General features: G+C 36.8%; 1 long non-coding RNA gene and 1 pseudogene across 2 annotated transcripts; both read right to left on the bottom strand.

Annotated features, from left to right (window-relative positions):
- Positions 1 to 18,406: 18,406 nt before the first annotated feature.
- LOC110692218 lies at positions 18,407 to 50,736 on the bottom strand (annotated as a pseudogene).
- LOC110692141 lies at positions 44,573 to 46,223 on the bottom strand. Of its 2 annotated transcripts, XR_002505398.1 has the most exons (3): positions 45,928 to 46,223; positions 45,236 to 45,813; positions 44,573 to 44,847 (listed from the first exon to the last, which is right to left on the bottom strand). It is a non-coding gene; the product is annotated as an uncharacterized LOC110692141 (long non-coding RNA). The 2 variants fall into 2 exon arrangements; XR_002505397.1 differs by having other exon boundaries at positions 45,236 to 46,217.
- Positions 50,737 to 72,089: the final 21,353 nt, after the last annotated feature.

Below are 72,089 nucleotides of genomic sequence, written 5' to 3'. Positions count from 1 at the left end.
ACGGTCGAGCATGCCCTAATGAGCTTTATGGACGCATACACCGGATTCCATCAAATCCCTTTGTGGGAAGAAGACCAGGAAAAAATAGCATTTGTGACCGAGCAGGGGCTATATTGCTACAAAGTTATGTCATTCGGCCTGAAGAACGCCCTTGCCACGTTTCAGAGAATGGTGAATACGGTCTTTAGAGATCAGATCGGCCGGAACATGAAGGTTTATATTGATGATATGATTGTTAAATCAAAGAGGTCGGCCGACCATCTAAGTGACCTCCGAGAAACGTTTACCGAACTCAGGCGGCATAAGATGATGTTAATTCCAAAGAAGTGTGTCTTTGGTGTTGAGTCCGGCAAATTTCTCAGATTTTTTATTGATCAGCGTGGCATTGAGACCAATACTGAAAAGTTCCAGGTGGTCTTAGACATGAAATCGCCCAGAACTATAAAAGAAGTTCAAAGATTGGCCGGCTGCTTCGCTGCACTCGGACTATTTCTGTCAAGATCAAGGGATAAGTGCTGCTATTTTTTTCAGACTATCAAGAAGAAAGCAATGTTTGAGTGGACAAAGGAGGCCGAGGAAGCCTTCGTACAGTTCAAGAATCATTTGAATACCCTTCCTCGACTCATCAGTCCCCTCAAAGATGAGAAGTTATACATGTACTTGGCTATTTCAGATCATTCCTTGAGCGCCGTCTTGCTTGCTGAAATGGACGGCCATTAGATCCCTGTGTATTTCATTATCCATGTTCTGCACAATGTCGAGCTTAGGTATCCACCCATTGAAAAGTTCGGCTTGGCATTGTTCATGGCATCAAAAAAGCTAAGGCCATATTCTGCATAATGCCAAGCTTAGGTATCCACCCATTGAAAAGTTTGTCTTGGCATTGTTCATGGAATCAAAAAAGTTAAGGCCATATTTTCTTGCTCATTCGATTGTGGTCTACATGGACCAACAATTGAAAAAGCCGTTCACGACATTGGAGGCCAGCAGCCGAATGCTCAAATGGGCCTTAGAATTATATTCAGAGGATTTGATATCACATTCGAACCTAGAAAGGCAATCAAGGGCCAAGCCTTTGCAAATTCCTTGGCTGAAATGACACGGCCGGATTTACAACCGAAAGAGGATCAAATTTGGAAAGATTTTGTGGAAGGAAGTGCAACAGTGGCCGGGTGTGGCGCTGGTATCATATATCTGTCTTCTGAAAGAGATAAGTTCAAATATGCTTTGAGATTTTAGTTTCAAGCCTCTAACAACAAGGCCGAGTATGAAGCCCTTCTAGCCGGCCTTAGAATGTGTAAGGCAGTCGGGGCAACAAAGATTGATGCCTGTTCGGACTCCCAACTAGGGGTGAGCAAACCAGGTACCCGGTCAAAATTTTAGGATCCGGACTCAAGTCCTAAAATTCAGAATCGGAATTGGAACTAGTACAACCAGGTCCTAAAATTTAGGAATTGGAATTGGATCCACCAGGTACCGGTTCCAGCCGGGTACCCAATTATATACATACTTGCTAATATAAAATACAAACTATAATATTTTTTTGGTTTATTTTCATTTTTAGAATTTAATACTTATATTTTTATATGCATTTAGCTATATTTTATTTATATTAGATATTAATATTATTTATTTTTATTTTACTAATTAGATACATTCAACATATTTTTGTTTTTTTAAAATATATTTAGTTCAATATATTTTGGGTAACCAGGTACCCAATCGGTTCCGGTTCCAAAAAATTGAGAATTGGAATTGGAACCAGTTGCAACCGAGTCTTTAATTTATTACCCGGAATCGGAACCACCGAGTCCAATTGCAATTCTGGACCCGCCGAGATGACTTGTTCAAAAGATCATTTGTAAAGCCTTACTTAAAGTGTGTTATACTTAAGAGGGGGCATGAGGTGTTGGACGACCTCCACCAGGGGTATTGCGTATCGCAGATAGGCGGACGAGCCTTAGCTGAGAAAGTTACCCATCTGGGATATTACTGGCCGAGCATGAATTCGGACGTCATGGAAATGGTGAAAAAATGTGACAAGTGCCATAGATTTGCAACCTTTATTCACCGCCCGGCAAACAGCTTGTAGGCCATAAGTAGTCCACTTCCCTTTATAAAATGGGGCATGGACATCTTGGGGTCGTATATTTCAGCGTCAGGACAGAGGTGGTACGTGTTAGTAGCAGTTGACTACTTCACGAAGTGGGTAGAAGCTGAGGCCATATGAGGAATTAAATGGAAAGATGCAGTGCCTTCATTTGGAAGAATATAGTCACACACTTTGGTGTGCCACAATCAATGGTGTTCGATAATGGACCGTAATTCGAGACCGACCATCTGAGGGATTGGCTGAGTGATCAGGGCATTTCACACTGATTTGCTTCGGTCGGACGCCCAAAGGCCAATGGCGAAGTTGAAGTATACAACAAATTGATCTCCAATGGCATCAAGCGGAAGCTTGAGAAAGCAGGTGGCCTATGGGCTGATGAATTGGTAAATCTGTAATGGTCCATTCGAACGACAACAAAGAGTTCAACAGGAGAGATCCCATTCTTTTTGGTCTATGGTGCTGAGGCCGTGCTCCCAACTGAAATGTATGAGCCCACTCTACGAGTGATCACTAGTAGAAAAACATAAATGAGCACTAGTTCAAAACCTCCCTATCGCACCGGTTTTGAACTGGTCTAGATTTGACGGGTGCGAAATGTAAAACAATTGCACCGGTTCAAAACCGGTGGCATTGCTTACTTTTCGCACCGGTTAACCGATGCGATTTTTTATTTTTTGCACCGGTTAACTGCGGTGCTAATAGTCTTTGCAGCGCTTTTTTTTATTTTTTATTTTTTTTAAGTTTTGGCACCGATTTACTGGTTCCTTTACTCTCTATATATTTTTTCAATAATAATAATAATAATAATAATAATAATAATAATAATAATAATAATAATAATAATAATAATAATAATAATAATAATAATAATACTTAAAAACCTGCACATCCTGTACTAATTCTACCATTATTATTATTATTATTATTATTATTATTATTATTATATGATAATAATTATTATTATAATAATTATTATTATTATTAATATAATAATAATAATTATTATGTTAACAATAATAATAATTTCTAAATTGAAATAATAACAGCAATACATAGATATTAATCATTCCCAAATGCAATATAATAAAGTGTCACATTCACAAACAATACTAATTAATAATGTACTTAAGAAGTTAACAAAAAATAAATTCAAATAGAAGTAACATTTACAAACTAAAGGTGATGAAAGACGCCTACATGTCTTGAACTTCACTAATTTCCTTGCTTGTCAACAGAACTTCCTTTCGTGCCGTGCAAAACTTGGAATAAACAAAAATTATGTTAGAATTAATTACTTAGGTTATACATGTATAAATAAAAGTTTAAAAAATTGATTTGTTACACTAGGCTCACATATATAGCTACTAACATTCCCAAAGTTGTTAGTAATTACATAGGTTATACATGCATGCTTTTACAAGTTCACTTGGGCAAAAATGGCCTAAAATGGAATGTAATAGCTATTAACGTTCCCAAAGATGTTATTTTCTTTCTAAATTTTAATCCAATGACTTATACCAAGCTTATATACCATGTTAGTATTGTTGGTAACTATGAATAAGCAATTAGGAGTCAAATTCATGCATTTACAAGTTCAGTTGGGAAAAAATGGCCCAAATAAGGCCTATATGACTTCAAATGAACTCATTCTTTCTCATAACATGTCAATATTACATAGTTTTAGGTGGGTAAGGTTTGAAATCACATGAAAATAGCATTTTACTAAGTTTTAGGACGCATTTTCATCCAAAATGGCTCAATTATAGGCCTATATGACTTCTACTTTGACCATTTTCTACATTTCTTATCAAATTAACTAGTTCCTTCTCATAACATGTCAATATTACTTAGTTTTAGGGGGATAAGGCTTAAAATCCCATGAAAGGAGCAATTAACTAAGTTTAAGAACGCATTTTCATCCAAAATAGCTCAAATAAGGCCTATATGACTTCTACTTCGCCCATTTTCTACATTTCATATCAAATGAACTAGTTATTTCTCATAAAACATCAGTATTACTTATTTTTAGGTGTCTAAGGCTTGAAATCACATGAAAAGAGTATTTTACTAAGTTTTAGGATGCATTTTCATCCAAAATGACCCAAATAAGGCCTATATGACTTCTGCTTTGCCCATTTTCTACATTTCTTATCAAATAAACTAGTTCTTTCTCATAACACATTAATATTACTTAGTTTTAGTTAGATAAGGCTTGACATCATATGAAAAGAGCATTTAACTAAGTCAATGTCGTACCTCATCCAGCTGTAGAGTATCCGTACAACGACGCACTATGTCAAACATGAATCTCATCACATATAGGCCACAATCATCTCCGTTATCTTGTTGTGTGCACTAGAATAGTAACAAAGTAAATGAATCAAAATGAATAGCAAATTAGTAACATCTTATACAATTTTATTAAGAAAATCACAATATCGTGTGGCATTACCATCGGTGATTTCCATGTAGGACCCTGAGGAGCACGACAATTTAGTTTCTTCATAACACTATAGGAAATTAAGTTCAAATTTTATTAGTATGACTACTAAATGAGTTAGGCAATGATAATCAACACTAGGTAGCTATATATACTTTTGCAGTATGACCTTCACGAGCAACTTTTGTGCTTGAGGCAATCGAGCTGAATCAAATTGGAAAATTGTGTTATTGGAAACACAAATCACCATAAGGGACCAATGCAACCTACATAAATTCACAATAGATAAACAAATCAATAATTAGGAGTCAACATATAATCCGGGGAAACGATTGAATTTGACATGGTTAGATGTACTCATAACATGGGGCGAATATGAACTTGTCTCCCGCATGCACTGATTTCTTGATACTCTGTTCAACATAATTAGGATGTTTGGCTAAGATTCTAGAAGCGAAGGTCTGCTCGGGGCATAACCACCCAACTTGACAAGGAGAATCAATGTCATTTAAGTGCTCCTGTAGTGCTCTGCATGCATGATAATAGAAAATTAAGGGAAATCCGAACGATAATCACCCCTAATATGAATAACATAATTTAAGTGGCATTGAAGTACCTCATGAATGTTTGAATGAGGGAAATTTTAAGTATTGAACCACTTAGAAATTCCTTCACATCTTCTTTTCTAATCCATGCTATTGCATCCATATCATAGTGGAACATGTCTTAGGTAGTGTAATTTCAATGGGATCTCCACTAGGAAACCAACTAACAAGGTTGCGTAGAAAAGTTAAATCCTTAGAGAACGATTGAAGGACAATGCCTTCAATAAGTGGAGTAGGTTGCACGGCTGAACCTCTCGAAGAGTTATTATTCAACGCATAATCACTCTTCGACACTTGTTCACTCATCTTCTTTGGAGGTTGATCAATGCTTTTAGGCTTCTCCATATCTCTTTTTGAAGTTTGGCTTTTATTTGAAATCTGTAAAAAAAAAAAAAATCTCGCAATTGGTTATACAAGAATTAATCCATCCAACTTTAATGAAGACAACCGCTTAAAGCGTGAACCAAAAATAACAGCCTGCGAAGCTACTGCCCAAGCTACAGCTGCTGCCCAGGCAGAAGCTGCACAGGCCTCTGCAGCCCAGGTAGCAGCTGCCAAGGATGATAGTGGCCGAGGCAAGGGGGGAGGGAAGGGGTTCGCAGCGGAGATGTGGCTGGGGCTTACCTCTTTGATCAACCTTACCCAAGCACATGGCCATTGCACAAAGCTACCAACAACAACCCAAAGTGTAAATATGTTATCCTCCTCTATGGGCACCGATAGTCGGATGTCCTCAAACCCCCCAATCACATAATTGATCCCGACCGAGTAATGTTGTGACCTAAACGATCGCAAATGGACCGTATCATGGGCCGCTTGTGCACTACCATAAGCCACATAATGCAATTCTCCATTATTTGATAGCCCCGGGTGTAGAAGTGCACAACGGGTCTCTTTCTACACATATTCGGAATATCACTTTAGAACCAAACAAATGACAAGGGGTCTTTTCCTACGCTGTTGATAATGTAACAAAGTTCACTACATACGGTAGAACCACACAAATCACCTGTAAATCTGGAAATTCACGCAGTGTTGGATCATCAAGATCCCTTGAGTCCGCATGTGTAGGAGTACTAACCTGCAATAGTAAATCAATAATGCCACCTAAGATCTCAGGTAACTCAATATGCCAAAACTAATAGATTTGAAACTACCTCATGTATCTCATCTTCTCCATATCCTTGAGGATGACTACATGAGTCAACTGGTGTAGTCGAGGGGAACGACAAGCTCGGAAAGTTCATTTCCTTTGCCCAAGCATTGAACTCACTCGCATCTCATCACGTATCTGTTCCTTAACTGATACCACCTTGGCACCAATGTCATGCGGTGAGTTAATACTTGCTCGAGATCTTCCTGATTTAGTGTACTCTGGACCCATCACCTTTTCCCATCCTAGCAATGTCCCTCCTGTACCTACTATCCGTCCTGGATGGTAGGGCTTTCCCAAAGCCAAGGTGAAAGGGTCTTTCTGTACAGTTGGGACGAGCTTGCCTTCAACCAGTTCTTCAGTGTACTCAAGCTGTAGCAAAAACAAAAAGGTAACATGAATATAGTTAATGTTTTTGTATAGCGATATTTATGGAAAAGCTTCATAAAGTTCACAAGTTCATAGTTAGCTTACAAGTTTATCTGCCATTTTTTTAGTTTCCGGAGCCTTAATGACCCATTTTCCGGTTTCCTTGTCAAACGCATGTAGAGAACAAATGAAATCGCCAATACGACTCACCAACATAGTGATCGTGGAATTAGAGGGTTCTTTGGATGACCCTAGAAGCGAAGTGGGGTATAAACCCTCCTTGACCCACGTTTCCCTCCATTCACCAAATGTCTTAGACCCCATACGATGGTTGTACAACCTCTGCAATGCATTTTTTGAATTTTGCTCCCGCAGTTCCTACATATTTAGAAATGTTAGTATTATTACTTCAAAAAGGGTCAATATATTAAACAATTGTCATCAGATTTACCCAAACTTACAATTTCTTCCTTTTGGCTTCTTTTAAGAACGAAAGCTTCCCAATCATCCTTCAGCACGCTTGGTCATTTTTTCCATGGGAGTTGATCTTCCTCGATAACTGAAAGGAATGGTGTCCTTCCAACAAGTGTATTATTCTGATAGAGGGTTTAGAATTATTACAGAGCTAATTCTTCAGTAAGGTCAAGTGATCGAAATGCCTAGGTAGAGGCCGCTTCCGATCAGTAATATTAAGGCATAATTAATATTACAGCTTAATCTTAACTGAACCCTTCGGGTCGAACCCAATCGAACAACCGATCCGAGATGACGAATCAATCCGAAGGATTTAATGAGTCATCGGAGTTTTACGAACACAGACGTCGGATATCGAGCCTAGGGCGTCGAGACCGAGCGTCGCAAAATCACAAGCAACAAGTACGAGCATAGCCTTAGCATCACATTGGCCTAGCCATGTGAAGTGCTAGGCTAGGCTAGCTCATCGCAAGCCTAGGAGCACCATGTGTGTGCTAGGCGCGCCCTAGGTGCTATCGCAGCCCATCGCACAAGCACAACACCATCGCAGTACGAGGCACTTGCGTGTGTGTGCCTGTGTGTATGCCCAGGGCTATCGCACCATCGCAGCCTTCGCACAGCTCACCATCGCATCACAACACTATCGCATGGCTAGGCCTATGCGTGTGTGCGTGTGCATGTGTCTAGGGCTATCGCAACGCAGCACACAGCACAGCACTATCGCATGGCTAGGCCTATGCGTGTGTGCGTGTGCATGCATGCCATCGCAGCATCGCTAGCACAGCACCAAGCATCGCATGCTTGTGCGTGTGGCTGGCGAGGCAATGCCCAGCATGCGTGGCTCGCTAACAGCACGCATGCTGGCTGTGCGTGTGCGTGCGAGTGCGAGTGCCAGGCAACCAGCAGCCAGTAGCGAGGGCCTCGCCCAGCGCCCATCACCTAACATCATGCGTGGCTCGCTAGCAGAACGCATGTGCTAGGCAGGCTGGCTGGTGCGCATTGCATGCTAGACAGTGATGCGGTGCAGGCTAGCTGTGCTAGCTGGTGCACGCTAGCATGCTACCTGGCTGCCAGCCCAGCAAGCCTTGCTTGGTGGCGGTTTGGGGAGAGTGGGGACCAATCCTTGGGGCAAAGCCTTGGGGAGCAAGGCAATGGTCCCCCCCTTGTTTTTGGTCCTCACCTAACTCTCTCTCTCCCCTTGACACTTGTTGCATAGTGATTGCCTTGATTAATTATTTAATTTAGAATTAAATAGATTATCAATTTTACTCATTCTCCCACATTGGTTGGGGAATGAAATCCAAGGGTTCATTTCCCTATAAATACCAAGGCTTTGGCATTTGGGAAAGAACACACTTGAGTGGAACTATATAGGCATCTCCATTGTTGAGAATACCTTAAGTTCGTAAAACTCCAAAGTTTATATTTTGTCCGGGTCCCGACTAACCTTCGGGGATTAGGATGATCTGGTCGGGTTCGAGGGTACGAACCGTCAGAGGCCTTGCATTTGCGAGGTTGAAGTAAGAGCTCTACTAGCGAGCGAAGCACGCGTCTAGGGTATAATTATTTATCCCTTATTCTTTTAATTATGTATTAATTATGTTTTGCATGCTTTAATTGCTTTAGTTATCGGGGCGGGTCTTGGGGGGTTTCTTTCCGCGTAGTGAGGGTCACTACGAAACCCTACAATAACTTCGTCATTTCCACCTCCATTATCCTTTCCCTTGCAAGCTTTCTTCTTCTTTGGTTTTTTGTCAACTTTCTTAGTGATCCATCTACGAACTAAGGTGGTCTTGAAGCCTCTGAATCTTTCCGCTACTAAGGATTCAAACACCCTTCGCCCATTAGGAATATTAAACAGACTCTGCAAGCACAAATAAAAGCGATTATTAGTTTCTCCTTTCAAACAACAATAAGGTGAAGGTATTTATAATTTTGTAAATGTGCCAACAAAACACTTGCTTTGTATCATCCCAAAATGTTTGAATCAAGCCTGGAGGTACTTGCCGCTAACCAAGTGTATTGGGGATTTTGCGCGCACATATGCCAACTTGAATAGAATATTTGACGCCATTTTCCCGTAGGTTGGCCTACCTTGTCATACTTCAGGACCATGGGATCGACGGGTTTCTTAAAACTTGTCGTTCGACCCCTACCATTTTTCTTAGCCGGTGCCTTTACCCCCTCCACCACCCGTGTTGTTCATTTGACCCTGTGCTTTGCTTTGAGTTTGAAGAGTAGGATTCTCACCAACAATCTCAGAAACTGCATTTTCAATAGGAGGCGCACGTTCAGCTGAAATTTTAAATTCATCAAGCCTACGCTCAAACTCATCCTGAGCCTGATCTTCTGGCTCACCCAAATCATTCTCCTTATTGACATCATAAAGCTCGTCCTCATCCTCATCGACATCATGATCATCATCCTCCATATCCTTTGCACAATTAAGGTCATCATCGTCCTCCATGAGATATAAACACCTACCATTACAAACATAACACGTTATTAATTGTAATAGAAATAAATTTGTTAGGTAAAGCTATAATCAAATATAAATTTATGAATTATAATACAAGTCAACATAGAAATGGGCAAGTAAGTTAACATAAAGGTCATTTTTAATCCATTTTCACCAAAATGACTCTTTAAATCACCTAACTTGTGATTTTATGATACTATCAACACTTAAAATATTATATCCTATCATATTTAACATGTTTTAAGAGTTACTTGATTCATTTAAAAGAAAATGTGTAAAATAGGCAAGTAAGTTAACACTTTCATTCATTTTCACCAAAATGATTCTTTAAATCACCTAACTTGTGATTTTATAATACTTTCAACACTTATAATCTCAAATCACAAATAATAGTGATTAGGGGATTTTTATCCACCAATCACCATCTGATACGTGGACCAACCAGGTTTCGCCACATGTCCTTCATGTAGGCCAATCGGAGCCTGCCACGTGTCAATCAAAGATACGTCCTCCATGGACCAATTGCGACGCGACACGTATCCACCCATGCCAAATGGGAAAATCAGCCAACAAGGCCCAATCTTTGGGAAGCCCAGTCAGCCTTAGGTTTAACCTAAACCTAGTATTGGCACGCATCCATATGCTCATTAATCCTCATTAAGGGGGGATTACGCACATTTAACACTCTCACCTAGAGAGACTAAATTACATTTTCCGCATTAGTTACTCCTTAATCAAGTACTAACTTGACCGTTGGAGGCGGATCTCCAACCATCCGGAGCATCCGTTTGTTTTGCAGGTACAGGCGTCCGGTTCCAGTCTCGAAATTGTAACTCTCCCGCAGGACATCAGAAAACCCCGAAACAAATAGTACCACAATCTAATATTCCTTTGTTCTGGTCTAATCGCAGATAATTTGCTTCCATGTCTATGTCATTTGGTACAACAGGTTTAGGAACAGTGAAAGGTGTTGAATCATCAAACGCATCATATTCTTCCTCATCCTCAACATCTCCAATGCCTAGGATTTTTTCTTTTGCCGGCTAGCACAATAGACCATTTTGAATTGACTGGGTCAGTTACGTAGTACACTTGCTTAGCTTGAGATGAAAGGATGAATGGTTCTGCACTATCATTCAAGTGGCCAAGATCTACAGGAGTAAAGTCATCATATTTGACATTACGCCTAATATTATCAACCCACACTGGAAAAGAGCAACCGTGAAGTTACAGTAATCAAGCTCCCATATTTCCTTAGTTCGACCGTAGTATGACAACTCTGCATCAACGGGTGATTTATCCTTAGCACTTGCAAACTCCCTTGATGATGCCACAAGCGTTACACCACTGTTTTGGGCAGAGGAATATTTCAAATCCTGAAGCTCAGTCCAAAAAGTGTACCCATTATGTCATATCCCTCAAATGAGCGAACATCATCCCTAGGACCATAAGCAAGCCACCTTACTGTATCAGTGGCACTCTAATCCAATCGACCCATCACTCGATCACGAAACCAACTCACAAACCTCTTATTATGCAACTGCATCAGTGCCCTTTCACTTTTCGATGGAAATTCATCACACAAACTAGCCATGTGCTTGTCTAAATATGGGTGAACATCTGCAACATGGTGCAACACATATAGGTGTGCTTGTAAGAACTTACCTCGGTCAGGTGACATTCGTTTCGACCCGATTGTGCCATGACAATCAAGTCCCCCTTCATGTCGAGAAGTAGGAAGACCAATAGGTTCAGCAACGTTATATAGTCGCCACAAAATTACCAATCTCCTCACCCACGGTCCCTTGAATCATACTTCCTTCCGGGTGAGCCGGATTTCTTACTTTATTTTGCAATGTACCCATGTGTCTTTCAAAAGGATAGCACCAACTCATGAACACTAGACCGTACAACTTAATCTCATGAACCAAATGAAGAATTAGATGCACCATTATGTCAAAAAATGAGGGTGGGAAATACATCTCAAATTTGCACAAAGTCACAACTGCATCCGCCTGTAGAGCATCAAATGTACAAGGATTAAGCACTTTGCTGCATATTGTATTGAAAAACAAACAAAGGCTTGTAATAGCTTCCCTCACGTGCTTCGGTAAAATACCACGTATTGCAATCGGTAGGAATACTTGCATCATAATGTGACAATCATGGGATTTCATACTTGTCAACTTCAATTCTCCATTTAAGGATACATATATTTTCATGTTAGATGCATACCTTGATGGAACCTTACTGTCGTACATACATGCACAAAACATCCGTTTTTCTACCCTTGACAATGTGTAGCAAGTCGGAGGTAAATAAGCCTTTTCATCCTTGCCTTTACCCCTATCTTTCTTATTTGACGCCCCCGTGGCCTTTCCCTTTCCCTTTCCCTTGCTCTTCCCCTTCCTTTTTTTGAAACATTTTTATTTTCCTTTCATGTTCCTTTCCCTTTCTAACCTCTTCCTGAGCCCACAATTCTTGACGAACCCCCATCTTTTCCAATCTAACCGTGCACCCTTTCCATCTTTTGTTTTGCCTTGAATATTCATCAGTGTTCCCACAAGAGCGTCACACACATTCTTCTAAATATGCATCATATCAAGATAGTGCCTAACGTCATGTTCTTTCCAGTACGAAAGCTTCCAAAAGATTGATTCTTTTTTAAAGTAAGTAGTTGAGCCGCAACTTTTTTTTGTTTTTCCAAAAACCATTCTTGTACCTATAACTCGAGCATAAACCTCCTCAACAGTCAATGGCCTAGGCGCATTCCCCTCTTCCATTGTCCCATCGAAAACCTCTTTTTGGCTATGGTACAGTTGATCGCGCCTGAGCAACCTTCGGGTCCGCACGTACACCTCTTTGTGACAATTATCAAGGTGTATGCTTGGTGTGTGTAGGGAATTTTTCAAACATCAACTTTGAGCCCCACTGTGATCATGGATTTAAGAATGGTGACGTCCAAAGGGAAAGAAGCTAGAGATCAAAGAGTCGCGAACAAGTTTTAGGAACTTGTAAACCGTTCACGGGTGTGAAGGTTACATCCCAATCACGATCACGGAGATCGCTAACTCCATAGTGGTCCAGAACCATGACTGGATATTCGGGGATGCTGGTTCGAATCCAACCTAAAAGAGATTGAACCCACCCTAAATCCGCCTCTACTTAATTCTTATGATATTCAAGTGCGCTTTCCGATCAACATACATCCAATTCAACAAGTTAACCCTAAGCATATTTAATCTACATTGGTTGATTGTTAATGCACAAATAAATCTATTATTGGCGATCACTTGAATTAAAATCATATTAAGCCTAAATCAAATTAATAATTATCTTATTAAGCGTGATTTCAAGTACAAATTCCCTTTAAACCTGCAAAAGAGGGCGACATTTGTAGGCATTGAAACCCGATACCTTCTCATAACATGACATCACCCATGACAGCCTTTTCTTGTAGGCATTCTACATTAGCAAAGGGTCAATTTAGATTCTTCAGCGCCCTAAAACCAGAAGATACCTTTTCTGGTCTTAGCAGCTACTTGTCTTAAACACTTAGCGAATCGAGAATAGTCTCGACATTCTCAACACTATTGAAAGATTCCTTGTCCTTAAGGAACTTCGAAAAATGAGTCTCGGATTTATATCCTTGGCTACTTTGATCATTGTATATTCTAGACTCGATCAATGTGGGGGATAACTGTAGACATCTACTTTTGGTACCCTGTCCCGACCAAAAGTGCTATGACGATAAATAATTCCATCTTTGTGTTGGATTGGAGTGAAGATGACTACTGATTAAAGCCTAAACACATAACCTAACTAGCTTGACCCAAAACGAAATGAACCAAAGCTTGATAATACTAAGCCCGACTAATAATTAGGCCTAATCCCGATATTAAACCTAATTTTGACGGATTTAGAAGCACCAAGGTTAAATCTAGGGCTGCAGCAGAAAAAACCGCCCGCAACTCAAGGAGTCGCACTGGCCTGGAGCGCAACTCACAAGGTTGCGCATGACACCCAGCACAACCTCCAATGGCGCGCTTGCGGAAGATTCAGAATTTTCATAAATATAATGAATCGAATCTTACCATAAAGCTACGCGTAAGATCATAGGTTGCGCTGCCATGATCAGCGCAGGTTAATCACTTGCGCGCAGCAGCTGCGCGCAACCTGTTGAGTTGCGCACGCCACCTGCTGCGGCAGAATGTTTAAAACCCTAAACTCACCCATTCCCTATAAATAGGGGTTCAATACGAGCTTTGAAAGACACACAATTTAACCTAAGAAGTCAGCAGAAATATGTGAGCTTATGCACTAATCATCCCCTTATCTCAAACACTCACCCTTTTTTATTATTTGTTCTTACGGTGGAGTTTCCCAAACAAGGAGGAGTCCATAAGTGTTCTAAATGAAGATCTAGCAAGGAAAAGTGGCAAAATCTCGAGCACTTAGATAAACCACCTTTCTTTTCTTGCTTAAACAACTTTAAATCAATTAATTAGTGTTGCTTGATCAACTAAAATAAATTTTAATTAATCAATTTCACATAGTTTCTTGCGTTAACTAATGACTTGAATTGGAATAATTAGTTGTTGTTTTATTACTTAAGTCAAGACGAATCTTGTTTATTTTGTTCTTTTCACGAATTTGAATAACAAAGACATTCATTGCAATGTAATCTTTATGTGATTAACGCGTGTAAATAAAATCAACTTACTGGGTTTAGGTATCACGTTGCATATATTATTTGATAATGAAATTGTGAAAAGGGATGAACTAGTAGAGGCCGCACTTGGGCTAGATAGCGATTCCTCCCTTAAAAGAACGTTATTTTAGTATCCTCGCTCCCGAACTCATTTCTGGTATAAGTAGACCAATTTGGGCATGAGTAAACTTATGATTCATGCTAAATATCCCTTGAACCCTAATTGCGAGAAAGGCATGAACGAGGTTTATGAGTTTTCCTAAAACTCATTGGCGACTCTTTATTAGTTTCTTACAGAAAAGCGTAATGATAGGATCAACTCTAATTCAAAATCCCACAAACAGTCAGGAATTCAAATCCTAACACACCTTAAAGGGTCATGGATATAGAGGAAAAGGATCTCTTACGACGGACACACCCTCCTCACAACTAATCATGTCCCTCTTGCCTCATACACAACAACACCACCACCTTCGCAAACACCCAAACTCCGGTAACAACAGCAACACACACGCAAAGGAAAAACCATCTCACTCCACCAAACACCAATCGACAATTCGACACCACCACCATTCACCTAATTAAGACCGTACACAAACTACGGCAACACTAGTAATAGCAGGAGAAATACTTAAGACCAATAAAGATTAGAAGGAGAAGTCATGACATTATTATTATTTGCAAAATTTTGAACCGCCATTAATGGTGTTTGTTGCTCCATCATATTTGTTTTGGGAAAGAGTTTAAGGTATCTGCCATGATTAGTTTGAGAATTCGTGAATTGGATTTATTAATTAGGGGTTAAATGATAATACGTATTGATCAAAATAGACAATTTATTAATTTAGGTGATAATAATTCGGGTTCAAATAATCAGATTTTTTGCTGCGATGAGAGAGAAAACAGAGAAAGAAGATGAACTTGTTATTTTTAATTTTAATTTCTCCCACCAGAAGGGGGTGGGGGCTGTTTGTCGGCGGTGAAGGGGGGTGGCCAGGTTGGGAGTGTTCCGGCAGTGGTTGCTGGTCAGATGGGGGATGGGGAAGAGGGAAAGGGAACAGCCAACAGGAAAGGGAAGAGAAGGGGCTTTTTTTTTAAAAACTATTTTTGTTTTTTTTTTGTTTTTTTCATTATACATACTACCATTAAAAAAATGACAAGTGGCATGTAACCTTTTTCAACAAATTACCAACTTAATAATCTGATAAATAACTTGTTTTGAGTAAATGGGTCTTAAAGGTGAGATTTATCTAGATTTGAAAAGGTGGGATTGTTTTGAGCTGAATTGACAAAGGTGGATTATTCTTTTCCATTTTTTCTTTTATTTAATGACTGTAATTGTTTTCCTTTTTTTTTCACAATTACGATCATATAATTATACACATTTGATGACTCTCTTTAATCTATCGTATCATTTGCTAGTTTGTAATCCTTTGCTACTTACTATATTCTACTAGGTAATCTAATATTCTTATGCATGAAGATAATCAATTCGGTCGTGTTTGGACTCTATTATGGATTTCTGACCACATTCTCCATAAGGCCCTCTTATCTCTTCCTTCTCCAAACTCGAGTTATGGAAGAAGGAGAAGAAAAAATCGAGAAGAAGGTATCAGCAACAACTGGTTTTATTATGGGACGGCTCATGATGTTAATATCGATCTATTATATGCCCCTACATCGAGCATTGGGTAGACCTCATACAATAAATGTCCTAGCTCTATCGTATCTTTTGTTTCATTTCTTCTAGAACAATCACAAACACTTTTTTTTTATTATGGATCGACTAGCAGAAATTCAATGCGTAATCTCAGCATTTACTTTCAGTTTCATAATGAATAGTCAAGTAAGTTATTTCATATTGTTATTGTTTTTTTAACAACCAAAAATCAAAGACAAATTAAATATGATATTTATATGTTCTTCGTTATTCCAATATTTATAACATTTTTACATTATAATTAATATATTTTGTGGGCATTAATATAGCCTTTGAATTAGTATTTTTCTCTCCACCTACATCAATCTAAATAATCCGGGGATGAAAAATAAAGTACAATAATCTCATTTGACTACTAACCGACGGTGGTTGATTGCCGGTGTCAGAATGGATAGTGGCAGTCATTTGTGGCCCTTACATCTACTCCCCTTAAAACGAATGTTCATCCTCGAACTTTGAAATTAGCTCTCAAAATAAAACTCACGTGATGACGAAAAGGCAAGTTAGCTCTCAAAATAAGACTCAAAATATCAATTTGCTTGCTAAGCATCTTACATTTTGGTGAATGAATGTTAACTTCTTACTGCAATTTTGGTTATATTATTTTGAAATAGACTACTTGGCTAGTGGTCGATTGACAAGGAAGGTTAGATTGAAATAGCCAAGCTCAAATATTTTTTGTGAAAACAAACAAAGTGTTTATTAGTTCAAAACAAATTTTGTTGTTTAACTTACTCCAAATGTACTAATGTAGTGTATGTTACAATGATATTTTAGTCATCGACTGCGACTCTGCTAATCTCGAGTTCAATTATCACTTCTTATACTTTAGTACGGTGATTTCACCAAATGCCATTGAGCTTTTTGAAAATTGACCAAATTTCATTGCGTTTTTCAAAATTCACCAAATGCCATCAAATTTTACAAAAATTCACAAAATGCCATGAATGACTGACGGTCGTTAGCTCCGTTAGTCATTAGGGTTTAAATGATGATATGTCATGATATGATTAGTTCTTTTTAATCATTTATTTTAATTAATAAAAAGAAAATTGTCCGGGCAAGGTGTCGGGGGTTATTTTGACCTTTCATTGATTCAAATTAAGCTCGAAATTGGGGATAAAATAACAGAAATGCCTTGTTTTGCATGTTGAGAAATTCCTCAATTTGCATATTATTTTATAATCGTGAAAAATGTTCAGGCAACGTTTTGGGGGTCATTTTAAATCTTTATGGAAACAAATTTAGCTCGAAATTAGGAAAAAAAACGTAATTGACCTGTTTCACGCGTTAAGAAAATCTCGATTTGTGTGTCATTATTTTATAAACAGTAAAATTGCTCTGATAAGGTTTTGGAAGACATTTGGGCCCTTTATGGAGTCCAAATCAAGCTCGAAATTCGCAAATAAATGACGTATATGCTTCGTTTTGCGTGTTCAGATTGTTTAGGTTTTTTACTGTAAAAATTGCAAAACAAGGCATTTACGTTTTTTTTTCCCCAATTCTAAGCTTAAGTTAGATCCATAAAGGGTCAAAATGACACCCAAAACCTTACCCAATTATTTTACATATTTAAAAAATAACGACACGTAAATAGAGATATTTCTCGGCGTACAAAACGGGGCATTTACGTTATTTTATTTTATTTTATTTTATTTTTTTTACTGTTTCGAGCTTTACTTTTATCCATAAAGGATAAAATTCACCCCCAAAATCTTTCACCGGTAAATTTTCGCGGTTATAAAATAACAACACGCAAATCAAGAAATTTCTCGACATGCAAAACGAGGTATTTATTTTAATTTTTTTGCCATTTTCGAGCTTAATTTGAAAACATAAGGGATTAAAATGACCTCCAAAACCTTGCCTGAGTAATTTTTGTCATGAAAATCGAGACAAAAATATTATTAATTAAAATAAATGATTAAAAGGAACCCATCATTTCATGACAAGTGTCACCATTAACCCTAATAACTAACAGAGCTAACGTCTGTTAGTCATTAACGGCATTTTGTGAATTTTTGGAAAATTCGACAGCATTTGATGAATTTTTAAAAAACCTCAATGGCATTTGGTGAAATAACCGTTATAAGTATTGTATTTGTGCTGGTTATCATTGTACTCCCAAAATTATGGATAGTAAATCATTTTTGTCCTTTGAGTTTGGGGTTGTGGTTTTTCACCTTATCGTGCGGGAAGAGTTTCTTAAGTCTTAAAACTAACACATTAAACTGACCATGTAACTTGTAAAACAAAGCAAGCCAACTTTTTATTGCAACTTATATTGGATAATTATTTTTTAACATCAACACTGTTATAGATAATGTAAGGTCCTTATCAAATGAATAGGGATAAAGCCAATAGCATAAAGCCATAGCATTATTGTTAGCTTAGGATAAATATGCAGGCAAATCAACCAAGCCAAAACCAATATCCAAGCAGTCATATTCAATCCTTGTTAGAAAACATGACTCAGTTCTCCACTCCATAATCTCGAGTTCATAAAATAAAACGATCTCTGTATGATCTGATATCGGAGGGAAAATGTAGCAGCAACATTTTACCACAATTGTAAAGCATGATGAGACTTCAAGCGTTGCAGCAATCTGATACCAGAGGGAAAATGTAGCAGTAACATTTTACTACAATTGTAAAGCATGAGACTTCAAGTATTGCAGCATATATTCAACAAATTTCTAGCAGGTATCAGGGCCTTCCATGCAATAATTGGTTTGCGGTGGTAAATGTTGGAGTTATGTCAACTGGTACCTGTAACCCATCCAAGATCAAGTGTTAGTGATGAAAGAAGGGTGAGAAAGGTTAATAATAGAAGCTTAAAGGAAGGGTAAGAAATCAAGATATCTTCAATAGCAGGTTAAGAGGTTAAGAGATCTGTCGACAACTATTTTTTAAATACAGAGTAGCAGCTCTTACAAATTAATACTTTCCAATCATACAAAAATACTGGCATCAATTATTTACAACATTTGAATAAACTCCTTTTATAGATAATTGATGCGGATGGTATTTTGGAATGGACAACCAACATCAAGAAAACGAAAAAACATGGTCTATCAGAAACTCTATAACAAAAGATGTCTGCTAGAACAAAAAGTGATGGTTCTTAAGAATCAGTGATCAGCCTATCCATTTTTCTAAAAGATAGGATACGAGTCCCCATTTGCCCTTACACTAAGTTTTGAAAGTACATACCTCTGAACTTTCTAATTTGTCTAATGCAAGGCGCAGTGGATTGGTTATTTTGCAGTACTTCTCAAGAAGTGAACTGGCAGCAATTTTGTCACCAGTAGCTTGTATGGTTAATATCTGTCTACACAAGCTCTCAACAGCATCTTCAACCTTAAAATAAAAAAAAAATAAAAAAAATCAAAAAATCTATTAGATTATTCAATGAACGACGTACACTAAATACATAAAATTTGAGCATCAAACCTTGTCAAAATCAACGCTAAACCTCCCATCAGGATGCAAAATAAATGCTTCTTTCTCAAATAACCAATTAAACTGCAACGCTTGTCCTTTACTGAAAACAAGGCCAACATACACTAAGAATATGGAAGAAAATTGAATTGAAAACAATGCAGTAATTTGCTTACCCATGGGCTTCATCTAACCCAAAGCGCACGGAGCGAAAGCATCCCGCAAGAAAGGAAACATACATTGATTTGCACAAACTTGACGGAAGTAGATTCTATAACAAGGCAGAAGAATAAATTGAGATTGACAAAAGTAATATAAAATAAATTTGAGAGAGAAATTTGCATAGGAATAATTTGAGATGACAAAACTAAAGAGAATGTATTCTGCAGGCATTAGCTATACCATGATTCATAGATGCTAAATTGACTATAAGAGTTCTTTAACACGTGTATGTCAAATATGATATCTTGTGTTTCAATTGACTTGAAACTAATACTCCTTTTGATCTATTATTATAACAAACTCGACAATATTCACAATATATAAAAAGTGCGATAAGTTATGTTAAAGTTTGATTTGAGTGGTGTTTTATCATCAAAATTGTAACATGGTAATGTTTGCGTTGATGTAAACAAGTAACAATTTATGATGCATTGGTATCATAAACAATCTTATATTTTGTACTTTTTTTTCCCTTTTGAGGTGATTCAAATTCTTCAAAATTTAAAAATGATGTCAAGATTTCTCAAAAAGATGTGGATCACTAGAGAGAACTAGGGTGAAAAGTAATTCTACGAAATGAAGAGTGGTAAGAAAGTTAAGTAGCATCAAGAGGCCTCACAATTTTCAAAAGTGCGAAAGTGGCATTCATGATCACTAACCTGACTGATGAAAAAATTTAGTGCCCAAAGGCCTACTATAATCAGCTTTTGCTTCTTCTAATGCAGAGTGCAGTTCTTGAAGCTCCTGTTTTACAAGTAAATTGTTAACATTCTCTCAAGAGCTTACAAGCAAGCAATAATTAACAGCCTCCATAATGTCAAACTGTTTTGAAAGATAATAGCAATATGAATATAGGAGCATGAAGATTTTGAACAGGGAAGGGAAATGGTAACTCATTTTAAAGCTCATAAGAGAATATTACATCGCCTCTACCAAATGCATCAGCAATAAGAGTACAAAATTAATTCACCCATCATTTAAAATAACAAACCCAAAAAGACAAATTGACAAAATTGTTAGTACATCAACCTGTCAAAAGTTAAATTAATTACACTCAGGTTCCGCCCTGAGCATAAACGAGTGTAACTGCCTAGGGCCCACACTGAAAGGGGGCCAATATTAAAATAACTAAATAAAATCAGTCTTCTACTAGGTTATACTTCTCCTCCACTAGTCTACTGTTAGAATGTAGTACAAGTAAACTAAAACTCCATAAGTCAAATACAATTCATAATTTCGTTTGATTCCTAATTTCCTTTCATTAATTAAGTTGCTCACAGGCGGAAACCACCAAGCAATTAACAAGAATAACAACCTCTCTACCTCCTTCTTCGGTTACCAAATTTGAAAGCCTTCAAGTTTTCAGCCAGTGGAAGCAGTGATTCTAATGTCTACCACTTCACCTTATTCTTCAATTGCCCAAATTCAAACACTTCAAATATGGCAAATCAATACCACGGCAACGGAATCACTGTATGCCATTAATATTCTTAAATTTGTCAAACTTGCAGATTGTTATCTAAATGTATCGATAGCCTATAGGATTCCATTAAGAGTGCCCGTGATTGTAGCATTGACTGAAAACTAAAGTTGATAAAATCCTACTTGAGGCCATCAATGTCACAAACAAGGTTGAATCAATTGAGAAGGATAGCCAGAAAACATTGGTGCTTATTTAATTATTTGCCTCACCAAATGCTCGAAGAAATCAGTAGTTATAATCTTCAAAGAAGAGAGAAATATTTTAGTATTTTGCAAAACTACTATTGTGTATTAAGACAATAAGACGTATTATGGGAGATGAAATAAGCTTTTTTTTTTCATTGTCTTTTATTAAAATATATCCAAATAATAAAATAAAAATATGTTGGTTATGTACGGGCCCTTTTCTCACACTTTTCGTAGGGCCCATAACATAAAAATAGTTAATAATACTAGCAAAAATATGAAAAAACCAATTTGTCCATCTTAACCTAATCTCCATGTGTTATAAATTTGTACCTAGTTGTTGAATGAAGCTTAAAAAAATTATAATACTTCCTCTGCTCCATATTACTTGCAACACTAAGAGTTTCACAATTGTCAATGCAATTTAAACTATTAATATCTTTCTTAGTGTTTTAGAAAAAAAAATATATAGAATTTAGTTTTAATAAAGTACAAATTGAGACAGATGCAGCAAGATCCTACATCACTATATATTTTTTTTCCATATAAATCACAATATGACGTAATAGGAGAGAGTATGAGTAGTGCCAAAATAGAGCGGAAGAAGTATATTACAAAAAAGTTGTTGAATTCCATCAATAGTTTTCATCTCCTCTTTCTTTCCCCTTTTGATTAATTTACCTCAGGAAATCAATTTCAATCTCTTTGTTCCAAGACTAGATTATAGGCCTATGGTTTAATTAAACAAAAACAAAAACTAAATCACTATGAGAAGACATCGGTTCGATTTAACAAATGGTTCACTCCTAGTCTCCCTAACACCTATCTGCCTTTTTCTAGAGAACAACCATAACGATGATAACATATCAACTACATAAATAGTACTCTAATTATGATTGAGACTGCCCTAATGAGCACACTATAGCATTGTCCTATAAAGTGAGCAATTACAGTAACGGCATAATGTTGAATGGTGATATGCATATAAAAACAAAGATAAATTTATATTTTCATATAAGCGAAAACCGTATATACACCGAATCATTTAAGGCCATGGTTAAAACGTGTTTATGAGTGTAAACCAAAATGTTTATATAATACTCCCTCTGGGTTTTATTTATTTATTTTTTTTATATAGTCTATATTTGGATTTGCACATTTGTCGAGGCACAACTTTGACCATCAATATCATTAATTAGAGATTAGTAAAAATTATGAAAATTAATTTATAATAGTAGACATTATTACAAATCCAACAACATATTATAGAATCATATTAATATTATATATTAGTAAAAAGTCAAGGATGAAATATGAATAGTGTAAAATCCCAAGTGTAGCTTTTAAAAAAAATGGGAGGGAGTATTAAGAAAGAGTTAGGCTCTAACAGTAGAGAGGGGGAAAAGGGGACTTATAACTCAAAGAAGCAACCAGCAAAAGATTTTGTCCTCAAAGGTGTTACAACAAAAATGTTTTAAGTCCATATACCAAAGACGAGTACTAAAATCATCATTTTCGTGCTAAAAGCTAATGCTGAAAGCTATGATGCGGATGCAATAAAAATGGTTAATGTTTTGTTCCCTAATAATTTTTAGTTCTAGTCTTAGTTCAGCAATTTTAATTCTTCACCAAATAAATAGCGCTTACTCAAAAAGTCAAAAGTAATTATTAATCTTACTTTACAAAGCCAGTGTAGTAAAATGTGATTATTTTGCAAATAGCTCTTCAAACATTTTAGTCTTCTAAGTTCTTAATGTTTGATTCTTGGAATAAGATTGTTCAATTTAAACAAACAATAGTTATTAAAAATGGAAGGCCTCGGTAGAATTACCAATCTCACCGTTGACTTCTGACCATCTGGAAGCACTATGCTATGAGGGCCAATTCCATGACAGCATTCATGACATATTGTATGAGTGAAGAATGAATCAAAGTCAACAAGCTCTTGCTGCTCCTTTGAAATGCATCCCTCGGCTATTGGAAAAAGAATATGCTTGAACCTGGTCCAGTCATGTCACGGTAGATATTTAGAAAGCATAACAATAAGTAAAAATAGCATGCCAACAGTGATAGAAATAAAATAAAATAAACTGCAGTCAAGGTAAAGAAAACTTGACTTACTTTGCCTCTGAGACATTTTTAAGCATCACCATTGAAGTACCGCGATCTTTCACAATGCGTTCATCGTTTGGTAAGTTAAAGGCAACAGTTTGAGGTCCCTTCACATCCTGTAGTAACACTAACATCTTAGCTTCTTCTCCAATCAAGATAATCAAATAGTATATCAGAAACAGCACCCTCTCAATTCATCTTATTGTTGAAATTATTCCGTAGATGCATCTTACCCTCTTGCACTACTTCATCTAAAAACTTGTTTAATGCAAAGTACAAGCAAGAGTGTGAATATAATACTAAGATTTGGAACAATTGTTACAACAATTAGGAGAGTATGCATGGAAGCGATGAAATTGGTATACATAATCAACAGATTAAGCCAATCATAGATGTACGTTTTCATGGTTGAAGAACATACCCCAGCATTGTAAAGAGGCTGGATGACACGAATTGGAGCAGCTGTGACATCTTTGGATTTGAATGTGTCTTTCATTGGAGGATTCTGCTCCAAAACCTAACAAAGAACACAGAAAAGTAAGTTAACAAAAAAAAAAAAATCAACTGATTTAAATCATTTCTCACAATGAGTACGAGTAGGCCAGGGCTAAATGATTAAACAACTTGATAGCACCATTATTAACTAGTCGAAAAGTCACTGACCTCAATCAATATGTAACAAAATTTACAAGTTACTACCTGTTGATTAACAACACCTTTCCAGTTAATGATTTACAACAAAATTTACAAGTTGCTGCCTGTTGACGTACAACACCTTTCCAGTTAATGATTAATCTCACATGCATGCACGCGCGCGTGTGCGCACACACACACACACAGTTAACATTTCAGCGGCACTTAGGGTCTTATTTGCATAAGTTATCATTATTGAGCTCTATTATGCTCTGTTTGACAATGACTAATATTTATTGAAAGATCTGAACATTATTTAACTATTTATCTTTATTTTAAAGTTACTGTAAATACTCAAATAGTGTTTTATTACCTAGGACATTAATTAAATAAGAATTGTTTCAAATGCATAGGACTGATCAACATGAATTGTTTCAAATGCATAGGATTGATCAATACGAATTGTTTTTAGTACTTAGAATTATTCATCCAATTATCAATTTTTCTGCAATAGTTTACAATAATTGGGCAAATATAAATAAGCCTTAAGACCAACACATTTGATAATTCTCTTCTAACAACACCGTGCATTTGGGCTAAACTCATCATTGATCACCGATCATATGAGAGTCAAATCAAGTTAATTTTCAGCTTGAAGGTAAAAAGGTAAAACAAAAGGTTTAAAAAAAGGTATGTTAGAAACCATTCTACTGCCTCTGTCTGTTTTAAAAGGTAATTTAGACAAACATATGTTTCACAATATAAGTCATACTATACTTATATATCAATTGATAACAAGGAGAATCAATGTAAGATTAAATGCTTACACACATTTTCAATGCAATTTCAACATATATTAACAAAATATTCCTGTGCATTTAGTGGCCGACCCCACTTATGGGATTAAGACTTTAATTGATTGATTGATTGATTGATTTAGTGGCCAGCACGTTTGGTTTAGGGAAATGGAGAGTGTAATAGGCTTTATTTCGTATTATAAACAAATTATTGAAACTCTTTTATATTAAAGGCAGCAATCATCCTAGAATAAATCAACATACCAATAAATTATCACCAAAAAGTTTAAGTTTAGCTGTAGCATCATCATCTCGAACTCCAATAAATGCTTCAAATGTAGCCTGCAACATTAAGAAAAATCATCAGCAAGCTAGCCTTCTAGGATGCATGATAACTTAAATCAAATGAACTTTATACCAAGCAAAGCAATAACTAAATTAGTGAACTTTAGAACAAATGGCAGGAGAGGGCTGTGGGCAATTACTTCAACTTGATGCTCTGACTTGGATACGAGAGTCAGACATGAGTATGGATCAAAAAACAAGAAAAAAAATTCTTCACTATAAGAAATGGGAACAAGGTTACTAGTGTCCATATATACATTGTAGGTACAGGCGTACAGCAACACCAATAATTTTTTTTATAATAAATTATTTTGTAATTAATGTAATACTTAAATACTTGGATTATGTATGTCTAAGAAGGAAAGTACTAACTGTCTTCATTCTGCCCAAATTGCAATGTCTACATGTCCAAACCCATTTGGAGGGTGGAGTATTCTACATAAAGAGCTCAAATGACAATTCTAAGCAACATAAACTTCAAAACTTTGCACTTGTAATATCATCTTGCAACTTGCAGAATTTAAGCATGGCACAAGATGATTCCCTAGAGACCTTTGTTTTCAAATTTATAAGCATAATTTTGCAGCAAAAGGAAGAAAAGACTTCAACAGAAATCTAAAAAGCTAACTGGAAATTTGAGTCCTCTCAAAGCTAATCAGAAAAAAAATAAAAAAAAAGGGTAAGACAATCTCATTACACAAGTTCCCACCACTGGAAGTCTAGAACACATTACTACAAAAACCTTCATGAAAACCTTATACTTCCTCATTTCTTTTAATATCGCATCACTTGCCTTTTAGGAAAGTTTCACAAATATTGCATCACTTCCATTTTAGAACAAAAAATATCTATGTTCACACTTCAAATACCAAACATACCCTTACTTTTTCACACTTACTTTTTATTTTATCTTTACATTACATGGACAATTTTGTATTTTTACGTTTCTCTCTCTTACTTTTTCCCACTACCAAATTTTGCCTCCAAAACCCCTATGATGCAATAAAAAAAGAACGGAGGAAGTATATTATATAAACAAGTTCTAACAAAACTTGAAGTTTTAACCACTATTACCTGGATGTAAAATCCATTATGCTGGAAGATAATTTATCATAATTTATACTCCCTCCGTCCCGTAATACTTTAGGGTGGACACGTAGTTTAAGAAAACTACAAGTGGATCCATTTAAAACATTTGTTTATTATATAAATGATTCTCTTTTGTATTTTTATATTGTAAGAAAACAAAAAGTGGGGGATGTGGGGTAGTGAGGAGAGAGAAAATGTAGCATTTAACTGGGTTTTGGGGTTTGTGGTCCCAAAAAGAGTACATGAAAATATTATTTTATTAGTGGTCCTACTATCAAGTATTTTGGGACGAACGAAAATGATAACTATGTCAAGTATTATGGGATGGAGGGAGTAACTCATAGTGATATGACTTTTTAGTTGACTAACTTATTCCATGTTGATTAAATGTACAGTACACCAAGTAAGATTAAAAAAATAAAATAAAATTATGCGTAGTGTTAAACTTTGCTGCAGAAATAGTATCATTTTCCCATTAAATAAATGAGATCAATCAAACTTATACCTACATTTTTCACATAAAGTATCAAGGAGTCAAAAGAATTAGAAAAAGGGAACATAAAATAGAGTGAGCTGTGAAGTAGTTAGGGGTGGGACTTTTCAAACCGAACCGTGAAACCGCCCGTTACCGAACCGAACCATCACGGACCGATCCGTTTATAAACCGATAAATGTAAACCGAAAACCGAACTGAACCGTTCAATATCAAACCGAAACCGAATTGAACCGCTCAATGTCAACCCGTTACGGACCGTAAACCGATAACAAACCAAACTGCGCAAATCCGAACCGACACGAAACCGAACCGAATGGTTTATAAACCCGTTAATGACCCGAACCGTTTATAAACCGAAACCGTTTAAACCGAAAAAAAAAACCGTTTAAACCGAACCATTTGTAACCCGCTAACCGTTTAAACCGACCCGTTTATGAACCGAAACCGTTTAAACCGCACGTATAAACCGAACTGTTATAATCCGCTAACCGTCTAAACAGAACTGCCATAACCCGTTAAACCGTTAAAATCGAACTGTTTCCGAATCGCAACCTGTTTAAACTTATCCAATTACAAACTGCTTAATTCAAATTGAATTATTTACAACCTAAATGGTTAAATAGTAAATACAATTAAATAATTAATGTTAATAAATGTAGATCTAATCAAACGGCTTAGGTTTATACAAAGGTTTATATCACCTAGATCTAGGCCAACGATATTATTAATATCGTTTTAGATTACTTATTTATTTTAATTACAAGATACATCATTTGTATCTTTTCATTCCAGTAATAAAGTCCACCCAAATTATCTTCATTGTTCCTTGATATTCATGATCATCCAATAAGATAACATAAGATTGGAGATAAATAACATTAAAATTAGAGTAATATCAACAAGCAATTAAAATAAGTCACCATTTTCATTGATTAAAATTCACAATACATATACCAATACATAATGAAACTACTATCACTACTACCCAGATTAGATTTCAGATTTATCAACTGAAACATCATCAAGTTTAGGGTTGCAAAAAATGATACATGATAAGATGAAGGGAGGAGTGAGAATGTGAGTGATTTGGGAGCAGAATCTTGAAGCAGAATCTTGAAGCAGCAGGCCAGCACCCAAGAGCAGAGGAAATAGCAGCAACAAGCAGGAACCAGCACACGCAATAACAGATCAGCAACTTATCCGAAGCAAGGAATAATATAAGCAGAAGGGACTCAACAGGAACTTATTTTTGTTTTTCAAAATTGCTCTCAGATTTACGTTTATCGTATCATCACTGAGCAATGGCTGTTTTAACTTAAAACTTGAAAAATGCTGCCAGCAAGTACATATACATTGAAGTCTCAACATAAATGACAAGGGCAACGATGATTCAAGAAAAATTAAAACAGCAAGCATAAGAAACAGCAGCAACAAAACAGCAGCAAGCATAAGAAACAGCAGCAACAAAACAGCAGCAGCAACAACTCAGCAGAGACATCAACCAAAAGGCAAAAGCACTACCAGCAGGCAGCAGCTCATAACAAGTTCAAGCAACTTCAAAATTATAGCTTTTGTTTTTTAAAATTGCTCTCAGAGAGCAATGGTTGTTCTTTGACGTTTATTAACAGAAGGATTGATAGTGCCGGTATTACTAGCATCATCAACCGAGACAGAGGCAGCTTGAGAGCTAACAATATCAAAATTTGATTGCCTCTCATAGTCAAATTCATCATACTCGCGAGACATGACTGAAACAAAAAAAAAACAGCATTTATAACTTATAAGTACCAAATTAAGTGACAGATTCTACTAATAGTGAGCAATTAAGCATGCATTGTCTCATGTGACTGACACTGAAGTCACGACAGTGAATCCTATTCACTCAATACCAAAATTCAACTAAATAGATAGTTCATATTTCAGAATTTTATTTGCACTAGTCAATGTTTCAAAATTCAGAATTATACAACAAACGTGATTACAACATATATCCTAACAGAATATAGAAAGTTATATACGATACAGTCACATATGTGTACATTTTAAGTACTAACTTTAAGCCAATCATATACAATGCTTGTATTCCAACAATATGGGTTAAAAATATAAAGCTAAAATCCCAATAAATAAACAATGCATGTATTCCAACACTAATAATCACATAATCTGAACAACCCATCATCATTACTTTTAAATCGAGCATAATAAACAACAAAACAGCACAAATCTACCATTTTCCCGTAAAAAACAAAAATACAATCAACAACAGACTTTACTCATTTTAGGCATATTTCGACTATATTCAAGCAAGAACAACAACAATAATCAAATACAAAAACAGAAAAACTGTATTAAAAAAAAAACAAAAAGGAAAAAGTAATTACCTTTGACGGCTTGAAGGAGATTTGAAGATGGAGAACTACCTGAACTGGAGATCAAAAGAAAAAATCAAGAATGTAGATTATCAGAACTTGAAATAAAAAAAAAACCCGAAACGAAAACGAAAAAAATCGAATAAATTAACAAAAAAATTACCTTAGGGTTTGTCGGCTTGAAGGAGAGGAAGATATGAAATCAGAAATCAGAAATCAGAACTTAGATCCAAAACAAAAATGAAACGAAAACAAAAACCCTAAATAAACAAACCGAAACAAAAACGAGAAAAATCAAAACGAAAACAACAAAAATTAACAAAAAAACGAGAATGTAAAGCGAGAAATCAGAAATGTAGATCCAAAACACAAATGAAACGAAAACAAAAACCCTAAATAAACAAACCGGAACAAAAACGAAAAAAATCAAAACGAAAACAACAAAAATTAACAAAAAAACGAGAATGTAAAGCTAGAAATCAGAAATGTAGATCCAAAACACAAATGAAACGAAATTGAGCTTGAGATTCTTGAGAATTTCAGAACGAAAGAGTGAGAAACTGAGAACTTAGAGAGAGAAACTATGACAGATTGTGAGATTGAGAGAGAAACGGCTGAATGAGTGAATGAGAATGACTGAGAGAGTGAGAGTGGGTTTTTTTTCTAGGTTTAGGTTTTACTTCAGTTGATCTAACCGTCCATATTCAATCTCAACATCTAAGTTAGATCTAACCGTTCATTTTTTTTTTGTAGATTCTAGAATATTCATCTAGATCTAACGGTCTAGATTTTCTTTGTGCTTTTCTAGGTCTTTTTGACCGTTTTTTTTAATTATTTATTATTATTATTATTATTATTATTATTATTATTGTTAGTATAATTATTTGTTAATATTATTATTATTACTAGTTTACTACTACTATTATTATAATATTATTATAATTATTATTATTATTACTATTATTATTATTATTATTATTATTATTAGTTTATTACTTATAAGTTATAAATTGTAAGAAACGCAAATGTTTCAAAATTGAAATTGATTCAATACGACATAGTTAATGACTTAATGAGTTAATGGCTTAATGCTCATCAATATGACAATATCTGACATCTGTGAGTCTGTGATTGTATATCAGTATATATAATAAACTATAAAACTAATAATAACTTAATAAGTAATAATACTAATAACTAATAAAGTAATGAAAATCTAACCATTGTTTTTCATGGGCATTCAATCTAACCGTTGTATATTTGACTATTCGTACATTAGTATTGCATAATGCTTTCATCACCACTTTAATTAGTGATTTCGTGATTTCGTCCATTTAACTTATTAAGTTGTTTGAGTTAGTAATCTAAATAAAGTAACAAACTAAATAACGAATCCATTTAATCTCGTGTAAGTTATAATTTATATGAAATGCAATGTTTGGAAATGGAAATTGATTCAATACGATATTGTTAATGTATATGTAATTATAGATTAATTATTATGTATATCATATCGTACGAATGTATGGTTGGTATCATTATCATACTATCATAAGTATCATTGCCTCATTGAATTATTGGTATGTACTACAAATCTACAATCGATAAACATATTTACATATCTGATTATTAAAACTTAAAAGTTTAAAACACTTGTTGATCAATCTAATTGAATATTTGTACATTCTTAATTATCGATTTATCGTATTATAAGTATCAACTCATTAAATCATGGTCATGACGCGATCTTTAAAACAATCATGAATTCAATTCATGACCCAAACCGCTTATAAACCGAACCGACATGATCCAAACCGTTCATAAACCGAACCAATTGAACTGTGTAAACCCTCTACTAAACCGGCCCATTTCAAACTGAACCGACATGATTCGCACCGTTTATAAACCGAACCGATATTGACCCGGGTAAATCCGCCCCTAAACCGACCCATTTCAAACCAAACCGGCTTGATCCAAACTGTCTGTAAACCGAACTGACATTGACCCGGGTAAACCCGCCCCTTAAACCGACCCGTATCAAACCGAACCGACATAATCCGAATCGTTTATAAACCGACCCGCTTATGACCCAAACCGAATTTAAACCGCAAAGAAATAAACCGAAACCAAACCGAGCCGTGACTAACCCAAACCGAACCAAACCGACCCGCCAGCTAAACTAAACCGTTTCAATCCGAACCGCTCCAAACCGAAACCGACTCAAACCGAGGTCAAACCGAACTGCCAGACCGAAGTCCCACCCCTAGAAGTAGTACATCCAACTTCAAAAGTCCCAACTCCCACGTGACAACATTCATTGGTCATACCAAGTGCTTACCTTGCCCTCCCAAATAAGAGCCTCAACAAATAACATCTTCATATAGAAAAAGGATTTTTCATTTCATATCATTGTACTTTGGGCTTTTCCATTTAGTACCCAATTTATATTTATATTCCACGTGATACCATTGTTATTTTGAATTATTCTCCACCATAATATCCCGTTAAATAAAACATTAATTTAGGGCATTTGTGATCTTTTTTTTTTTAACTAATTTCAATTTCGAAATTTGATCCATAAAGGTCATAATGACCTCCAAAACTTTAACTGGTTTTTTTTTTTTTTTTTTTTTTTTTTTTTTTTTTTTTTTGCGAACAAATTGAAATATGCAAATTGAGACAATTTTCTTTCACGTAAATCGAGGCATTTCTAAGTGATTTTTTTCTAATTTCAACCTCAAATTTGAACTTTAAGGGCTTAAACATTCTCTTAAAACTTTTACCATGGCACCAAAATCAAAGAATACAGAACAATTTAACTGAATGTTACGGTCGAGTATAAATTAAAAGTATAGTGGTACCATGTGAAATCCAGAAAGAAATTGGGTACCAAATGGAAAAGCCCAAAGTACAATGGTAACAAATGAAATATCCCTTTAGAAAATTACACTATCAGTTCACATGTCTAGGATTTACCATTTAAACCCTAGATCTACAGCGTTCTTAACTACTTCATTTCTCCTAACACATTTATGCCAACAATGGACAGGAGTTGACAAAATATTTGGTATAGCAATTTGGCCGTACCACAGATTGCATGCTGATTTTGAATGCAAATGGACTGTAATCTAGTATTTGCAAACAAAAAAACGAGATTTGCGGGGGTGGGGATTGGGGATTGAATTCAGTAACAATAATTTGAACAAAATAAAGTCCAACAGTATAATGGAAGAAGATCAATGCTTGAGTTAGTTAATGTATAAGAATTTTAAAGCATGATGCAAGAGTCACTAAAAATCATGATGCATCAACATCTCAGACCAAGCTGAGCAATGAAGCCTAGTAAACTAACCTAACATTCTACCGAGTGAAGTTTTTTCATCAAGACAAAACAGAGGACAGATCACAATCATAAATTCAAGAACACTATAAGATACATCCATATCTTATAGCTCTTAAGCCTTCTTTAGCGAGAAACAATTATTCACCATATCAACCATTTTTATATTGAAACTAGCATGAAAAGAAAGCGTTACATACGAAAATTTCACTACCAGAATCATTTCAAGTACGCTACCCAAGTTTTGGTCAGAATCTCCCTCAAGAACATTACCATGCAATATAACATACCTTGTATCCAAAAAGTGCATCTTCATAAGTTTCATATGGTCCAATGGTTACATCCAGTTTTGAATCCTACAAAATTGGGGCAAATAAATTAATATAAAAAGCAGGAAATGCAACATTCTAAAATTTGCATAGCTTATTTCAACATTAAAACACATGATCTATACATTATAATATGTTGAGAGATAATTTTTGCATTCAATATTTTGAGAGATGGTTAACATTAGAAACCACTTTCACAACCAGAGGTTTGCTCAGCAACTGACTGACACCACAAAATAGTCTGCTTTTTTGTTATGGAAATAGTCTGCTTATTAGTCATTACTAACAGAAACAAAAAGGCTCCCAAACCAAAAGGAGCTACGAGATTATTACATCATAAATATAGTTTTCACTTTCAATTACTTTTATCATAAAGATTAACGGGAAATAAATTTTAGCATCCAAAAAGGAAAGCATTAGTTTCTATATAATATTGTCATTATGTTTTCCCAAGGAAATCGCTAGATTAAACCAGTGTGAACCACACTTTTAAAGATATTTAGTACAACAAATTTGATATAAAAGGATAAAAATCACAGACCAATTCCATCCAGGCTATGTCAGAATCATAATAATCATTCGAAAGGAATGCGTCAGCCTTACTGTGCAGCTTCTTCTTCAAGGTACAATCAAACAACAGAAATCAAAGAACTCAAATAATTAAGGAAATAAATTTTAGCAATGAAAATCTGAAAGCATAGAGGGACAAGACTTCACCTAGAAAAGCTAGTTAGTTCCGCTGCTTTATGCAGCAATTCTGAAGCTTTTGTGAGGTAAGACCTATACTCTTGAGAAAATGGGACACAGTAAAGATCATGGATATATTGATCAGCATTGCCCCCATCAGATGGGGTATCTGAACTGACTCCACTGTGTCTTTTTATGACATTAAAAAAGCCCATCGCTTCTTGTCTTTCATCCTCAGAAAGACTGTTTTTCCATAATTCAAATTCCTGGGGAGAAAGTATGTTAGCATAAATTCTTTTGCATGGAAAATGACAAGCAATTTAACCAAAGCTTATGATCAAAATAGCTTTTATAATTTAAATCAAACAGAGAGAAACATAAAAATAGAGCATCTGAAACAACCAAACCTAGATACTGCTACCTCTTTAAGAAAATTACGAAGGGAAAATGTATTTACAACTATTACAAGAAAGAAACAAGTTGATTACTCAGGAAAGGGAAGACAAATTTACCAGATTTCTCCAATTACCAGGACTTAAAAATTAGTAGGTTCCTTGAACCCTTTACTGGCATCTCTTTCTCAATCATCTACATAAATTCCACTCACAAAACTCTTATTCCTTCGGCTTTGGCCATCTTTATTTGGTAGTAAAAGGTAAAAACTTTATTTAGTAATAAAAGGTAGATAAGAAGGTCAAGGACTTTGCATGGATATTATGTTTACATAGACTCAACACTAATCTAACTAACAAATTTAATAAACAAAATGTGGATTATGTCAATTTACGTGCTCAAGCTTACTAAGTTGTGAAACAGGGAACAATTGCTTTGCATGGTAAAGATGAAAGGTATCTGAAATAGGTTCATTTTGATAATCGGTATTCATTAGACTTACCTTATGTTTTTTTGTTGCTAGTCACTATTGTTAATTTCAGAACTAATAAGAAGAATGCCTGTTGAGTCAGCTTGCTCAGTTACCATGTCGATTTATCATTTTTGGACTCCATACTGCCATACCCACATCATAACAACACAACCTAGATACAGAAATGGGATAAGAGTCTCCCTTGGAAAGAAAAAGACAGAACGGCATTCCCAGCACTAAAATATGAAGGTAAAAAAAAAGTCTTGACTGTTGTTTAGCTTTTTTAAATGCAACTCTTGCTATGAACTAAAAAAAAAAAAAAATCATATTCTCCTCATCCATCCCCTTTTCCATTATGAAGGCCTCAAAGAAGGAAAAGGCCATTGCATCAATATTTATGCATTAAAAAAAGTTGATCAAAAGATAAATGATCGTGTACCAATTTGTCCATATCTGAAGGATAAAAATTTGCACCAGGTGGCTTTGCTAGAGGAAATGCAGCTTTATACTCAAGTCCCTTCCAGCCAGACACTGGTTTTGTGGCATGAGAATGCATTACAATTGCAGAATCAGCCGTACTTAGAAATGCCTGGTTTTCATCTAGGCACGACCTGTAATCAAACAATAATGAGAAACATATTTCCCATGTAATTGGATTGTCATGTAGATGAATATGCAGACTCTTGCACATGTAATACAGTGATCAGTCACTAGAAACAGACAGATTCCCTTTCAAGTAGCACATTAGTCATAAGGTAACAGGAAGAAAAGTAAAAAGACCCACATATCGTAGGATTGTTTAAATGCTCACTTTATGAGTTACTAAATATTTATTTTGAGGGACTCCCTTTGTTTTCCTAATTTCTTTTTCAAGATCTGCTCACTTTATCCTCATACGTTATTTGCCCCTCATTCTATCCTCTATTACTGTCTATTACTCCACAACAGGGGATCCAGTTAAGCTTTTTTCCCTAAAAGAACCTAAAAAGGAGCATATGTGGTCATTTTTCCTACTCTCCTTGGTTACAGTAGCTAAGTCGAACTTAAAAAAATTGAAGAACTAATATGGATTACTAAACAGTTGTTTATATGTGGTAACCCATTGCTCCATTTTAACATGCACCCCAATTATAGTCTCGGCTATTTGCAAATAGCATGGTACCTCATCCTAGATAGACCTTCTAACTTCGTCCAAAAAATACAGCAAAGAGAAAAGGACTTAGCGTCGACCCTTCAGGGAGTCCAATCGTGATAGGGAAATCCTTTGTTACTCCACTACAAGTCTAACATTTGTTTTCACATCTCGATAGATATCTTTGATTAGGTCAGTATATTTATTAAGAATGCATTCAACACAATACCTTGTCATAAGCGTTTTTGCAATCCAATGGACTTTATTCAAATCCTTCTTTCTCGGCACTATATTTGCGCCCATGTACATTAACAGATATTTTATACTTGACTACATAAACAACAATTTTTAGAAATGTATGTGGGAGGATACCAATAAGAGTTGGCTCAAGTGGTAAGCAACTTGATGTCGCTTTAGGGAGGTCTCGAGTTCGAGCCTCACCGAACGCAGAAAACTCTTGTTGGGAGACTCACCCACCATAAGCCGTGTGCGACTTATGTAATTGGAGCTAAGCTCCGGTGAACTGGGTGGGGCAAGCTATAAAAAAAAGTATTTGGGAGGGCACTTTACTTGAAACTAGGGGCTTAGTTTTAAAAAGTGCGCCTAGGCGCAAGACACAATGAGGCTCAAGAGTTGGCGCCTTAGCTCTTTGAGGCTCAAAGACCTACAAAAGGCACATGCCTTTGCGCTTTTTTCTAGGCTGCTTCTTGCGCCTTTGCGCCTTATTTTGTGCTTTATGTTTTAAAGCATCAATAGCTATTGTGTAAGATTATTTTTCCTAAAGTATACCATGAGACTTTGTTATGGGCAGGTTTTCTTCAATTCTAGTGGAGAGAGAAATTCCATATCCTATAATTCGATTTTCCCTTGTTATTGATCACATGGCCCTTTCACCTTTTCTCATAAATTCATTTTTACATTTATTTAATAGAAATTACGGTTTTTTCACCATATACCCCTAAACTTTTTTATATTCATCATATACCCCCAAGTTTTCACAAAAATACACCATATACCCTTAATGACTAATGATTGTTATTTTTGTCAGTCATTAGGGTTAATTATGACTCAAAACCACCCTAAATACATTCCCTTACCCCTGAAATCACCCACATTCCTTTTTCCCACCCCCAAAACCACCCCAAATTTCCTTTTCTCATCCTCAAAATCAATCATACAGATATAGTTATGGAGATTTTGAGTGGTTTCGGGGGTTGGAGAAAGGAGGAGTGGTTTCGGGATGGGGGAGAGAGACCTAAGGTGGTTTCGATGCATAATTAACCAAATTCCACTCATCTTGTTGTCATTAGGAGTATATGCTAAATTTTTGTAACAAATCAGGGGTGTATGGTGAATTTGAAAATTTTCAGGGGTATATGGTGAAAAAACCGTAGAAATTATTATTTCTTTTCTATATGAATAAAGTGTGCCTCACCTACAAAAGGCACGTGCCTTCGCCTTGTGCCTAGGCTCCAAGATGCACCTTGCGCCCTTAAAAACTAAGACTAGGGGTGGAAATTAAACATAATTTGGCCCAAATCCGATAAGATCCCAACCAAAAAAAAATTTGTTACAAATCCAAAATTAGAAAGTCCAAGTCTAGATACGATAATTAAATGCTAGATCCAAATCAAAATCTAGTCAGAGTCAACTTGAACTGTTAGATAATTATAGTCGAAGATAAGATCGTTCGAGTTTCAATAAGAATGCTAGTTCTTACTTGTTTTACTTAATACTTTTATTCAGGCATGTTTGCCAACAGATGATTTCAATTATCAATATTTTTAATCATCAAAATTAAGATATTATATAAATTTTATATTAGAAAAATATTCATTTAGAAATTTATCAATAGCCCTCATAACTATGTTTTTTTTTCCTAAGTATAAACCACACAAGAAAGTCAAAGTAAGTTATGTGAATAGTGCCAAAAGTCAAACTTGTCAACTAATATAAAGGAGGAAGTAAAAGCAAAGGAAACCTGAAACACACTATACTCTTATCAGTCGTCACCTGCCTTCGCACTTCAAGAGATCTCCCAGTCAGCTTAACAATTGTATTGTAAACTTTAGATGAATTAAGAACCTTTAAACTCCAATCGTATTAGAAATTGTCAATTTTAATGTATACACCTTCGTTATAAAATTTACATAATCTATTAATAAAAACGCAAATGTAAAATTCATCTTAAGTGTTCAACTTTTGGATCATTGATCCAGCTTACTTTTTCAGACTCAAGGGATGATCTGTGTTTGATGGCTAAGAATCCGATAATTGAGTGAATGTTGATACTAGAAAATGAAATTAAAATATTTGGCACGGGTTCGAAGGTAGTAGGGTTGGACTCGGATTGCAGTCAGATAAGGACTAAAATCCGAAGATAGAAAATTGCACCAAGTATTCTGACACATTGCCATTCCTACTTGCAACTTAAATCATTTTCAGCACTGTTTAAGATATATAATTTGAAGTTAGTTTCTTCTACAGCAATATCATAAACACTGGTGCTTACCATGGACTTTTATTAATAGCAAAGTACTTCCAGTTCAACTTATTTAAGGGAGAGGTATCAGCATGCTCCTTCAACCAATCTCTCAAAGCCGGATTGCTAGCACAAACCTGTATAAATAAAAACAAAGGACAGAAACCTCTCAGCACAGATAAAGTATAGTAGAAATAATGAAACATTTGCATTGCTTAGAAGAAAAAGGGAGAGAGAGAGAGAACAGCTACAGCCAGATTTTTCATGTCCAAGTTTTTTGCTGAAATATAAACTAATGGAAAGACATAAGATAAATCAAGCACTTCTGAACTGTCATGCTAAAACAAATACTTAAAGGCATAAAGTCCAACACATTGGTGAGAAATAAACCGCTCATGATTAAGAAAGCCAAGACAGGGGATACAATTCACAATGTGGTTCACTGTTTAGCAATCTGGCAGATATATGGTTCAACTCTTCTAGATATGAGGAATTACACGCACTCCACTCTGCTGAAAAGGTGAAGTAATGTGAGCAATTAGTAAATTTTCTTTTCCTGTTGTTTATTATTCAAAATAAGATGAGGCTAGACAAGGAAAAAGACACAAACTAGAGAAGAATATAAAACAAGGCTAATACAATAGTTCATTTAAATTTTATTTAGATCACCAAAAATGATAGGAAATTAGGAAGCAAGACATCATTGTTAGCAATATAATTACAGATAGCCTACAGTGACAGAAAGAAAATCACTTAATTCATAGTAAATCCTTCAAAAGCTTCTCATTGCTAATCATCCCAAAAATATAAGACCAACATAAGACATTCATGATGTCTACAGATCATTTGCAGAACTAAAAGGTGGCTCAAACTCATTGACTCAACAGTTTTAGAGATGGACTCTTTTGCTTTTAAAACACAACACTCCAGCTTGCTATAAGAAAACTATAAAACTGCCTGCTTTTTTTCTTCTTTTATTTTTTTTAAATACACCCACTTCTACTTTATTTTATATTTGGCAAATGTTTACCATCTAGCTCTCCTTACCCCACAACATTACACCTTTCCATCATTCTCTCTTACTTAATCCACCTTTTATTACATTCACCCACCATTTTACTTAATCGCTCTTACTTTATCAAGTCTTTCCTAACACCTACTCTTCTTCCCAGAAAGAAGAGTCTATAGTATATGGACACATAAAGATAGGGGGGTGGAAAGTAATTTCAATCTAAATCCTTTTCAGGAAATAATTCCCCGACTTTTTTTTAATCACAGTCAAATCCTTAATCCTAAATTTCCGATAGGATAGGGTCGGTTGCATAAGTCATAGAATTTAACTCCGGCAGTCATTGACAGAGTCCTCTTCTCCATTAACTTTTATCATATGCTATTTATCAAGAATTATATGCTCTTGTAGATAGCTGTGTTCACTATTTAAATAAAAAAACAAAATCCAATTCAATCCAAGCTTAATGATTATTGTTTTTAGATCAGATTGGATCAGATTCAGATTGATGGGATTCATATTCAAATCAGCCGAAATAATTAAACTGCTTTTTGGGTCATAATTTTTAGTTTTACAAATATAATTTCTCTCTCTTAATATTATTTCTTTGGAATGAAATAAGGTAAGCCATTAGAAACAAAGAAATGTTGTGGCAGAAAGGTTTCATCATTTTCAAAACTAACACTTATTGTAAACTAACTTTGACCTTAAAGTGCATAACCAGCAACAGGAGAACCTCAATTTTCCTTCTTAGAATATTCACAAGGCACTGTTATGGTATTAAATAGCTCACAAGATAACCTTACCTTAAGCAAATACTACAAATAACAGTCACTAGTTGATGATATGTCACTGTCAAAATTTCACAAGATGTTAAGAATTAGATTGCCCTACTATTTTATATTTTAGCCTTTGCCGGTATATGGCAATGAAAAATTCAAGACAAGAAAGGAAATCCTTCAATTCCCCCCACAGCCCACACAATTACTGAAATTAGTAAAACAAGGATTAATAAACACGCAAAAACTTCATTTCTCTCCGTATCTCACACTCTTGCAAACATTTGAATTAGTAGAATACTTCACAGCCACTTCCAAACAAACCAAGAAAAGTATATTTGAGGAATATATGATTTAAAAGGTCACCAGAAAAACCAGCATTCCACAGAAACAAAATTATCTAAGAAGCTTGTACAAGCATATGTTTAAAAAAATTGAACCTGCTGGTGAAATATATCATCCATTATCATCGCAGCTTTAAGAACCAACACAAGAGCTTCTTTATCAGAGTCACTAATCCCATCAAGCTGCATCAAAAAAAAAAAAATAGTTGGTCATCCTTAGGCCTCACCATGGTATCTCAAAGTTTGACACAACAAAAATATCAAATATGAACACAGAAAATTCTATCAAGTTGTGCTATAGAATACATATTTCTATAATTTATACAGAGAAAAATTGATAATTACAAATATCATTCAGGAACAAGGTGAACCTCACCAAACCATATCCATCCTGAATTCCTGAGTGAGAAATTATCCAAGAAAATGGAACAAGGTGAATACATTTTTTTTGTTCTACCTGCTTTCTATTTTGAGGATTTTTTTTACCCATTTCCACTTTGTTTTATTTTTTACCATCTTACCCTCCTTAACTCCATAAAATTTACACATTTCCACTCTCTTTCTTACTTCATCTGCTTTTTCTTAAACACGCCTATCTTTTCACTCCATTTCTTTTACTTTATTCACCTTTTCCTAGTATCTACTCACCTTATTCAAACTTTCCTAGAAACAAAAGTCTATGGTAAATAAGTTGAACACAAAAAACGATCGAGTAAAGTAATATATAGTCCCACTAAATACTCCCTTCATCATAGAATGGTGTTCTAATATCGACTTTGTGATCTTTGTAATTGATTTTTGACCATTCGTAGAATAAAAAAAAAAAGGAACAAAATAAAAGATGTCCAATAATTTCTTATAAAGACAGATTAAACGAATATCGTTGCACATTTAATGTAAAGATAGCTTCATATTATTATTGGTCAAAATTCAAGAACATTGACTATTATTTGAAAAGGTCAGCTCAAGAGAAAAGGAATAATACTTTTACAGCATACAAAAAAGCCTCAGTCCTAAAATGATTTGGGGTTGGCTAACATGAATCATCATAAGGAACTAACCAATATAGAAAAAGGAATTTAACAAGATAATCAGTTAAAAGAGTTTGAAAAAAAGGTGTAAGTGAGAAAAATAAAGAACATCCAAGTAAAAATTAAGAGAATTTTAAAAGAGAACCAAGAATAAAATTTAAGAAAGTTTTACAGAAATGGTAAAAACGTGTGACTAAAAAACATAAAGGTTTTAAGCAAGATGACACATTAAATTTACAACTTCCAAACAAAAATGTCATATTTAAGCAAGGTGACACATTATGAATGCCTAGTGCAAACTTTACCTGAAGAGAAAATGCCTCCAAAGGGATAGGAGCTATGGTGGTCACCAAATAAACATCATTATACTCATTATTGATATAATTTCCATCATTAATGATGCTGCATTAAAAGAGCAAACTTGGTAAACAAATAAATAAACCAATAGCCTTCAGATGTGAAAAATTGAGCAAATCAACACATCATGTATAGGATCAAACTGCTCGACAATTCTCTTCTGTTAAAACAAAAGAGGAGGATAGAACTACAGCAAGAAAGGGAATACAATGGATCCAGAACATAAAGACACCATCAAGGGGAATAACAATTTAATCAAACTAAAACTAAGTTTACTAATTCAGTCCTTAACATAACAACAGAAACACTCGAAAAGCTGCAAAGATGGATGGTGCATCGTGCATGTAACAACCAATTCGGAGAAGATTTTCAAAGCATCCTTGATCAAAAATCCTATATTCCTGTTATTGAGGAGAAATACGGCCATAGAAAGGCTTCTCTCTATAATACATCCTACATAAGCCTAATCTTCTGAGACAGCCCCCCCCCCCCCTCCCCCTCCCTATTTATACAAGCAAGTGAGCAAATTACAGAATAACAGATTAATGACAGAATAGCAACAATTGTAGGTGGTAATTGTCAAAATATCCTTGATTTAAATTAATCTTGACCATCCATCACTGCCAGCGATCACACTACTACACTAATAATTGTATCTCCTTCTCCTTCTTTTCAACAATGCCATTGAAAACCCTTAATTTTCTCTATACCCAACACGATTGATGATCTTTGATTTTCTCTCATCAAAGAGGTTCATCAATGAACCTAATGTTTATATGTATGCGCTAAAGAGAAAAACTTCAGTAGTGAACCTACGTGTTAATCCCTTCAATGGAAAAAAGGAGGTTCAACGGTGAATTTGAATGCATTTTATCCATACTATTATAGAGTTTCATTAGTAAGCTTAATTCTTTGTGTTGATCACCGATGGACCTAAGTTTATTGATGCGTTTTTATGCAACTATTTTGAGTCTCTTGAATAAAATACTTGATCTTTAAACCTTTCTTGGATTTTGATATGTTTATTATACGATTATGGTTTTATGTATTCGTTTTTCTCGAGGAAAAATGAGTTAATGAATTTTAATGAAACAAGGATAGAACTCCCAAGGCTCAGTTGAGAGGCAATACTTGAAGGCTTGGTTTAAGAATCAAAGTTTAGCACAACGACAAGGTTTAACAAACCATAAACACAAGCTAAGCTCACGTTTTTCATATAATAATCAAAACTCAACTTTCTACCGAAAATGTTACAACCTCAAGCCCTTTATATAGGCAAAATAAACTATAAAACATTCGGAAAACAAAGGATAAACTAATCTCTATCTATCAAAATTAAAGATAAATACTCCCTCCGTCTCATAATACTTGACACGATTCGTGGTTTCGTCCGTTTCAAAATATTTGACACGTTACTAAATATGGAATGGGACCACTAATAAAATAATATTTTTCTATACTCTCTTTGGGACCACAAACCCCAAAACTCAATTTAATCCTAAAATTTTTCTCTCCTCACTACCCCCACCTTCCCACTTTTTGTTTTCTTACAATATAAAAATACAAAAGGGAAATCTATTATATAATAAACAAATGTTTTAAATGGAGTCACTTGTAGTTTTCTTAAACTACTTGTTCACCCCAACGTCCCAAGTATTATGAAACGGAGGGAATAACAACTTAATATTATCTATAAGAAACACCAAAAAGATAAATTATATTAACAAAAGGTATAATTTAAATGGCTCTTCAATGTATCTTTCAAATATGCATCATTTATGTAACGCCGCCAAAATACTTAATGCTATGAAAGAGGTTCATTAAGGAATCTATACTCAACACAAATCATAGTTAAGAAGTTTAGGGGGTTGTATCACAAATATAATTAATGAGCCTATTCCTTAAAAATTGGACATTCACTTATTTATAGTATCAAAACTTTTGGTGTTAAGTAACAAACCCTAAAGTTTGAAGTTACAAACCTTTAGGCCGTAATAGAACTATTAGTCTATTGGCATTAATAATTACAAAAAAGTTCACTAAAACTGTGAGAAGATGAAAATTCAAGGATCGAGGTTGTATTAGTTAATTAAATCATATAGAAGAGAGAAAGATAAGTTTAAGGGGAAAAGAATGCAACTTGTAGAGTAAAGACACATGCAATTACTATTACATATATGTGAACCAGTGGATTTTGCAACATACAATGGTTGTGAAATAGTTCTCACTATTAAGAGCTATGTTACATGGACTCGGAAACGGGTGTTGGACACGGACACATGTCCAAGTGTCCGATCCGGCAAGTTCCGAAATTTTAGGAACGGGGACTTTGTTCGACATTTGGACACGGGTACGGGGAACGTCTATACGTCACTTAAATTTATATAAATAAATTATATATTACCAAAGCTTTAAATTTTTCATTACGTTCACCCCTATTTTTTTATTTTAATTCTTTCCAAAGCAAATTCTCCTGATAAATGACAATCTTCTTCTCTCCATCTTCTCTATATCAATGGTGGTCTTCGAACAAGATGTGTTTTTCTTTCATGTTTCTCCTCTTTTTTCCTCTCTACTCTTAATGGAAGTGTCCGAGTGCACACGTGTCCCGTGTCCGTGTCCATGTCGTTAGGGCTGGCAAACAGATCAGGTCGGGTCGGGTTCGTGTTCGGGTCACCTAATTTCGGGTCAGCTACCCCCCAACCCGAACCTGATCCATTTAACTTTTCGGGTTGAAAACCCCAACCTGAACCTGATATTTTCAGGTTCGGGTCAACCCGAAATTGACCTTACTTGACCTGATTTTTTATTTGGATTAAAATCAGGTTTCTTTGACCTGAACTTGACCCGACCCAAACCTGATATATTCAGGTTCGGGTTAACCCAAAATTGACCTGAATTAACTTTTTTTTCATTTCAAACACAAGTTGTTCAGAGGTTAAGCGTTTTAATTCAAACCAAAATTAAATGGCATAGTCTAACAAAGTAACAATCCTAATTAACGATTATAAACCGATAAAAAGTACAATTCACTAATTACAAACCAAGTTTCAAAAGACAAAAGTTTTTTTAACACAAATTACAGTTCTCAAAAATAATAGAAGATGCAATAAGATTTTCATTTGGATTAAGATCGGGCGATGTTGAGACTGTCAATCTATCATGGTTGTCATCCTTGTTCACCACCTCAAGCTTTAAAATTGATCTACAACATTTCCAATTGAACATGGGTGATTACTTCTTGCTGCCAAACCTATAAAGAAAAACAACACTAATATAATTAAAACATGATAATAATCTAAATCAGACTAGATTGTCTAGATCTAACTAGTAAGATCTAAATTAAAACATGCATTCTCATGAAAAACAAAAAATAATAAGAATCACCATTACATAAACAACATTTAACAATAAAAATTAGCATTACATTCGAAAATTAGCAAAAACAACCGTATTATAACATAAACAACAACATTTAACATCATAAATTAGTAATAACACTCGAAAATTAGCATGTAAAAAAACAAAATAAACGAAAGCAGGTAATTATAAAATTAACAACAAAAGAATACGAAAATAAACAAAAATAGCATGTAAAAACACGAAAAAAGAAACAGAAAATAAATTAAGAAGCAAGATACCTTGATTGATGAAGGAGAAGAATTAAGGAACGCGTCTTGTGGAGGAGTGAAGGAGTCAAGCCGTGAAGGAGATGACAAATTGACAATGGTAAATGGCCGAAGGAAATTAAAGAGAAAATTTAACAATATAATGAGTTTTTGAGGAGAGAGAAAATTAAAGAGAGAGAAGTGAGGGGAAAAACGGCTGAAGAGGTGAGGGGAAATGAGATTATTTTAGGGTTTTGAATTTATATAGGAAGCCTCTTTGTGCATTTGGGCTGGGCTAATAAAAGCTTTTTACGTTTTTTTTTTAAAACTTAAACTAATTCGGGTTATCAGGTCGGGTTCGGGTTGACCCGACCTGATTATGACCTGAAATTTATTTCGGGTTAAGTGGGTCGTTTTCGGGTTGAGATTTTCAACCTTAACCTAACCCATTTAATTTCGGGTTCAGGTTCGTGTCAACCCATTTAAGTTTTCGGGTCAGAAATCTCAACCCTAACCCGCTTTTTTCAGATCGGGTTCGGATCGGGTCAGTTTTTGCCAGCCCTACATGTCGTGTCGTGTCGTGTCAGACACTTCGTGATTTTAGCCGTGTCCTATTAACATAGATTAAAAGGTTCAATATATATGCTTACTATGGACAAATATGTTTGGTAAACTTTAGCAGTTTTATTTTAAATAATAAATAGATCTGAATAAGATAAATTTACCTCCTAGGCAGCTCCAGCTAATTTTATGATAACTCATCCAAACGTAAACGGCTAACCCAATCAAATATATTTACTCAAACATTCAAAACTTCATAAACCATTTCTCGAATGTGTAGAACATTAGCCTATAAAAATGAAGGAATACCAACTTTCCACCACATATATCACCCTATAGACACTGCAAACTGCCATTAGACATCATGTCTTAAGTATATCAGTTTCATTTAATGTAGCTATGAATAGCCACAATGACACAAAAGCAATCATCATCAACATGACTAGAAGCAAGGTTGAGTACAAACCACTCTTGAAGAAAAACGAATAACAATTCAAATGCATCCTCTGGAAGATTGACACCTAGCTCTTCCTGAAGTTCCCTCCTGCAAGAATTTTGAGTAAATGTTAACACATGAATTGCAATGAGATGGCCACCAAATTATCCATTTACAACTAGAATTTTATATAAGATATGATAACTAACAGAAGTGGCCAGTCAAAATACCAATAAAGTCAAATTACATGACTGACACTTTGAATCTAAAATTTACAAGGAAATGGAAATCATTATTTATCGAATTTGTAGAGATCAGTTGACATATTTTACCTTGCTGTTATGAGGGAAGAGTCACCAGCAGATATATGACCTGCGCTGGAGATATCCCACTGGCCTGGCCATGAATCTTTACAGTCAGCACGTTTCTGAAGCAGCAGCTCATTTGTGCTTTCAGAATAAATCCACACGTGAACAGCTCGATGATAATCCCCATCTTTATGAACATCCCCCCTACACAAGTAATAAGAAATTAACCACCGAGGCAACATCCACCAAAGGATTAATACATTGTTCATTAATAAGGGTCAATTGTTCTCAGTAAAGCAACACTAAGGCAGGTCTGTTCTCCACAGCTTACATATATAAGTTTAAGCAAATAAGTTGACTTAAAGCAATAAAAAAAGCTAAGTTAAGAAAACTTCAGAAAACATAAACTAAGGTGATCAAAACCCAAGTCATCACATTATAGTACAAAACCATTAGAAGCAAGCAGCATTACGACGACAAATCATGCAGCACAAACGTATGACTTACTAGAACTAACAACACGCACGAAATATAGAAACGTATATAATGACCCATATACATACATGTAATCTCGGTCGTTTGGACACAACAAAAGACAATGGCAATGCTAGTGATTTAAATTTGTATAGAAGACTGGTATAATTGTTTACGGTAATGCCAAAGTAACTAAACAATTCAGGCTATGTTAGTGAATTAGTTTGTGTCATTGTGCGGATCATAAATGCTAATTACAAGTTCGTTTAGTTGGTTAAGTCTTGGCGGTGATACCCAAAACCTTCGAATAGTTCCTGATTACAAAACTACCAAATCACCAATATATTTCATTGCAAGACCTTCCTGAAATCAAATTCTGAAACAATTTAAATAGAATAATTTGGAAAAAGTTAAAAATATATATATATATATATATTAATCAAAGCCAAGAATACAATAGTAATAATGTGATATTGCAAATGCAGCACCATAAGAATTCAGGGTTATTGAATTAAAAACAACTGATTGGAAATTAAATAATCAATTAAATTTGAGGAAAAAAAAGGATTTGAGAAAATAAACCTGGGTTTGCGAACTCTGGTGTTGTGGCCAGTTTTGGTGAGAACATCGAGATACTCTTGGGGTTGAGCAGGTTCATCCATGGCTTCTGCTGATGAGTTTCAGAGAGTAGTCACTGAGAGTAAGAAAAAACAAAGTAAAAGAAATTCCCAAACAGACAACTCTTGTTGATTCAATCAATCAATCAATCACACGAATATATTCCAAGAGCTCATGGAATCTATTCTCATCCGTTGTCTCGTAGCTCTTTAACACAAAAATAAATAAATAAATAAAGAAGAAGAAGAAAAATACACCCACACGAATAAATTCCCTCGTTTCCTTCTAAGGGGAGAGATAAAAAGCTACTCCGTACTACTCTTGTTTTAATTTTGCTGAATTAAAATTCTGAAATTTTGAATTTTGCTAGCACCAAAACACCCTATTTTGATTTTTGCTATCCATCTAAAATATAATCATATCATATAGTCTTACCCACTACCATTCACTCTTTCTTTAGAAATGCATGGAGGTTGAGGGGTTTAAATGTATGATAATGAGTCAAGAGTGAATCGAGTTAAGTCATGTGTGGTTATGCTCTAGCCCCAATATCATCATGAATGTTTATGTAGCTCATGCCTTGAGAGGATTATGGAATAGAAATGTTATAAGGCTCAATCTCATGTCATTATTTAATTATCAAATTAACTGTATAGATAGTGAAATGAAAATATGAACTATATAGATAGGTTAGGAAAATAAAAGGTTATTCATAATTACACAAGTTTAGTGAAAGAATGGTTCATAGATCCCACATTATACCATAAAATTTACAACATTCGTAGTTGTGGTAAATATCGAGTATCATAAATCTAATTATCTAAATGTTGCAAGTAAGAAAAGCAAGCAGCCTTAATGAACATAACCATATAAAGAAATCGAGACACTTTCAAGTTTCAAGTCACTTTGGACTTAAATTTGAACTTGGGTAAGTATCCTTAATTTGTTATACTATGGATTCCTTATCTTTCTTTTGTTCTGTTTTTTCGTTTCTTATTACTACTATTAAGAAATGCCCAAAAAACATCATAGTAAAGCGTATTTAAAGGAGAAAGTGAAAGAGTTTTGAAGACTTTTGTAATTTAAAAGATACATAATCATCCACTACTTTTTTCAAAGAACTTCATACATGAGATGTTGAAACAATCCTAAAGAGTCATACATGAGTTGCTCTATAGTAGAAACTCCCTTAATTGAAAACAATTCTAAAGATTCATGACAAAACTTTAATCTCAAAACACACAGACCAAAAGTATAAACATGGATGGTTCAAAACCGCACACTAATCAATTAATCAAGTTTCAAAAATTGATCAACTTGTACAATGGGCTCATTAAGATTTTCTCTAGATAAAAGTTTTCTACACAATAATTTGTCTTTTTCCCTTATAAAAATATCAATTGTTGTTAATTGTTACATTCACCTCTGACTTCTGAAAAAGCACAGCCTGAAATCTGAAATAAGAAAAAAGATATATACATAAATAAATAAATAGTAAATTAAATTAATACTAGATGTATCAATAAATATTATATTAATTAAATAAAAATTGTATTAAACCTTTGTTAGTCCTCCTTTTCCGCCTCCTCCTCGGCCTCCGATCTCCTCCTTTAATACAAAAAAAAAAAAGCTCAAGGAGACATCTGCAATGAGCCAATGATATAATATATATATATATATATATTAAATTGACTGTAAATATATAAAAAAAAAATACTAAATTAAATAAATTTTTAAAATTAAAAAAAAAAAAACTTTTAGGAGATACGATATACTCATGAAATACCTGATAAGCTCTCTCTTCCGCAACGCCCCAAAGAGTGTTAACACGTATAGACGATACTTACGTGTAGAGCCCAAAAGCTGGCTCGTAATATTTGTTAAGGATCGGTGCTCAATTTCACGTCAAGTGAAGGATTTTAGATGACGGTGATCCTTATAATTATAATTTTGAGAGAAATCGAGTACAAGTCTTAACGGAGGCTTGTTCCAATGGCGAATCTAACATTTTTTATTACTCGCTTATTTGTTTATTGAATGAGCAAATAAACCGGATGTACAGTACACCCGGGTGTATATAACAAATTGTATAAATAAATTATTATTTATTTATCTTTTAAATATTTGTAACAAGATTTATTTTTTTAAAGCAAGTGGGTCAAATGACCCCATTACTTGTTCAGTTTTGAGGTTTGTGCATTTGAAGTGGTTTTTAAGATGATGAATAGTGAAATTACAGGGTGTTAACGGCCACCTTAGCTCACTAGCTAAATAGCTACGCATAAGTAGTTCTTCGGTTACCAGGGAGCTTGGCCGATTTTATTTTCTTTTACGGTAAAGTAAGTTTGAATTTTACCATAATGATATACCCTAAACAAACATTAAATGAAACTCATTAAAAATTTCTAAACATAATTAAAAACAAACAATTCTAACAATAAAGCACGAAATTGAGAACAATGAAAAAGTAAATTTGGAAGAATTAATAGAAAAACATACCAGATAACTACTTAATTGATCGAATTATTTGGTGAAAAGAAGATTTCAAAGAAGAATGATAGCAAGTCAGTAAGAAATAGCTTTCAAGAGAGAAAGTTGCTGCGTGAGATTTATGGTTTTTGAAGTACTGATTTTAGAGTTAGGGTTTTGTTTTATAGTTTGGGCGTCCAATGCTATGATAAGAGTCAATGGTGCGGTTTTGTATAAAGAGATAGTAATAGGATTGTAATTTGGGTGGAGTATGGTTGCGTGAGATCAGATTTTGTGATATTTGAGAAGTGAATTAGGGTTAGGTTTTCTATTATAGTCTTTTAATGGGTCAAACCCAAATACTATAATAATAAGACTCAATGGTGCGTTTTTTTATGCTGTGTAAAGAAAATAATAAGGGCATATTCTTAGCTGCATGTTTGTGCAGCTAGAATAGGTACACCACTAATAAACGCAATTATTTCTTAATGAAACGCAGCACTAACTTCTTCTTCCTCATTTCCTATTTGTTCTTCCCTGGGATTCCTTCTTTCCCTTTTCTTAGTTTCCTTTTTTCCCTTTTCTTAGCTTTTTTTTTTCCTATAATAATTTTAGTCCCAATTTTCTCTCCCCTTTGTTTTCTCTTTCGATCTACATTTTCTCTCTCCTTTGTTTTTTTCTATTTTCTCTTTCATACAAGATTTTCTCTCTCCTCTGTTTTCTCTAATTTTGTTTTCAATTGATTTCGTTGTCTAGTATGGATTTAGTAGTTATTCTCGCATAGATCGTTAATGAAGGTTAGCTTTTTGTGTTGTTGATTTATAATTGGGTTTATTTAGGTTAGATTTTTCTTAATTCGTAATTGTATTTTGTTTGTAATTATTATGTAATTAGTTAGGTTTATGAATATGTAATTAATATGAATTTATTTTCAATTGATTTTCTGATTTTTTCGATGTATTTGCATTGGTTTTTTTTTTTAATTCTGATGAATATTAATTTCATTGATTATTTTCAATTGATTTTGTGATTTTGAAGGATCCTTCAATTTCTTTTCAAATTCCTCCTACGGAATGAACATATTGTACAAATATTATGAACATAAGGTATTTAATTATGAACACAAGAAAATTGAAGAAATATAAAATAAAATGATTATGAAACATACGCAGTGTAAGTATTAAAAATAGGAAAAATTGTCAAAAATAATACAACCTTTGGCCCATTCTTTTTTAATAATACAACCAGTTGAATATTTTGTAATAATACAACCTTTAGGGGGTGTTCATTTTAATCAAGACAAAATCGAATTTTCGGTGGGTTTTGATAATTAAAGCTGGTCTCGCCAGCCAGCCACGAGACAATGACACTTGACATTCCATTTTTTCACCAAGTGTCGTGTCTTATAGGCGAAAAATAGATATTATTGTGACACATATGATACTAAGTAAGTGAATTTTGGATAATTTTTTTACGATAAAAATGTTGTATAGAGTTTTATTATCAATATATTTCTAATACTTCATACATACAAAATTAATCATAAATTTTTAATAAATATCATATAAATCTGTTCTATTTCTGTCATAAAATTCGTTATTAAAAGTTCTTTAAAATAAGATTCATTTATAATATATTTAATCACAAACTTTCATACGTAACTGGTCAAACCATGTCACCAACTATTACAAAAGTTACTTCATTAGTGATATAAGGGTTACTTGGCCAGGTTATAGTGGTTACTCAATTAGTGTTATATAGACAGGGGTTACTTAGTCAGTGTTAAAGGTTACTCAGTTAGTATTACAGGGGTTACTCGGTTAGTTTTATAGTTATTACTTTGACTGGGCATATGGTATGGCTAGCCATATACAATATGCGTTGTTATTTAACTTATTTAAGAAAATATTAGAGAATCAATAAAAATAAGTTTTAATCGGTAAAAAATAATTTTAGTTTGGTGAAAATAATTTAAGTTCAATAAATATAATTTCAAATTAATAATAACATAGATATATATTTACAAACAAAACTACAAAAACTACACTATTATATAAATATAAATCATATGATATCGTATGTTTAAATATCTTACATTATCATAACGAATTATTTGACCGTATTTAATATGAAAATGTTATTTTAAAATTTTATCAACCTGGACATCGCCCGGGTACAAAACTAATTTATATATAAAGTAAGCATTTTTTTAGAGCACTCGGTGCACCACATAAGCAAAGGCATCATTTTGACCAATTAAAAATTAGTTTTGCATTTTATTTTAGAATTAAAAAATCACTCACCACCCAAGTAAAAGTGACAAATGAGATTTAAGAGTTTTTCCACTTAGATAAAAACAACGAATAGTGATTAATTAAAATTTAAATTATTTAAAAAACTAATAATTATCTTCTTTTTTTTAAGAATTAAAAATTATCTAAAACTATTAAAATTTAAATTAATTAAAAAACTATAAATTTTATTTACATATATGAATGCAAATATCTTTAATCTCACACTAGCCAATATTATAAAAATTAGATATTAATAATGTACTCATCGAGACGAATAAATCTAAATCTCATACGACTATGTTTTTTTTTCTTATATATAGTGAAAAATTTAGAAGATTTTCTCTAAATTTTAATAGTCAAAAGATTCTAAATGGGATAGCATCTTGAAACAGAGGGAGTATTCTAAAAACGCATAAGCAAAGGATTTATTTCAATCAATAAAAAATAGATTTGTAATTTATTTATGAATTAAAAATTTCAATCGCCACACAAGCAAAATTAACGAATAAGGTTTGAGATTTTAAATTCAAGTGCCAAGTAAAATAAATAAAAAAAATGAAAGATAACTTTCGTGTTAAAAAAAAAAAAGTTATCTCATGATATTAGGAATTTTATCCAAATATCCAATGAATGAGATTCATAAATTTACAAAATCTTAAATTAAATAAAAGAATTACAATTTAATTAAGAATTAAAATATAGCAAAATAACAATGTAATATTAAATTTGGTAAATAAAAAAAATAATTATGTATCCATAAAGAAAAAAGTAATTTACAACCTTGAATAATTATATAGTACTAGAATGAGAATGTAAATTAAAATTTATCAAATATTTTTTTAAAAAAAATTTTAGATTCACAATAAAAATGATTTTGTACATAAATATTGTGATTTTTAAAAGTCATAGCGATCCACACATCACAATAACTAAAATCATGCATCGTATAGGCTTACATCTAGTTTTATTTAATTTTGCTTCCTCCAAAAGTTACAACATGTAGCTTTTGCTACCACTTAAAAGAATCTGTTAGGGTTTCCGTTATGTGGGACCCATTATCTAATTAAATAATATTTTAATTTATTAAAAAAAACTTTTTTTATTAAAAATAAAACTTAAAAAAAATAAAAAATAAAAAATCCCAGCCACCCTTCCCCCTATGTCAGCCTCCTCAGCATCGGCAGCCCCACGCCCCTCCCTTTCCCTCGCCCAAAACCGGCACCCCTAACCCTAAACACCACCCTTAAAACCACCCTAAACAGGTTTTAGGGTTTCGTTTTTACCCATTTAGGGTGGTGTTGGTTGCGATTGGCCGCGATTGTTGCTTGATGCCACTGTTGCTGCCGCGATTGGCCACGATTGTTGCTTAATGTCGTTGTTGCTGCCGCGATTGGTTGCGATTACCGCTGCTACCGCGATTAATTGCTGTTGTGTTTTACGGTGCTGCAAGGTGCGAGTGGGGTAAACGGTGATGCGAGTACCAAGTGGTTGTGCAGCGGTGTTATTGGCAGGGACTGGTTGTTGATTGTGGGCTACTACTGCTGCCTGGGTGCTGTTGTTGGCGGATAATGGAGCAGGGGAAATTATTGGAGTTGATTGCTAGTGGTGATGGAAGTGACGGTGGTGGGAGGTGTTGTGCGTGGTGGTGAGACAAGGGTTGTTGTGCGTGATTGGGTGGTTAGTGGTGGTTGATTGTTGGTGTGAGCAGGAGCAGGGGTGGCTTAAAAGAGGGAGGGGTGGTTGGAAGGTGGCTAGACGGTGGTTGGGCCCCACTAACGGAAATAGTAACCAATTTCGTTAAGTGGTAGCAAAACATGTGTTTTTTGCTTTTAGGTGGTAGTAAAATAAAACTTAAAATTTAGATGGGTAGCAAAAATCAGAACAGAGTGTTTTTCACCTAATACCACTGAGTTTTAACTTAATTCACCAGATATCACTGACATTTTTCAAATTCACCAAATACCATTCAATTTTATGAAAAATGTCACAAATGGCAATTGGTGAATTTGAAAAATGTCGGCGGTATTTGGTGAATTAAGTTAAAACTCAAGGTATTTGGTGAAAAAACTGTTAAAATTATTGTTATTTTTTTTAAGGGAAATTCTACAATATAACCATCTGGTATAGACTTTTTCAAGTTGTGCCCCTTCCTTTTGAAAGTTACACGCTATAACCTTAAACTTACAATTATGTATCAAAAGTGACCTTATTGTTATCCTAACGTTAACGACCACCATTAGTGGGGCCCACATTACACCTATTACTTTTTTTTCTCAATTTGCGTGCTAAAATAATGTTTCGTTATGACCTGTTTGGTTTCAAGCCTTTCATTTGAAATGCTGGATTTGGCCAAATTTCATGTTTGGGTAATCCAAACATTTGGATTTAGAATTGGTCCAATTCAATTCCAACCCAATTAAAAACATTAGTCCATATATCAAAATTTGAATTCAATCTAAAAACCAATCATTTGAAATCCCAAAACTCAAAAACAACGACATTTTGCTCTCTCCCTTCGTGGTCTCTCTCACCCAAGCTTTTGCTCTCTTCAAGCTCTCTCCGCAAGCTTTCTCTCTCCTCAAGCTTTTTCTCTCTCCTCTGATCCTTTTCTTTGAAATTACATTTTCTAGGTTAGTTTCTCAATTCTTAATTCTTTTTACCATGAATTTGTTGCGTTTTTTTTTATTAATGATTTATATATATATTATGTTAGGTTTTTTTTGGAATTGATTTTGACTTATGTTCTAGAATATGTGTAATTGATTGAATTTTCGATTTGATGTATTCTCTATCTATATCTTGCTCTTTTGCAATTAGTATTGATTAATTAGGGATTTTTTTCTTTTGTAATTTCTTTTGAAATTCACTGTTTAATTTGATATTATGATTATGATTATAATTGTAGTTATTTAGATAAAAATTTGAGTATTAAAGGGAAGCAAAGATTATATTTAAACTGATTTCAAATAATGGGATAAATATAGACTTGTCAATGGGGTCGCTCGGGTTGGATTCAGGTCCGGTCACTCCGGGTCACGGGTCATTTCAGGTTGGGTCACTTTGGGTTACGGGTCGAGAAATGCTCAACCCTAACCCAAAGTTTCGGGTTCGGATCAACCCAACGGGTTTAGAACAATTTTTTTTTATTTAGGCTTATTTTTAAAAATTTCTGATTTTTCAAGCTTACTTTGCTATTTTTTATTTCAAATTTTTTAATTGAATATTTTCACCATGTTATTTTTAGCCATTATATACTACATAATTTATATGGTCACCATTTCACCAAAACACATCAATTTCTATTTAATAAAAAATGACTATAATATCTCAAAATTTAAACATCCCAAAATTTAAGGAAGAGACCAACATAATTATATATGTAGACTATAATATCTCTTGACATAATATCAGTAGACTTGTCAATTAGTGGTATGACAGTTATGTGGGTTATACGGATGCAATTAGTGTGGGTCATCGATAGGGATTTGTTAAACATCGCCCACAAATTACTACATAAAGCCCACAAAATTCACTTGGTTTCCCAAAATTGCCCTTGACCTTAAAAAAAAAACACTCACACTCTCATCACTCACACTCTCATCACTCACACTCTCATTGCTCATCTTCTTTCAACCTCTCTAAAAAAAAAAAAAATCAAAATAACGGCAATGTCGAGGCGGCAAGGCAAGGAAGTGGCGGCGGCGGCGGAGGGAAGGATGTCCCAAGGTGGAAAGGTATAATTTAATTAAAAAAAAAAAAAAGGGGAAAACCGCCGTGAACGCGGTGGGGCGCCCTGGCTGGACGCCCAGCCGGCGGTGGTGGCGCCAGATGCAGACGCCGCCACCAGTTGGCTGGCGCCTGGGCTGGACGCCACCGCCACGGTTGTGGCGTTTAGTCTAAGCGCTGCAGCCGTAGCAGTGGCGTCCAGCCCAAACGCCAGCCAACTGGTGGCGGCGTCTGCATCTGGCGCCACCACCGCCGGCTGGGCGTCCAACCAGGGCGCCCCCCCCCCCATTTTTTTTATTTTTATTTTTTTTTTTAATTTTTTTAAAAAATTGTTTTTAAATTTTTTTTTTTTTTTTTTGTAATATAATTTTGAATTGTTTTTATATTTTGTTGTTTATTTTTATAAATTTTTTCAATTTCGTTGTATTTTTTCTACGTTTATATTTTGTTTACTATTATTTGTTTGTTTTTAGTGTATTTGATTTGCGATGATGATTATTTATCGTATAAATTTTTGTATGTTTATATATTTTAAAATTTTGTGTAGGGTCGTCATGGTGGGGGGAAGAATATAGAGCTTCTTAGTAGAAGTTATTCAGTGGAGAGGTCGGGGCATAGACATGTCAGATCCCGTGGTATTTCGGCCTCAGTTCGTAGAGAACGGATCCACCGTCGGGATGAGGATGACGATGACGATGATGATGTTGAGGAGGGTGACCAGGAGGAGGAGCAGGAGGAGGGCGCAGATGAGGATGAGGATGTGGACGATGGCAGTGGACCGTATGATGATTACGGTCCATTCAGTCAGAGGGTTGATGACATGTACGAGACGCATATGGTGGAGGTGCGTAAGGGTAGGGGTGGTAGGTTTGTTAGTAGATCTGGCACATCATCTGCGTCCACTGTCTCTGGGGCAAGCAGGAAACGGTCGAGGGCGGGTAATGATTCTTGGGTTGTTAGGAGTGAGGTGCCCGGTGGGCCTGTTGACGGGAGTGTGATTCCTAGCTTTCTAGGACACATAGCTGCCCGTATTTGGGAGGACCAGGAGAGGCCTTCAGTTACGGGGTTGTTGAAATGTCATACCCGGGAAAAGACTTGTAGTTTTTTGCGTACATGGGCTGAGGCCTGGCCGGCGGAGAGCGAGATGTTCGAGCGACTGGAGGGCACTGGGGTGAAGCACGTTCCTGCCACCATGCACGATAAGATTGACAGTACGCTGATCACGGCTTTCATTGAGCGATGGCAGCCGGATACAAACTCTTTTCACCTTCCGTTCGGTGAGATGACGATCATGTTACATGACGTCGAGGCCATTCTGGGGATTCGTGTTGAGGGTAAACGACTTTGTGCTGTGGCTGATGCGGATCAGGCAGATTCGCTGGCGGAGTTGTTGGCGGTGGACAGGGCTGCACTGTACACCGAGGCGCTAGGTGTTTGGGAACACGGAGGTGTGAAGATCGCATCTGTGTTGCAGCGGTGTTTGTACCCGAGTGCACGTAGGACGCGCGACGCACAGCTGAGTGCTTATGTTTTTCTACTCCTCGGATGTACCTTGTTTCCGGATAAGAGCGGCGGAAACAAGCTCAGGCCACGCGACATCGTAGAGGCGTGTGACCCCGACAGTGTAGGCCAGTTTTCCTGGGGATCGGCTACGTTGGCGTATTTGTATCGCCAACTAGGATTTGCGAGTCGGGCTGACGCGGCAGGTATCACTGGGTGTCTGACTCTATTGCAGACTTGGATATACGAGTATTTTCCTGCATTGCGACCACATCGTGACCCAGTTCCTATTGATGAGGGGATGCCGCGTGCTTGTGCGTGGAGTCCCCGCTCGGAGAAGAAGTCCGTTGACCGCCTCCGATCGATACGGTTATTGCTTGACAGGCTGTCCCCCTTAGAGGTAACGTTTATTTATAGAGTCTACATTTTATTATTTGCACATATTATATTCATGTTATTATATTTTATATGTTGTAATTGTACAGGTGAACTGGATGCCTTTCGGCCCGAACCCTAGTGTTAGGGTACCCAGGACCCTGTACACGGGACTCATTCAGTATCGTGACATCGTCGAAGCGTACATGCCCCAGCGTTGTCTTCACCAACTTGGATTTGTCCAAGTTGTCCCTCCTCCCCCGGCGTGCCCGATGAAGGCGGTCCGACCTGCATCGTCGAGGGAGTACGTCGTGGAATGGCCGGATATCATGACCGGGACGTGGGACCAGTTTCCGATGGTGGCTCGATTATGGACAGCGGAGTTGCAGCGGCCGCCCTCTGGGGTTACTCCCATGTGTGACCATTACTACATGGAATGGTTCAACCGGTATTCGCACCCGAGGTTGATCGCTGATCTCGACCACAGCGATGATGATTATGTGCCACCGCCTACTGCCACGGAAGCGGTATGTCTTTTATTATATTTATCGTTGTCTTTTAATTAAGTTTTATTTGTTGTTATTGTATTTCATCTTCTGTTTTTTGTTGTATGCAGTGGATGGGAAAGATAATGCAAGACGTTCAGAAACTCTCTCTTGAGAAGGACAGCATGAGTGCAACAGGGAGAGCTGTTGTTGATAGTCTGGAACAGACCCTTGCGCAGTCTAGCGAACAGTGTATCCAAAGCAGCGGTCGATGAATCAATCCATTCCTTGGTAGCTCTATGAGCGCTCTCAACTCTACATGTTGTAGTGTTCCCAAAATGAAGTACCTGGTTTGTCCAATATTTGACAAACTTTTCCCTATGAGGGACCCATTGATGCATCACATAGTCCACCAGTGCCGGACACCACTGGTACGAATCCCTGAAGTTAGCCAATGCTCGCTCATACGCTTCCTCTGTGGTAGCCTGTAGGATCTTCCGCCACTTACCATTCACCAATCTCTCTGCCATTTCCAAATTCTTGTTGAAAAGGTTGTAGGCTTTCACTTTCACGCAGTTGTTGATGTGCCATGTGCACAATAAGTGGTTCGATTCGGGAAACAGCTCTGCTATGGGGGCAAAGAGACCTCCCTCACAGTCGCTGACGATGGCTGCTGGATGAACATTAGGCCCGATGTAGTTTCTCAGCTTCTCCAAAACCCAATAATAACTTGGAGCCGTCTCATCCCTGATGATTGCATGACCAATCAGAAAGTTCTGGTTCGTTGGAGCCATCCCAACCATCTCAACCAGAGGGAACTTGTACTTGTTTGTCTTGTACGTTGAGTCGATCAAAATCACAAATGGCCAAGACTTGATCATATCAGCACAATCAGGATGCACAAGGAAAAGATGAGTCACCTCCGCTGTATCTTCATCAGAATCAAACCAGAACAGGTAACCACGTGATTGTGCCTGGTGTAGCAGCTGCTGTATAGGGTTCCTTCCCTCTGACCGTTCAAACCTGAGTTGCTGTCTGACGTTGTAGATGTGTCTTCGGTTTGGATGGTCTTCTGGAAATTTCTCTAACACAGATGCTAATATTTTAGCAGGCTTCACTTGAGCATCACTCATTTCTTTCACAACTAGTTTCGCAGCAGGACTTAAGTCGCTCAGTTGTCGATGACCCTCTTCATATACTATCATCTCATGGTTGTGATACCCCCATTTAGAGTAACCTATCACTTCCCAACCGTCACGACTCCGTAGTTGTCGAACCTTTACTCTGAACTCACACCCACAACCTTTCCGCTTTGTGTCAAACCGAGTGGCTGTACAAAAATCTCTTTCTTCTCTTTTGCGATAACGGTCACATCTCAAAATGCGATCCATTCTACCATCCCGTTGAGATTTATGAGTTGCTACTACCAAGCAAAATCCAGCTGCAATTGCAACCTGTTTTGCCCAATCAATCGCCTGTTGAGCTTCTTCGAATGGACCATAATGTCCAAATATCTCACTGTAATCATTTCCGTCTCCACCATATTCCTGCATCAATTATATATTACAATAAATACATTTAACGGATAATACATTTAATTTCTATATTTCCACATAATTAACACAAAAAAAAACATAATTATATATCATCAAACTTAATTTTTATAAAAACCCAATTCGAATTTTCAAACTAAATTTAAAAATATACCATTTCGAATTTTCAAATTTAATTTTAAAAAAACCTATTTCGAATTTTCAAATTTAATTTACAAAAAACCCATTTCGAATTTTTTTAAAAAATCATTTTCGATTTTTTATTTTCACAAAAAAATTAAATAAAAAACAACAACAAAATCAAAAAGGAAAAAATAAAATTTAATTATTAAAGGTGGCGTCTGCCAGGGCTGCCACACCCACTGGACTGGCGCCTGGCAGGGCCGCCTCACCCAGTGGAGTGGCGTCTGCCCAGGACGCCAGTCTGGTGGTCTGGGCGTCTGGGCTGGACGCCACTCTGGTGGTTTGGGCGTCTAGCCTGGACGCCACTCTGGTGGTTCTGGCGTCCGGCTTGGACGTCCAGGCTACGGTTTGGGCGTCCACCCTAGGCGCCGTAGCCACTACGACGGTAAACCGTGAATTTTAGCGGTCACTTACCTCGTTTTCCGTCGACGACGACGTACCTCCGGCGTCCCCCGCATCTCCGGCCTGCCATCCGGTCTCCCCCGACGAGCCAATACGGCTCCACATTTTTTACACCGAGATTATCTCAATTTTAGCAAAAGGGCATAATGGTCAAATCATAACATATTTGTGGGCTTTATATGGTAATTTGTGGGCGATGTTTAGCGTTTCACCATCGATAAGTGGTGAAGGAAGTGATTGGTGTGGATTTGAACAAGAGTTATATAAGATAGATAAATGAGAAAGAGATGAAATGAATGTCCGATGATAAACACACAATCAAACTTAGTCAATAAACTAATATTAATTTTCATATAAATTAAATGTATTTATTAGAAAAAAAAACCCATAATATCGGGTTGACGGATCGGGTTTGACCCGCAAATTTACGAGTTAAATGGGTTTGGGTTAAATCGAGTTACGAGTCAAAAAACTTTGTTCAAGACCCACAAAAATGGGTCGGGTTTGCGGGTCGGATCGAAAATTGACAGGTCTAGATAAATACATGATTAGGATAATACTAAAATGTGCTATTTATTGATAATAATTTGTTTGTTTGTTGTATTAACTTGTAGGAAGTTCCCTAAACCTCTGCATATTAGAACAAGTACATTGAGAATTTGGGACGACATATGCACTTAGTTTGCTTCCAATAGAGCGACGGGTGATGGAACTGAGCAACACGAAGAGTCCGTCCTACTATTGACCGTACTAGTTTGATGTTGCTAGGTTATGTTTTTGTTGAATTTTATATTGTAAAGACTTAATCAAATTACTTAATTTTACCTTAGATTAAAATCAAGGATTTAAAAATTCTTACTTTCCCCAAACAAGTTTTTAGGATTTTAAATTCCAAATTTGAAATCCTTAAGTTTGCTAAACATGAAACTTGGAATTGAATTCTAAAAATTGAAATTCTGGAATTATTATCAACAATTTTAAATGAAATGCTACTATTTCAGTTCATTCTAAATAAAATTGTAGCCATTGTAATTGTCTCTCATCTACACCATTTATTTTTAATATTCATTCTTGACCATTCACGATATGATATTAACCGTTTATATTGATTTAGATTTCATTTGTAGATGTCGTATGACTTTTGATTTATGAATTGATTTGTTTCAAAAGAAATATATACTTGAATTATAGTTATAAGAAGTATCAATGACACAGTTGCAGTTAAACCTTTTTTTCAAAGCAGTTTGTGAAAATAAAATCTATTTATTAGTAAAACAACCAATAAAGATGAAGATCAAATAGTAGTGGTGAACAGTTATGAATCTTACGATGAAAGCATTTAAGTGACTAAAATTTTATTGTGGCTATTGAAAATTCATCCTAATTGGTATTCATCTCATAAGTACAATCTATTATATAAGGGGGAGCTTTTTCCCAAGTTTTTAAAGAGCCACGTGGGACTAGATTTTCTTAATGCACCACGTATGATTATAAATATTAATTTATAGCCAATCAAATAAGAGATTTGTAATTTCTTTTAGAATTAAATAATTTAAAGGCCACATAAGCAAAATTGGCGAATGCAATTTTAGAGTTTAAATTAATTAAATATAAAATATTATCTTTTGAGATTAGGAATTTTATCTAAATATATAAAGAATGAGAGAAAATTCACAATTTATTTTAAAATAAAAATATTAAATGATATATTATGTACAATGAATAAAATAACAAATTTAATCACATAATTACAAAAAATATTTATTTTAAAAAATAAAAGCAAACTGTGCATCGCACGAGCTTCATCTAGTATTTATAATACAAGTGTAACTAAGAGATAAGTATGACAAGTCACGTGTATCTAACAACTTACTAATATTTGATTTAAAAAAAAAAACTTACTTATATAGCTAATTTAACATAATGCTAAAACAAGAAGCTAAGGAAAATTGGCTCTTAATAATCCCAACTATTGCGCACAAAATAATACAACTTGAGATATTTGCTCTCAACATCACCACCTATTCAAGTAGTTGTGTAAAATAGTACGCTGGTAAACGGAATGAGAATCTTAAGTAGTATTCCGTTCAAATCTATTATTCTAATAATTAATAGTATATTAACAAACAATTAATTTTTGTTTAAAATAAATATATATATATATGATATAAAATGAAGAGATATGTCTCGGTTTACTTTCTTCGGTTTTCAAGCTGCAAAAATTACTTGGTTAAGGTTTTAGGGGTCATTTTGGCAATTTGGCCCATAAGAATCATATTTGAGGTCGAAATTGGAAAAAAAAAATTGATTTGCGTGCAAGGAAATGCTTCGGTTTGCATGCTTCATTTTCGAGCCAAGAAAATTGTTCAGTTAAGGTATTGGGAGTCATTTTGGTTTTAAGGATCAATTTGAGGTCGAAATTGACAAAAAAGACCAGAAATGTCTCGGTTCGCAAGCAAGGAAATGCCTCAATTTGTACACATTTTGAGGTTTATTTAGAAAAAAAAGGTTTTATTAATTCCTACTTTGGGCCATTTACTATTAATAATCCTAACTTTCAATTATTTTTGAATAATCCCAACTTTGGGGGGGCATTTTCTTTTAACAGGTCAAACGGCCGGTGACCTGATTAAAAGGTTACTTATTTTATTTTTTTCTTAAATGACATGTGTCTTAGTGTACTTAGTAAAAAAACCCTGAAACAACCACCAGCCCCCTTCTCCTCCCACTTTCCCACCGATAACACCCCCACCTCCCCTTACCCCCGCCCAAAAACGCCCCAACCCCTTCCCGCCCTTTCCCCGCATTCGAAAAACGCTGACACCCCTCTCCCCCTCTCGAAACGTCCTCCCCCCCTCCCCCTCTCGAAACGTCCTCCCCCCTCCCCCGTTCTTGGCGAATGAGTCGAGTTATTGCAATAGACAGTTTGAATTTATGAAATTGGGTGGCGAATTGCAGATTTCGTTTTATACTGGACTCTTGGTGGTTCGATTGGTGGCTGATAGGCGGAATTGGTGGCAGTTTGAGCTTGGTGGAATTGATGCGGTTGTTGTTTCGGTTGCCGAAATTTTGTTGCTGTCATTTACATGAGGAAATGCGGTTGTTGATGGTGGTTTGATGGGGTTGTAGATTGGTGGGTTTGCGGCTTTCAAGGGTGGGGGAGGGATGTCGGCATTTTCAAGGGGTGGGGTAAGGGCGGGAAGGGGTAAGGGTGTTTCCGATGAAGGGAAGGGGAGGGGATAGGGCTGCTTTCGGTGGGGGAAGGGAGGAGAATAAGGGCTGCTGGTGGTTTTTTTGGACCAATCAAGGCTTGACACGTGTCTAATAACCTGTTATAATAGGTTGTTAACTTTTGTTCACCGATCATGACCTAATAGAAGAAAATGCCTCCCAAAGTTGGTGATTAGGGGATTTTTCCCCACCAATCACCATCTGACAAGTGGACCAATCAGGTTCCGCCATGTGTCCGTCACATGGGCCAATAGGAGCCTGCCACGTGTCAAGCAATGATCCGTCCACTATGGACCAATTACGACACGACACGTGTCCTTCCCATGACACCTGGGATAACCGGTCACCTAGGCCCAACTTCCGAGGGAAGCCCAATCAGCCCAAGGTTAACCTAAACCTAGATTGACACGTTTCCCGAGGTTATAAATACCTCCCTTAATCCTCATTAAGGGAGATTACACGCTAAAAACGCAGATTACACACATTAAACACTCTCACCTAGAGAGACCCAATCACTTTAATTTCCGCATTAATTACTCCTTAATCAAGTACTAACTTGACCGTCGGAGGCGGATCTCCAATCATCCGGAGCATCCGTTTGTTTTGCAGGTACAGGCGTCCGGTTCCAGTCTCGGAATTGTAACTCTCCCGCAGGACATCAGAAAACCCCGAAACATCTTGGCGTCGTCTGTGGGGAGAGTACTTCTGAGATGGCATCCACGTCTGTACCGACTCCTGAAGAGAGGCGTCCCCTGGACGACCCTCTAGTTCAGTCGGACCACGATACTGAGAATGAATTTGAAGTTGAAGCTCACACAGCTTAAGACGGGACCCTAAGGGCCCGACGTACCCGTCATACCGAAAGGAGGGAACGGGAACATCTTCAAACTGGAAGTGAGCCAGCAGGCGCACCGCCTGTTCGGCAGCAGCCGACTGATGGGTCTGCTCCCATCACAAGGAACGAACTCATGACCTTCATGAGGGACTTCAAGGGAGAAATTCAAGAGTTGATCAACAAGAAGCCGCCTGCTCTGGACAAGGAGCAGTCGGCTAAGAAACCCTCCACTTCACTGAAGAGGAAACCAGTTCAAGGGCGAGAGGCGACCCCTCATCCTAAATCTAGGAAGTGGGAGCCACCTGCCCTTGATTTCACAAAACACCGTTTTCCTACTCCAGAAAATAGGAAACCTGTTCGTCATATTCAGGCGGACGGGTCGAGGAAAACATACACAGACGCTCGGCTACTGCTAGAGCAGAAGAAGAGTGACCGATTGTCAGAGTCGGCCTCTACTTCAAACTTCCAAGACAGTCTATGAAATACCTCAATAAGGCATACTCATTCGTATCATGAGGGTTAGTCAGGCGGCACCTCCCGTCAGTCCGGCTTTCATAGCGACCAGGCGGTACCAAACTTACCGTTTGTACCGCAACAACAGTATTTTTTACAGCCACCTCCGTTTGGTGGACATACAGCAAAAAATGTCCAACCTATGGACTGGCAGCTACGGTTGCTTAGACTTGGTGAATAGCCGTCGGCCTTCTCCAAGGAAATCACTGAAGCCGCTCAGCCGGCCAAAGTGAAAAATGTATTAGTAGGCGCCTATGACGGCACTACTAACCCAGAAGACCATCTGATGGCATTCACCAACCTGATGTACCTTCAAGGGTTGGATGATCCCACTTGGTGCAAGTGTTTCCCAGCGACTCTCAAAGGAATCGCACAACAATGGTTCGGCAACCTGCCGACTGGTTGTGTAAATAACTTCAAGACGCTTGCTTACTTATTCACCTCCAACTTCGCCATGAACATCCCTGCGAAGAAGACGACCCTTGATTTAGGAACAATTCAGCAGGGCGAGAAGGAGGGGCTTCGTTCTTACATCAGGCGGTTTAACCTGATGAGAATACAAATTCAAGGGTTACCGGATGAAGTAGCCTATACTGACTTTTTCAGAGGTCTCAAAGACGGGTCGACCTTCAAATTTGATTTGGTCCAAAAGAGGGTGGCGACTCTTCAAGAGGCCTTGATTGAAGCGGAAGCCTATATACAGGCGACTGATCTTTGTAGTACGGTAAAACAGTCAGACGGGAAAAGGTCCGACAAAAGAGAAGGACGACAGAAGCAGTCGTCAAACAACGACGAGAAGAGAAAAGAGGTCTGGGCGGCTGATTCCTCTAAACAGCCGGCCCAGAAAAAGAAAAAAGAATTCAAACCATACTCCCCAAAGTATGCGTTTAACAAGGATAGCCAGTTTATCCTAAAGGAAATCAAGGGACGGATCTCAATTGAGAAGCCGGTCCCCATGAAGGGTTCTGCAAACAACCGAAACCAAGAAAAATTCTGTGATTATCATGAAGATGTTGGTCATCACACCAATGAATGCATCAGTCTCATGCGGTATCTTGACACTTATGTCAAGAAATCTAAGGGGAACACTTCCTCAAAAAAGCAGTCGGCCAAAAAGAATCAAAAGGCCGACAGCTCCGATACAGATGATGCAGTCGTCTACACCATTGCAGGCGGCTTCTCAGGAGGCGGCCCCACTATTAGGGGCAACAAAGACAATATCAGACGACCCTATCGTTATTGAATGTAAAGTGGCCAACCAGAGAGTTGGCCGAATCCTCATAGATACCGGAATCTCCTCAGATCTCATCAGTAGCAAATGTCTGTCGAAACTAAAATATCAGACTGATTGCATACATCCGGCATCCCACCCTTTAGTAGGGTTTGGAGGAGGAGTCGTCCACCCAGTGGGACGAGTGGATTTACCCATCCTCCTGGGCAAAAAAGGGGAAGGACGACACATGGTAGTCCGGTTCCTGGTAGTAGAAGAACTCTCGGCCTACAACATGATTCTGGGACGACCAACCCTGAATAATTCCAAGGCTGTTATAATCCCATCTCTTATGTTGCTCAAGTTTGAGAGGGATAATGGAACAGTCGGGTCCCTAAGGGGAGATTAGAGGATGGCCCGAGAGTGCTATCTCTCGGATGTCAAGCCCACTGTTATGGCCACTGGGTCGAGTGGTGGAAAAATAGACCTTGACAATGTCAAGGAGATTGCGCCTGTTCAAGAAGAAGGCGGCAAGAAGAGAAAGGCATCCCAGACAGGGGCCGCAAGAAAAGACAGAAAATAGCAATCATTGGCAGAGGAGCGGTCGGATGAATTCCGCCCTCAGCCGGCTGGTGAGCATACGGACTTGATCTTAGACGATTCACGTCCTGAGCGAACAATCAAAGTTGGGACGACTGCTCTAAGAGTCCTGGGTGACGAATTTCACAAACTATTGAAAGAATACAAGGACATCTTTGCATTCGAAGTCCATGAAATGCTAGGCATTAGTCCTGATCTGGCGGTACATAAACTGGCCGTGGATCCGAAAAAGAAGCCGGTACGGCAGAAGAAGCGGAACCATGGCGAAGAAAGAAGTCAGGCGGCAGCCGCCGAAGTTAAAAAATTACTTGATGCAGGGTTCATTCGGCAATGTTACTTCCCAGACTGGGTTGCAAATGTGGTGCTTGTTAAAAAGCCGAATGGCACCTGGCGAATGTGTGTAGACTACACAGACTTAAACAAGGCGTGCCCCAAAGACAGTTACCCTATGCCTAAAATTGATAACCTGGTCGACTCAACAGTCAGCCATGCTTTGATGAGCTTTATGGACGCCTACTCTGGTTTCCATCAAATTCCTTTATGGAAGAAAGATCAGGAGAAGACGGCCTTCGTCACTGATCAGGGGTTATACTGTTACACGGTCATGCCGTTTGGTCTTAAGAATGCCCCGGCCACTTTCCAGCGAATGATAAACACTGTGTTCTTTGATCAAATTGGGAGAAATGTCGAGGCATATATTGATGATATGATTGTCAAGTCTAAACTTCAGAAAGATCATCTGTCGGACCTCCGAGAAACTTTCGCCACACTCAGGCGGCACCATGTCATGCTCAATCCCAAGAAATGTGTCTTTGGAGTTGAGTCTGGGAAATTTCTCGGATTCCTTATCAATCAGAGAGGAATAGAGGCGAACCCTGAGAAGGTGCAGGCGGTCATCGACATGCAGTCGCCTCGTACCATCCGAGAGGTTCAGAAGTTAACAGGTTGTCTGGCGGCCTTGGGAAGATTTCTATGCCGATCAGGCGACAAATGCCTATACTTTTTCCAGGAAATTAAGAAAAAGGCAAGGTTTGAATGGGGGCCGGATGCTGAGGCCGCCTTCCAGAAATTGAAAGTTCATGTGCATTCCTTGCCGAGGCTGGTCAGCCCTTTGCCCAAAGAAGTAATCTACATGTACCTGGCCGTCTCTGATCATGCGTAAAGCGCTGTTCTCCTTGCTGTAAGAGACGGCTGTCAGCTCCCGGTCTACTTTGTCAGTCATGTACTGAAAAAATGCCGAGTTGAGGTATCCCTTAGTGGAGAAATTTGGTCTTGCACTCTTCATGGCTGTTAAAAAATTAAAGCCCTACTTTTTGGCACATGCAGTCGTCGTGTATACAGACCAACCTATCAAGCGGCCACTGACCATCATGGAGTCGTCAGGCCGAATGATAAAATGGGCCATAGAAATACAGAGCCTCGAAGTTACTTTCGAGCCTAGAAAAGCAGTGAAGGGGCAAGCCTTTACTGACTTTATTGTTGAGATGACTCGTCCTCCTGACTCTCAAGTTACAGACCAAGTCTGGAAGGTATATGTGGACGGAAGCTCTACTTCAAATGGTTGTGGAGCAGGCGTCATATGTCAGTCGCCAGAGGGCGACAGGTACGAGTATGCTCTACGCTTCAGTTTTCAGGCCTCAAATAATGAGGCAGAATATGAAGCTTTACTAGCCGGAATCCGCATGTGCAAGGCGGCAGGAGCAAGAAAAATAGACGCCTGTTCCGATTCAAAATTGATAGTGAGTCAGTACAATGGCGAATACGAAGCAACCCATCCGGCCATGATCAAGTATTTACAGGCGGTCCGACAAGCAGTCGGCTCCCTTGAGGATTTCCATCTGACCCAAGTGCCGAGATCAGAAAACAACCAGGCGGATGCACTGTCAAAATTAGCATCATCCGCCTCCTGTGATACTCCTCGAACTGTTTTTTGGGAAGTAATGGAGAAGAGAAGCATCGAGGAAGACCCTATTGGAATCCTAGACAGAAGCTCAACCTGGATGGATCCAATCAGGGCATAACTGACAAACGGTACCCTGCCGGATGGTCCTCAACAGGCGGCAGCACTGAAAAAACGAGCAACCAGTTTTGAAATAATAAAGGGAGAACTTCACAAAAGGGGGTACCTTCAACCCTTCTTAAAGTGTGTTACTCCAGAAAAGGGACGAGAGATACTAGACGATCTTCACTCTGGTTACTGCGCTTCCCATATAGGCGGTAGGACGCTTGCTCAACGGGCAAGGCGGCAGGGCTACTTTTGGCCTACTTTAGAAGCAGATGCGATGGTGATGGTGAAAAAATGTGACAAGTGCCAAAGGTTTGGCAAACTAATTCACCGTCCGGCTACTGACCTCACTACCATCCATAGCCCACTATCGTTTGCTAAGTGGGGCATGAATATTCTGGGTCCATATACGCCTGCTACAGGCGAAAGGAGGTACATACTTGTTGCCGTCGACTACTTCACTAAATGGGTAGAGGCGGAGGCTGTAAAGGGAATCAAGACGAAGGATGTAATTTCATTCATTTGGAAAAATGTCATCACTCGGTTCGGGGTTCCCATGTCTATGGTTTTTGATAATGGTCCCCAATTTGAGACGCCTGTTCTCAAAAGCTGGTTGGGTGACCAAGGAATTGCACACTACTTTGCATCTGTCGGCCGTCCACAAGCAAACGGCCAGGTAGAAGCCTTTAATAAAATCATCTCAGACGATCTCAAGAAAAAGATTGAACGAGCAGGCGGCCTATGGGCGGATGAATTACCACATGTTCTCTGGGCCATTAGGACGACTGAAAAAGGGGCGACTGGAGAAACTCCATTCCTCCTAACTTATGGTGCGGAAGCTGTTCTTCCAATAGAACACTACGAGCCGACTCTTCGAGTAATGATATATGACGAAGAGGCAAACTGGGAAGCCATGCGCCTGGCATTAGACTCACTTCCTGAAAGGAGGGGCAATGTTGTCTTGCGCCATGAAATTTACCGCCTGAGAATGACTAGATCATATAAAAAAAAAGTACACAGGCGTCCACTCAAAGTGGGGGACTTTGTACTTAGAAAAATGGAAGCAGTTGGTAGGGCTAATGAGTCTGGCAAACTAACTCCCAACTGGGAAGGACCCTACCGAATCTGTGAAGAGGTCAGGGACGGTACCTACCGTCTGGGAACACCAGACGGACAACCGTTGCCTCGAACTTGGAATGTAGATAATCTTAAGAAATATTTCTTTTGAATGATGTAAATAGTCAAGGGCTACTTAATAAAAGTTTGCATACTTAATATTCAATTTTGTACTAAGAGGGGCATGCCTGCTGACAAACAGTCGGCTACTCTCCATGTTTAATTTTTATTCTTACTTAAGAGGGGCAGGCCGCCTATACATTTACAGTCGGCTACTCTCCATTGAGTATTTTACTCTATCTTCAGAGGGGCATGCCGGCTGTACCTTTACAGTCGCCTACTCTCCATTGAGTATTTTACTCTATCTTCAGAGGGGCATGACGCCTGTACCTTTACAGTCGGCTACTCTCCATTGAGTATTTTACTCTATCTTCAGAGGGGCATGCCGCCTGTACCTTTACAGTCGGCTACTCTCCATTGAATATTTTACTCTCACCTTAGGGGCACGACTTCTGGACATATAGTCGGCTACTCTCCATAGAAGAAAGCCGACTGGTTCCAAACAAACAGCCACCCCCCTTATACTTAACTAAAAATGATCAGGGCCTGGCCGACCCTGTGCCTAAACAGGCGGCTACCCTCCTTTTACTTAGCACCTACGTTCACCAAGAACTAACCAAGGCCACAGGCCGAATGATCAGACCAGGCGCCAAGCCAACTGATCAAATCTTCAAAACTAATACGACCTGTCCCAACATCATAGCAGGCGTCCGGCGGCATCCCTCCGGATGAAATTCGTCGCAGAGAGCAACTCCCTTTTGGGTGGAACATTGCTCTATAAACTAATTACACGGCACCTATACGACTGTCCCCAAGGGCAACCACGTAGCCGTTTTTGAGACAAGGATAACTCTATCACTAACCAAACCAGTGGTAGTAGTTAACATCTGAGTCAGATGACCGCCTGTATTACTTGGGATAAATGCAGGGGGTACCTCTTGAGTTAATAGCCAACAAACATTGGCGAATCAAAAGGTTCAGCCGGCCTCCGCCGCCTGGTACCTTTACTACTCAAGCAGGAGTGACGGCGACTGAGTAACTCCAAAGTTAACTCATAGTCACTCTCTCAAACTTAGTATGGAGCCTAAAAGGTATGAGTCGTCCGCCTGTTTTTAGCAAACAGGGGCTCTCAACCACTACTCCTGCTAGGTTAACAACCTATGAGTTAAAAGCCAACAAACATTGGCAAATAAAGGGGAATAACCGGTACCCACCGCTTGATACCTCTACTACTCAGTTACTTGGCGACTAGGTAACAATCATGTTTACTTGGTCACTCCTTAAAAATTTAGTATGAAATTAAAAAGGTGTTCATACAGCACCGGCTCACACTAGATTAAATATGGCGGGGAACAGTCGGCCTAGACGGCCTAAAGTCTCTAGCCTAAAAACATGACAAGTAGGAAACCACTTTCCTACTCGGTTAATTTTATATGACGGAACCGCCTGCCTAAAGGGGATCCAGTCTTTAAAATGGTTCGAATACCGATTGGATAAATGGCCGACTGATCGTCTAGCCTGGAAACAGACAACCAGTCGTCCAGGGGCATAGGCGGCGTGACTAACTATCCGTACCTGTCTGCAACTATCGGCCATGTAAAACAATCGGTATAGTGTACAATTGGATATCAGAATATTCAATACTTAAACAAATTTGAAGCAAAACAAAAAATTAATTAAAAAGAAGCCGGTCTTTAAAGACCGGCAAAATATTCAGAGCCCCGGCCCCCTGGCCGGGTAAATACAAACTAACGGCACGCAGGCCGTGGAAAGAAGACATAAAGTTTAAGAAGGGGGCAGATCTTCAATATTAGCAGCTGCCGCCTGGTCAGCACTCTTCTTGCTGGACTCGGCTTCAGCTGCATCCTTCTTTGATGCATTACCCCAAGCGGCACAAGCGCCACTACCGGCTGCTCCTCCTCCTCCAACGCCT

Source organism: Chenopodium quinoa, unplaced genomic scaffold, assembly GCF_001683475.1.
Source record: "Chenopodium quinoa cultivar QQ74 unplaced genomic scaffold, ASM168347v1, whole genome shotgun sequence".
In the NCBI taxonomy this organism is placed as follows: domain Eukaryota; kingdom Viridiplantae; phylum Streptophyta; class Magnoliopsida; order Caryophyllales; family Amaranthaceae; genus Chenopodium; species Chenopodium quinoa.
The sequence above is the reverse complement of the archived record's forward strand: the minus strand, read 5'-3'. Positions and strand labels throughout refer to the sequence as shown.